The 71,073-nt window shown below is 38.5% G+C and overlaps 5 protein-coding genes across 11 annotated transcripts in view; 2 read left to right on the top strand and 3 right to left on the bottom strand.

Annotated features, from left to right (window-relative positions):
- Positions 1–8,148, top strand: part of hsf1 (heat shock transcription factor 1) — a 15,745-nt gene extending 7,597 nt beyond the window's left edge. Inside the window, exons 5-14 of one of the 4 annotated variants that reach the window (XM_027028030.2) lie at positions 497–572; positions 912–973; positions 1,335–1,422; positions 2,020–2,153; positions 2,675–2,908; positions 4,001–4,081; positions 4,926–5,031; positions 5,576–5,626; positions 6,496–6,562; positions 6,945–8,148. In XM_027028030.2, coding sequence (XP_026883831.1) covers positions 497–572; positions 912–973; positions 1,335–1,422; positions 2,020–2,153; positions 2,675–2,908; positions 4,001–4,081; positions 4,926–5,031; positions 5,576–5,626; positions 6,496–6,562; positions 6,945–7,144 — 1,099 coding nt within the window. In that variant the 3' untranslated portion in view covers positions 7,145–8,148. Of the gene's footprint in view, positions 1–496; positions 573–911; positions 974–1,334; positions 1,423–2,019; positions 2,154–2,674; positions 2,909–4,000; positions 4,082–4,925; positions 5,038–5,575; positions 5,627–6,495; positions 6,563–6,944 lie in introns of all 4 variants that reach the window. The other 3 variants (XM_027028029.2, XM_027028032.2, XM_027028031.2) reach the window with 3 other exon arrangements.
- A 3,673-nt stretch (positions 8,149–11,821) lies between these two features.
- On the bottom strand, positions 11,822–13,386 carry si:ch211-80h18.1 (uncharacterized protein LOC555593 homolog). Its single transcript, XM_035529176.1, has 7 exons — positions 13,220–13,386; positions 12,605–12,649; positions 12,481–12,513; positions 12,285–12,329; positions 12,124–12,168; positions 12,003–12,038; positions 11,822–11,877 (listed from the first exon to the last, which is right to left on the bottom strand). The coding sequence occupies exons 1-7, from the start codon at positions 13,260–13,262 to the stop codon at positions 11,822–11,824; spliced, it is 303 nt and encodes a 100-aa protein (XP_035385069.1). The 5' UTR covers positions 13,263–13,386.
- A 13,108-nt stretch (positions 13,387–26,494) lies between these two features.
- On the bottom strand, positions 26,495–36,093 carry stm (starmaker). Of its 3 annotated transcripts, none has more exons than XM_027028036.2 (22): positions 36,003–36,093; positions 35,108–35,169; positions 34,755–34,772; positions 34,470–34,502; positions 33,873–33,911; positions 33,493–33,531; positions 32,835–32,861; positions 32,687–32,731; positions 32,436–32,471; positions 32,309–32,344; positions 32,171–32,209; positions 31,960–32,010; positions 31,825–31,869; positions 29,246–30,076; positions 29,101–29,130; positions 28,980–29,021; positions 28,840–28,890; positions 28,705–28,743; positions 28,391–28,444; positions 27,975–28,028; positions 27,507–27,579; positions 26,495–27,301 (listed from the first exon to the last, which is right to left on the bottom strand). In XM_027028036.2, exons 1-21 carry the CDS (start codon positions 36,011–36,013, stop codon positions 27,542–27,544), a joined length of 1,620 nt encoding a protein of 539 aa, XP_026883837.2. In that variant the 5' UTR covers positions 36,014–36,093; the 3' UTR covers positions 26,495–27,301; positions 27,507–27,541. The 3 variants fall into 3 exon arrangements, with proteins under 3 accessions (XP_026883837.2, XP_026883838.2, XP_026883839.2); XM_027028037.2 differs by having other exon boundaries at positions 31,960–32,001; XM_027028038.2 differs by lacking the exon at positions 32,835–32,861.
- A 7,239-nt stretch (positions 36,094–43,332) lies between these two features.
- si:ch211-133n4.6 (uncharacterized protein LOC797776 homolog) lies at positions 43,333–47,960 on the bottom strand. Of its 2 annotated transcripts, none has more exons than XM_035529403.1 (9): positions 47,889–47,960; positions 47,034–47,092; positions 46,620–46,649; positions 46,433–46,465; positions 46,295–46,357; positions 45,101–45,139; positions 44,937–44,966; positions 44,476–44,508; positions 43,333–44,255 (listed from the first exon to the last, which is right to left on the bottom strand). In XM_035529403.1, the coding sequence occupies exons 1-9, from the start codon at positions 47,897–47,899 to the stop codon at positions 44,116–44,118; spliced, it is 438 nt and encodes a 145-aa protein (XP_035385296.1). In that variant the 5' UTR covers positions 47,900–47,960; the 3' UTR covers positions 43,333–44,115. The 2 variants fall into 2 exon arrangements, with proteins under 2 accessions (XP_035385296.1, XP_035385297.1); XM_035529404.1 differs by having other exon boundaries at positions 46,295–46,330.
- A 5,064-nt stretch (positions 47,961–53,024) lies between these two features.
- On the top strand, positions 53,025–67,016 carry zgc:86598 (STKc_CK2_alpha domain-containing protein). The gene is made up of 13 exons (XM_027028033.2): positions 53,025–53,123; positions 57,912–58,039; positions 58,323–58,434; positions 59,350–59,451; positions 59,704–59,754; positions 59,858–59,917; positions 62,016–62,099; positions 62,711–62,821; positions 63,727–63,828; positions 64,563–64,663; positions 65,155–65,303; positions 65,972–66,061; positions 66,550–67,016. The coding sequence occupies exons 2-13, from the start codon at positions 57,939–57,941 to the stop codon at positions 66,669–66,671; spliced, it is 1,185 nt and encodes a 394-aa protein (XP_026883834.2). The 5' UTR covers positions 53,025–53,123; positions 57,912–57,938; the 3' UTR covers positions 66,672–67,016.
- The last annotated feature ends 4,057 nt before the right edge of the window (positions 67,017–71,073 follow it).

The following is a 71,073-nucleotide window of genomic DNA, read 5'->3' as shown; positions in this document are numbered from 1 at the left end:
AAAACACTAGAAGTAAGTTTCTTTAGTTACTTCTACCAAACCATGTTCAGGCATGTGCAGGTTCTAAAACCACTGCTGGTTGCTTGTGATAACTACTTACCAGATTGGCTTTTACATTTAATTTAGATGCTTGTGATCTATATTGTACCTAATGTACACAAATTGTAGAGCTTGGTCTTCTTTTTTTATTTCACTGTTAAGAGTTTGTTTATTTTTATCCATTTTAAATATTAATACCTTCAAAAAAAAAAACAAAAAAAAAAATTGGGTTGTTTATGGACTACTTTCCCCAGTCTGTCTCACTGGTTACTGGGGCCCTGCCTCTCTGCTCTGCTGTAAGGTCTAAATGCAATGCCTGCAGCTCTCCTCTTCTAGCAATTGTGGCTTTGATGGCTAATACCCTCTCCTTTTTTTTTCTCTCTCTCTCTCTCTCTCTCTCTCTCTCTCCAATCCTATCTCTCTCACTCTTTGTATCTCTCTCGCTCTGTTTTTTCAGTGAGAATGAAGCTCTATGGAGAGAGGTTGCAAGCCTGCGACAGAAACATGTCCAGCAGCAGAAAGTTGTCAATAAGGTGACCCCTCTGTCTCTCCTGGCAGCACACAGCAGCGTTTCAGTCCTCCCCTTTGTCTAGCAGCACACAACAGCACACAGTGTCCTCTGGCCCTGACCGATGAATCGGGAAACACAGCCTGACTTCTGGAAGTTGCTCCCCTTAGAACCAAAAATTTGTTCAGCCAGATTTCTTCCTATATACCTGGGTTTCAGGAGTAGTCTTTAGTCTTTACTGGCTTTGAAAGTCAGAGAGCATTGAAATGTGGATTTGATTATAAAATAATAGTTGTATGGGGATACTGTTGTGTCATGAAAAGTGCTCTACTGATGATTGTTTTTCTTTTTTTTTCCTCTATAGCTCATCCAGTTCCTAATCACACTGGCACGGTCTAACAGAGTTCTTGGAGTGAAAAGAAAGATGCAAGTGATTCGGACTCCTTACACACACGCTGTCCACATTTCTTTTTTATGATTTTAAAAGAAACAAGCAGATTTTTTTTTTGTTAGTTTTATTTATATAGTGCCTTTCTTACACTCAAGGTCACTTTATATAATGCATACATACAACCACACAGCATGGGACAGTCAGTAAATCTAAATCAGTACAGGACCAAACAAACTTAAATCCTGTTTTCTCAGTGATTTTCTCTTTCCCTATATTTAAATTAGGATTTCTTTTAAATATGTTTTTTTTTATATTTGAGTCATGTTTTTGAGAGACTGTTGTCCTGGTTTCTATGCCTTTTCATTTCTGATTGTCATTATGGATGTTTTTGTTCAGGCCCCTGATGCTCAATGACAGCAGCTCAGCACACTCTATGCCCAAGTACAGCAGGCAATACTCCCTGGAGCCTTCTCCCACACTGTCCGTAAGTACAACACATGGCAAAAGGTCCTGGGCTGATACATGACCCCCATAATCAATGAATGTATAAATAACTACCATTAATGTTCTATTGATCTGTCTGTCTGTCATTTTATTAATTGTTATTTATGTTTATTAATTTTTTATTTAGTATTATTTTTTACTACAGAAACTTATTGCTTATTGAGAATGCCTTACATCTCCCCAATTGGGCATTAATCTCTTTAATCTCATTAATCACTCAGTCCCTGGTGAAGCCATAGCTGTCTGTAGTCTAGGAAACCCCCCTCTGTCCCAATCCCTCAACATGGTGCCAACCAATATGGTCATCTCCTTGCCAGAATAGACAGAGCTGATGGTTGGCACTCTCCTCCAAGTGTGTTGAGCCATCCAGAGACATTGTGCTGGTGGTAGTTTGAAAAAAAGATGTGGTGGCCGGCTAAATGTGTCGGAAGAAGCATGTGTCCGCCTTCACCCTCCTAGCTTGTTGGCATTAAGGTTGGGTGAGACTTGGTTAGCTAGTGCATTAAACTGAAGACCGCAAACACTGGGATATTTAACACTGAAGCTGTTGCTTTTTCTCGCCCTTCTCTCCTGCCAGACCTCGGGCATGACTTACAGTGGAGCAGGACTCTTCTCCTCCAGCTCGCCCGTCAACACTGGCCCCATCATCTCCGACATCACCGATCTGTCCCAGTCCAGCCCCATCTGCACGGAAGAGTGGGTGGAAGACAGGCAAGTCATACTCCTTCACGTACAAAGTCATTCATCAAAGAAAGAGACCAGTAAAATGCCTAACAGTTAGTACAGTCACCAACAGTAGCCTGACCACGGCTTTGTGCCACCATTTACTGCCTGCCTAATGTGATTTGTGTCAAGATCTGAATAGGAAAGTATCTGTTTGCACCATTTACACCTTGTATTTGTGTGTTGGATCGTGTCATTTCTTGCACATTGAGGTCCAGGATCTCTGCCAGCTGTCCACTACTAAATAAAACTAAAGAACTGCTTGGCTGTAAAAGTGTACACTTCAGCACTGGTTAAAATATATATGTCTTTGTTCAAGACAATGTCAGAGAAAATTTTAATATGTTGACATGCCCAGTATATGGGTGGTTCTGACTTAGTGTTAATCTTTAAAAACTAAGGTTGTTATAGCGATGTGGCTTGGGTCTCATAGATGACATAGGATTTAGCATGAAGTGTTCTTTAGGTACCCTTGCTGTTCTGTCTAAATACCCTCCTACTTTTAACAGAACAAGCCCATTGGTACACATTAAGGAAGAGCCGTCAAGTCCCGCCCACTGCCCTGAAGTAGAAGAAGTGTGTCCTGTGGATGTGGAGGTTGCGGCTGGGTCCAGTCTGCCTGCAGACACGCCTCTCTCCCCGACCACCTTCATCAACTCCATCCTCCAAGAGACTGACCCGCCATCTGCCCCCAGCCCAACCCCCACGAAGCAGAAGTGTCTGAGCGTGGTGTGTTTGGACAAGTGAGTAACACCTTCCTGCCCACAGGCTGCAGTGTGAACCCATTTCTCCCATGCTTCTTCTTCACAGCAGAGCCCTGGGCCTGTTAGACATCTCTCTCGATGCCCTTAACTGCTGCGACTGGTTCGGCTGCGTTCTGTGCAGTTGCTGCATTTTATCGTCTGAATCGTGTGCTCCAGACGGCAATCCTCCACCTGGAGATGATTCTCTTGCCATTTATTCGTTTTGCATATGCAGCTCTGGCTTACATCCTTGTAAAGCCCTAACAGAGAGCAGATTGGGTTTACTGTGTGATCCTGTTGGTTTGTGAGCTTGCACCCATCAGTGGCATTTTGCCCCCCCTCCCCTGCCAGTTTGTGAGCTTGTACCCATCAGTGGCATTTTGCGCGCCCCCCCCCCCCCCCCCCACAACCCCAGTGACACAGTACTTACTTTGCCTTACTTACGCCACTCCCACTAACACAGACATAGCCTAGTTCCAGCTGAATGCTTTACCTCCATTTATCTGGACTAGGCTGAGTGCCACTATTGTGTGGTGATTGTGCTTATTCATTTTTGAAGCTTTTAAACAGGAATTCTAAGGTTGCTAATAATGAAAGCAGTGGAGCAGTTAGCATCATCTAGCATCACAGTGCTGTCTGTACTCTACAGGCCTGCGCTTATTATAAGTAGTCTTAGCTGTTTTGCATGACCTATTGCTTTCAAAGGACTTCTGACACGCAGTATATAAGTGAACTTGGTTGGCCCTCAGCAAAAGCACAACACACCGTGCCATCCTGTGTTAGGGAATCAGCTCTCTATCTGTAGTAAAGCAGCTATTTTAACATCACATCACATGCAGATACATTTTTGCTTAAAGGTAACACTACATATGATGCTCATTTGTTCCTGTCCTTCATAATGGATTAGGATTTTTTAGGCCCTGTTGGATCCGTATGAGATGGAGCTTTCTAGTACTGTCTAGATTTTCACACCCAGATGATATCCGTGCATTTGCACTGAGGTCTTCACTCCAGCTACAGGTCTTTTCCCTGTTACAGAGTGACGCAGCCCTTCCCTGTGTCCAGTGCCATGTTGTGCTTCTGTCTTTTCAGTTCCCCCCAGACGACTGAGGTCTCCCGTCTTTTTCCCAGCCTCTCCTCCTCTGCGTCTCCGCACGTCAGACCACTTCCAGGGTTAGCATTTCAGTTGGCCGTGCCGTCCCCGCACCACGCAGTGCCATGCCTGATAAGCTACCGAGGTTCAATAGCACTAACCACACGCTGCAGCCGCTCGGGGGAACTTGGTCACTCAGACGTGCACCGTGTTCACATGGGTTCACTTTGCACCGGCGCAGTGCTGAACTGCTGGTCTCCCAAGTCACGTGGGCAGGAAGTGCAGGCCGGTTGACTGTGCATACAGCCCGAATGCATTTTGTGTATTGGTGCCAGGTACACCACGATCATCGATTCAGCACATCACCAACTTTACACCTGTGTGAACACTGAAGTCATTTCAGTTATGGTGCTGCTGAGAGAACTAGGCCGAATGATCTTGCTGATGGGCTAGTTTAGGCACGCTGTTGTGAATCTCAAAGGTGTCTGAAGTTTCCCCAACTCTGACACTGCATCCCTTCCATGTGAGGTGATCCTTTCTGATGACACGATTCTCCAGTCAGATCTCTAGTTTATGTGTATTTCCATTCGGTCCTATTGGTGTGTCATATAGATTATGATGTAGGAAGTATGCAGTTCCAAATGACTCTTCTGAGTAGACTTTAAAAAATTGTCCCAGTTTTGGTCTTTCAGGAGACTGGCCATGTTTCCCACATTCACCAGCGTGTGGCACCGCTCTGTAGCTTTATGGTAATCACTGATGATAAAAACACTTAAGGTTTGCTTTTGTCTTCACTGCGGCCATTTCTTTCCTAAACTTAAGTTTGAGATTTTAAAAAAGCAATCAATCAAAAAAGTGATCAGGTGAAAATTTGGTGTGTCAGCGTTGAACAGCAACTGAATGAGAATGTTTTGTGTGTCCCAGGTCTGAGCTCAGCGACCACCTGGAGAGTATCGACAGCAGTCTGGAGAATCTTCAGTCCATCTTTAACACACAGACCATCAACTTCGACTCCTCCCCCCTCTATGACGCAAGTGTCAGTTAGCTCTCATGTCTTGAGCAATGTAACCCTTCCTCTCCCAATTTAACAGTACAACAGACATGTTTCATTGCATAAGACACCTGATACTTAATGACTCATATATGACGTGACTGTATAAAAACTGTCACCAATATTGAAGTGGTTTCTAAATAGCTAAAGCATTCTGAGGATTGTTCACATTTCTCAAAATTGTTAAACTCATAAATAGTACCTCAAAATATCTTAAATACATAAATATAAAGCAAGCCCCTTGTTTTAAAAAAAATAACAACAAAAGTTCCACTTAAGATTAAAACATGACAGATGAAACAGCTACTGGTATAATGAGATATGTGGCTTCCATATGTGCATGTTTTGGTCAAACAAGGCCCCGTATTTACGGAATGGGTTATTGCCGCCCCTTAGTGTAAAGGGTGAAACTGAGATTAACCTGTACTTAAACAAATATTCTGTTTGCCATCTATTCCAAGTCTAAGAGACAGGTCTTCAGTTCTAATGTACAGCTGCTAATATGCATGATGTTTTGTTACAGATCTTCAGTTCAAGCACTGGCTCGGAGTTTGACCTGGACTGTTTGACAAGTGTAAGTCTGCCTTTGTTTACTTCTTAGCTTACCTGGTACACAGCCTTTGAAGGTGTTGTTCTTGGCTTGACATAATTAGACTGCATGTGGGCAGCAGGCTATAATGCTCAGATCACAGTCACCAGTTTCCTCAACCAGCAAGGATAAATGAGCATTTTGATTGAGGTGACAGTAACAACTTCTTGAATCATCGTAGAAGCATTTTGTATATGAACCTATACCTATTCCATGGAAAAGTAAGCAAGCAAGTGAGCAAGCCTCATTTAACCCCAACCACCCTCCTCCGCACAGTGCTTTTCATGCAAGTGTCCACAGTACGACATCGGCGATCCTTGGAAGCCTCCAAAGGGGGACTTTGATTGGTTTTCCATGTCTTACTGCTGAAAAAAACATACTACAGTTTATAAAAGCAAGATCTTTCTATTCAGCAAGCTGTTCTGAGTTGAGTGCAGAAATATTGTCCCACTTTGTGCTTGTAACTATTAGTTACATCTGACAAAAAATGGTAAACAGGATGTCCCTTGATTCTCATTTATTTGGAATCTAACTTTGGAGATATGATGTATAAAAATATATATATATATATATATATAATCATACTTAAGAAAATGCACTTAAATGATGGATAAATTATGAAAAACACATGAGTAAACAAGTGAGCTGTAAATCACCCCCACCCAGAACCACTTTTTAAACAAAATAATTTTATAAGGTATTAGAAAAATGTAAGGTTTAGAGTAGTGACATCGTCTTTGTTCTCTACTTAAAAAGCAGAATACCTTATGAAGAAATTGTTTTTGCTTATACAAAATATTTCTATATTTTCCTAAAAGCTAATAGTTTTCTAAGTAAAATTGGTGTGTTTACAGATTCAGGAGTTGCTTTCGACAGAGCCCACACGGGAGATGGAGTCTAGTGCCAACTCCACTCAGTCAGGTATTTTCCATTTGAGTCTCAGTCAAGTTTCCCAGCCTTTTTTATGCATGTATTTGAGCATTTTGTGTGTTGACATTGGCATTGTTGATAACCTCAATCTCCAGTTTTAATTGTATAAAAACTGTTCAGAACTTCATAAATGCTAATTCTTAGTTGTGAACTGTAATCATGATCTGAGTATCACTAGGTACAGTTGTATTTCAAGTTCCAGATGTATTTCAGGACTGTGTATTGCAATATCACCATGGTTGTAGTATGTTTTTCAGGACTACCACACTATCACTTTGGTTTTAGATGTGTTTCGTGTCTGTCGATCATATCATTGTGGTTCTGAATGTATTTCAGCACCGAATATCTGAATATCACTGATGTTCTCTTTCAGGAAAGCAGTTAGTTCAATACACAGCTCAACCAGTGGTTGTTCCTGACCCAGTTACCACAGAGACCACAGGGGAGGACCTGCCCATTCTTCTTGAGTTGGAAGGGGACTCTTATTTTGGTCAGGACCCCACAGAGGACCCTACCATCTCACTCTTGACCACCAACTACCAAACTACAACATCTGAAGACCCCAAGCTATAATAGACAAAAGCAGCGTATACAAAAGGATTCATATGTGTGGTTGGGGTTTTTTTTCTTTTGTTTTTTTTTTTTCCTTTGTTAAATCTAGCCATGTTATCACCCTTTGATTTCACTCCCCTGCTTGTTCGCTTAAATCATAACCCCACAATCTTGAGAACTATAGGAAAATATTTTTCACCATTGTTTCCATTGTGCAGTTGGAATTTGCTTGTTTAATTTCTCACGTCTGTTACTATGGGTTAAAATCCTAATCAGGAATGGCCAAAACAGCTTCATGGTCACAAATAAGCAGAGCTTGTTTACAGAATATTTCACACATGCCCTACTGAAAAATTTGAATGAATACCAGTAATGTATTCATAATACATAGACCTATGTTCTAATACTTTGCTTTCTGTTAGGTTATCATGTGGCTGTGTGTGTGGCTGTGTGTGTGGCTGTAGAAGACAAACTTGTTGCTATTGGCCCAGATCCCTGAATGGAGTTTTAGCTCCAATAACAGTACATACATGCATGGGATGTATTAATCATAGATCAAGTGATCTGGCCTGATTGGGCTCCCACTGTGGGGGTTTTAAGAGAACTGTAGGCAAACTGTGCAAAAAGAGAATTTTTTTTTTTAGCACCAGAGCCTTTTATGATGCTTTTCTCCAATTCATGCGGGTTTTAGTATAAAGTTAAAGTGAGCTGCTTGTAATTCCAATGCAGGAGATTAGCCAACTAAACACAGCTTTTCACACATATTCATTTCACAGAGAACCTTTTTAGTCTGTTTTTGTTGTGGATCTGATTGTATACCCATCATCTCTATCTTCTGACTTCCAAAATGTATTTTACTAGCATTTAAAACCTTTGAAGCTTGGAGTTGACTGTGGTTCTCTGTCTAAGCACATGTTATTTTTTTAATTACCAAGAGGTTTACATTTACATTATCTGTTGTATGAAATACTTTTGCTGTTGCATCACCTCATGGATATTATGAATGTTAAAGTTTTAAAACAATATAATGTATATGAACATGTTGATTATGCACTAACATACCACCCCTCAAGTAACGTCTGTGCTGTGGGTTCAAGCTCCTGCTAACACTCTTGGCTGGACAGACATGCACACGGTGCTAGGTCTGTGTTGGGTGCAAGACTAGACAGCGTTTCATCTAGGGATATGGTCTCAGTCTGTGTGCGAACATGGTGGGTAATATTCAGTCACAGAAGCAGAGTGTTTTGTACAGAACAGCTTTGATATGCACCACAGTGATGGCATTGATCACAATGTTCTAACCCTGTGTATGAATGCTTTGTGTCTGCAGTCCTAGATCAATACTCTGCAGATTCTTTGTCGTAGTCTTCAAAATCACATTTATTTTTGCTCTGACAAAGTTCGATGGCCATGCATTTTTATAAAGATATATCAAGTAAGTAGGAGGCTATATGAGGAAGGTGTAAATGGGCAGTGTTTAAGCAGTTAATAGCTACATAAAAAGAGCTTTGCCTTCCACACTGGAGGAGATGCTTCTATGTAGATGGCCAAAAAAGACTGATAAAGAGGGATTGTTTCAAGCCAAACAGGTCTTTGGTGAGCAGGCTCATTCAGATGTGGCCTGTCTCAACATTAGACCTCTCCCTGGACTAGTTATGAACTGCTCTAATATCAGCTGCTGTGGCTTGAGTTCAGTATAAACGGAAGGGATGTGATCCCTCACAAGCTGTAATGAATCATTGTATATGAAAACCATAGCCAGATTTTATAGTTCAGAATTTGTCTTGATGGTTAAATTTCAAAATGATGTCAGGCAAGCACCAGTACAACTTTTGAGAACTTATGAAGTGGTTCAGGAAAGCAATTGCTAGAAGAGCACAGAAATGTGGGTTGTTTTTTTTTTTTTTTTTTTTAATAATGAGCTGTTATTTTTGACTTATTTATGCAGCATAGGACATCCCTGGTGATCTCACTTCAGACAGGTTGCAGGCTAGGTGCTAGAACCAAATAATTCATTTTTAATGCATTCTTCATTGATGATTGGGTAGCAAGTGTTATGAATAATCAAGAAATCATGTGATATGTTTTTTTTTTTTCTTTCCCCACAACATAAATTATTTTAATAGCACTGCATGGCCTTTTGGTTTAAGAAAATGAGAGTGCAAATTCGATGTGAAAAGAAGTCCTATGTAAGATCAAAGTGAGTCACGGACATTTTTGTTCTATCAAACGTTGCCCCCTGGTGGATCCAAGTTGTAAAGTTGTCTATTTTTAAGCAGGGAAAGTAAGATGTAAACAGCAGGAATATTTTATATATATATATATATATATATATATATAGATATAGATATATATATATATATAGATATATATCTACATATATATATATATAGATATATATAGATATATATCTATATATATATAGATATATAGATCTATATATATATATATATATATAGATATATATATATATATATATAGATATAGAGAGATATAGATATTTTTGGGAATTTCTAATATTACAAATGTCAGTCTCAATTTAGTCATTAGATATCTAATAGAGACACAGCTAAATTATTTTGTTACGCATGTGAACAACACTTTATGTACTGGTATGTTTAAAATAAAATATGTTTTTAAAAGTAGCCTAGCTGGAAATTGACCTATAGACCACCTAAATTGCATAGGTCCAACTCTCTTCTATGTTAAACATGATTTATTTTTAAATGTAAGAGCATCCCCCCCCCCCCCACCTCTTCACAAGCAGAGGGTGCTAAATACACCAAGGTAGTCTATTGAAAAATAAAGCACAATCAAAGAACTGCATCCTGCTGTGCAGTCATAAAAAATGTTTGAGTTTGATGTTCAAAATAGATGTTAAATTTAATGTGGAGATTATTTTGAAATACATTTAGCAATGTACAATTTGTGACACTTGTAAAGAATATTGCTCATCAAACTAGGCATTGAAATACAGCACACAAAAAAATGGGGGGAAAAAAAAGTTTGCACTGTTTTGTGCTTTTAAACATTTGTTTGAATTTGAAGGGAAATTGGTTGTTCCCCCAGCCCCATTACTGCTAAATACATGTCATTGTGGTTCCCACCTCATCCCCCCACCCCTGGTAGAAAAAGTTACCTTTTTACCTTACAGTGTCCTCTTAATGTTTAAATAGTTAAACAAAAATAAGACTGGCAGACATAAACAAAGTCTAAGGCTACTGGGTGGCTTGGGTGTCCTTCCACCAAGTAGACTGGTCCGTACACTGAAATCTGTAGCGCAGAAACTTCACACGTGGCTTCATGTGAAAATCAGCAGGTATCTTCCAGTTCCACATTTTCTGCACCTAGCAGAAGTGTGGAATTCAGTTATTTCATGCAGGTTTTCTGCTAAGCTTTTGGAACACACCCTTTCCCCATTTTTTAAAAAATGTTTATTTTGTCTATTTATTTATTTATGCGCTCAGGGATAGTGACCACAAGGATGCAGATGTTTTACATTTTCCAGAAAGACATTTGTATTGTAACTTCATCCTCTAAATCTTACCTCTCTCAAGACTACAAGAGCAGTGTCCATGGAGTTTACTGTGTGTTTCAGTGACCAAATCATGAGCACAATCCATCTTTAAACAGTTATTAAACTAATTTAACAGTTGTTTGTACATTTTACAGTTCACATCCTACACACAGTATATTGTACCCAATCACCATTGGTTGGAAATAGACTTGTTTCAGTAGAAATAACAGTGTTGTGTCATGAAAGGAGGCTTGGTGACCTACCTTCAGGACCCTGACCAGATGTGTGGTACTGTTCACCTGCTGAGACTGGACAGAGCAAGCAAAATTGACAAAAGGAAAGAGCTATGGAGCATCTGTTTATAGACAAGATTGTAGAATTCATTATATCACATTATCTAAACCCCATGTTGTTAAAACAAATTATTTATTTATTTAGTTACTAAAACATTTTGCCATTTTTTCATGTTGGAAGCCAAAGCAATGGTGATGGCGTTAATATAAACCAAATTCAAACTTCTTAAATGAGACATGCATGAAGAGCCTTATGGATGTAATCAATAGTCTGTGCATAGTCTCTGATTCTAAGATTGCCTGTGAGTGGTGCTGTTTATAGCAGTTGCCCAATTACTATATACAAAATGTAGTATAGAGATTATTAACCCAGTTTATCCCCAGTTTAGTTTGAGTTGCAATTCAGGTGTTCTCTAATGTAGTGAAAAAGGTAAACTCAGATTCATTTAAACCACATGCTTAACCGACTGACTAAAGACCTAAGCCTTACAGTGGATACCTGTAGGATAAAATCACCCTCTTGTCTTAACTGCAATGTCAGGATTTGTGCTATGTTAAGTGAACAGTTTCCTATCTCAGATTCCCAAATTCCTCCCATGTACATGAAGGCTTTCCCAAAGGACACCTTTAACATACTCAATTGTTCAGGTCAGTCTTTCCAAAAGAGGTGAGCATACCACAGATGCCTCTTGAGTGGCATCGCAGGTGGTTGCACTACGGCTATCACTAGCTTGTAACAATACATTCACTCAAAAAGCAATGTGGAACATGATTGTTTTTAGTTTATTCACTGTAATTAGACTGTTTGGCCAGTGACAAGCCTTATACCTGTTCCCAGGTAAAATGCAAGCAATATAATTTAAGTTAGAAGTTGTTACTGTTCAGAAGTTAACTACCATTAAGCTTACCAGCTGGTTGTGTCTGTTCTGTAGCACCAAGTTGAACTGTTGTGGAGAGTATAAGTAATCCCACAGTTAATAAAAGAAGCACTTAATAAGTTCAGGTAAACAGATGTTCTTTGACACATTGCATCTGTTTGGATTTCTGAAATATACAATATTAAACTTACTTGGAGCCCCGAGTGCCCTCTGAGGTACAGCTGTGGCTGAAAATATAAATCATGAGTTAATAAAGTTTAACATCAAACTTTACATGTACATTCAAACTCGATCAGTAGGATCCACCAGTACCCATGGCATCAGTGTATGAGGAAGCTGCAACAGGATTCTCTGTAACTGAAGAGTGCGAGAAATAAAAAATAAGCAGAAAGGCATTTTTTCTAATGCACGAAGAAGGATGGGCTATTGAGTTGGTTGGCACTGACTGGGAGTTGCATTTAAACTTTCCATACCTGGGAGGTGTGTCTGAACCATGCTATTATGTGTCTGTGTGAGGTCTAAAATGGGAAAAGTGGTTTTGAAAAGACTTTTTAAATTGTACAAGGATTCCTGCACAGACTTATCATAATTACTTGTTTGTCTGAAATCCATTTAAAACTATTGATCAGGTAGAAGTAATATTGTTTAGTATGTTTAATAGTTACTTACCTGTATGTCCAAGCCCAGCCTCAAACGTAGAGCCTGTAGTTGAGAAGGACAAACTAAATATAAAATAATTACATGAGCAAGTGGGTGGATCCATCACTGAACATGCTGAAAGGACTACACTTACCTGTATGATTTGAGATTCCTTCAGTTACACCTATGCCTCCATTCCCTATGTGAGATCAATATTTGTTTTATTGGAAATATTTATGACAATCATGCAATGTGATAGTAAAAGTGTAAGTTCTATTTCAGCATTGTGAGTTATTGTGTACCCAAAGACAAATTCTTTTTATGTGCAACGTTACTACATCAGTAAAGTCTGATTCTAATTCTGATTCTGTTAAGGAATTGCTAAAACATTGTTACAGTTACCCCAGATTACTGGATGATTACTGGCAGCATTTTAGGTGGTAACTCTGGGCATCATGGGTTTAAGGGGTTTTATATGTGCTGATATAATGAATGAATCAACAATTTTGGAGGCCTTAACTTCCTACATGTCTTACATATGGTCTAGGTAAACAAATAAGCAGTAGCTATCTGATCTACGTGAGAGACTACTCTTCTGATTGATCTCATTATGCTTACCAACTGCACGTGTCAGCTCTGTAGCCCCGGGTTGACCGGGTTGACCATAAGGTTAATAGATCACAGTTGACTAAGGAACAATGTCAAAAAAATTTTTTTTCCACTTCGGTTACCTGTTAACTACTTCATTTGGTCATGCTTTAACACAAACCTAATGGATCCAGAGGGCTGGAACTGGAGACAGCGTCCCTCATGGCTGGAATTTGACAACACACAGTTTTGTTACAGTTCACATCATATGAAATGTGTAATGTTATGTTTAAATTATATGTATGGCATATAAACTTTACACTAATCACAGTGTTTATTTACCTGTAATGCCTGTATGGGTGTGTCCATTGTTTAATGGTTCAGTGGCTAAACCTGCTCATAGCAATACAGCAATCATTCCAATCATATGGATCCACCCATCCTTTTCTTATACCATTTAAAAATGCAATTAGTGTTTCATAAATAAAAAAATCATCAAAGATATTACCTGCCATATTTGTCCATGTTTCTATACCTGTGACTGAGCCACCCACTTTGAAAAGCAAGAGAGAAAAAGAACGGAGGTTGTATTTTGAACTGGATTACATTTTGATAAGACACTGTAGAAGGTCAAACTGTGTCACCTCTGTGACTTCAGTCTACTTACTGGTCAATTTAGTGTAGGGGCTTAGAGTGGGGTCCTTAAGGTCAAATCTTCCCACTGAAAGAGAAAAATGCAAAGTTTTTACTTGATCTTTTTCTTTCTTTCTTTGGCTATTACTCATGTTTTCAGTAGCTATTTAATGCTCATCTGAGACTTTTTGAACTTTGAATGGTGAAATAGGTATAAATTTATTCTGGCATTTCATACTGCAAAGCTACTGTGATAGCACTATGGAGAAAAGGCGGTCAACAGCTCTGTGGATTTGTCTGTGTCATCTGAACACACCTGCATCTGTATGTGTGGCAGGGCCTTGATCGATACCTGCACAGAGGAGAAACCAATCAAAAGAAGGTTATACAAACCTATTTTTTTTACATGTCATGTAATCTGCAGTTGAAATTTCTTAGAGTTATGGAGTAGCTTCATTTGTTTCTTTATCTGGAACAAAAAAGAGGGACAGAAAAATTTCCAATGATGATCTGTTTTCCACATTGAAAACAGCTGCTTGGTGGAAGGACCCAGCATTCCATGGGCTGATTGGCTGAAAGAAAGCCCATAAACGTTGAATTATGGCTAACAAATCAACAGATGGGTCTATGATGTCATGATCCATAGGGGTGAACAATTAACAGCTGTGTGTTTGTCTTTGTGAAAACAATCTGATGATTTTCTTGGACTGATTAGAAAAGTTCCCTTGACTAGGCTACATAAAAATGGCCTCAGGAAAAACTGGACTAAATTCATGTCTGTGCATGTTCTTATGATACTGATGGCTATTTGATTCAAGTGACATACCAATATGGTTGCCAATCCCAAAAGTGTCTCCTGTAAAACAGCATACACACAGAAGATTGACTTCCTTGCTTCGTTTGTTGCATCTGGATTTGCTTCTATTGTGTTATGTTCATACCTCCGTGTATGTCTGCCACTGGCCTGTGACGTCCATTGCCTGTAAGGCAGGGAAGAATGATGTGACAATTTGCAGAAGAAATGCTTGGCTATAACATACTAGGTTCAGATAATAACTTACCGAATGTATCAGGGGAATCAGCGCCATTGTTATCAGCACCCTCTGAGGGGCGGTGAAATTAGTTAGACCAGTCTAATGGGATTTTGGCTTACTTCAGTGTCACGTCAACTGTATTAAGAATGCGTTTACCTGTCATATCTCCAACTGAGACATACTGAACACCTTTGTCATAGGACCCTGGAAACATAAATAACAACAGTGTCCCATACTAAAAAAATAAATACACTGTACATGGTGCAGAGATGCAGTCCTGGACTGTGTGTTGCATGTCTGTTCTTCGATTCCATTTTTGTGTCAGTGCAGATTGGAGTTATGTGTTTACCATTTGCCTGGACAGAAGCACCTGGGCCAGTCCCTGCAGAGAAGTGACCAGGACCTGAATGGACTGAATGTATTATCAGACATATTAGAGAAGTGCTTAAGATACAATATTACAATTAATAAATTTTATGAACATTAAGAGGACTACACAAGCAAACTGACCTCACAGGAAGAAGGATGAAATGTAAGATAACTGAAACACTTTGTGCAGTCCTCTTATACACACCAACTCCTCAATATCTCATGTTTGACATTTTGAGTATCGAGCAACACTGTGACAAGCCTGACGGAGCATATCCAAGGTATGATGAGGTAAAAGAGGTTGATACTTTTATGCCACCTGCCAGGGGAAGCAGAGGTGCTCGCTAGTATCTGCTGGGGAATCTGGAACCGGAACACCACTAGCTGGCTCTCCTGGATCCAGCCCAGCTGCTGAAAGAGATCTGCCTGTGATGCAGTCTGTCCCTGATTTACACCACCTTTCTATTTCCCAACTCACCTGGGCAACAGCATCTGGCTGCATTTTTATCACCAGCATGCCTCCAAAATTAGTACAACATGACAGGAACCAAACTCTGGGGGTCTGTGATCTGCAGAGCTCTGATGAGTTGTTACACTCAATGTCACACTTACAAATAAACCTCCATGTAAACTGTTAATGTCGGACGTCCTTGTTTTCACAAGCCAAATGAGAGTGAGAAGTCATTTGATTTGGTGTTCCAGAGATCATAAACATCAGTCAATATTGGCTTAGTTTAAATGGGTAATGAAAGCTCAGAATGGGACACTAACCTGTAGATTCTACTTGTAATGCGAGTCCCATATGATCTGCCGAGACAGCATCAGTGATCAGACATGTAGGCGTCATGGCTGAGGGTGCATCGGTGAGGTCTGCAGGCATACCTATAGAATCAGTGTAGGGATGTGATGATGCAAAGCTGTCACCCAAGCCACCTGCACAGAGATAAAGCCAGTTTGAGGAAGCAGAGACCCAGACGTCACTCTGTACAGCCTCCCATGGAGAACAGGGATGCTCACCCATTACGCCAATGAGGAAGTTTTGGTTCGACTGGTCTAGTACACCTATGACATATTAGTGGAGACAGAAAAGCAAATGCTTAGAAGCGCTTCATCGGTCAAAATAGTCACGCTGTTCTGCAATGAAAAGCACAAGGGTCTTAAGCGTTAGTGATAAAAATCAGGTCACAGAATGTCTTCGGTTAGAATGTACTGTTTCCAGCAAAGGCTTAGTTTTGTTGCATTTCATTTTGCAACAGACCCTCACTAGGTAATCAACATTCTGCAGTTCTGTGTTTGTCTAAGAAGCTGGAATGGTTCAAATGTGCTGTGGACTGATTGTGGATTGATTCAGGACCTAATGGCTTATATTACCAGGTTAAATACAGTATTGCTAAAACATTAAGCCTTTTTACCTGTAATTTCCATATGAGAACTTGTGTCAATAGGATCAAAAATACCTGTGAAATACATGAAACGTTATATGTAATTATGATTTGCTATTGGAAATGAATGTGAACTTGGGTAAAATATAATAGATAAAGGTATATAACTGGTGGATTTAATTTACTGACTGAAACCAAGATTTTGAATTGTTCCTGCATACCTGTTGGTTCTGTTTGAACTGTTCCTTCCATGAAGTGATTCAAGTCTGTCAGTAGCAGGAAGTGAGGAAGACACTCAGTGCACATGATTTAACTGTATTCTGGATTATTAAATCAATAGTGAGAGAGCTGTGCTGAAAATCATGCTTAGTTTAGCATTATACATTTGCATTTGGAAAACCTAATTCAAAACTAGAGGCCAATTTTCTAGAAATATTAGGATTCAGTAAAATATAATCCACAAGAGAGTAAAATGAAGCATTAAGTCTAAATCGCTAAACTGTTGTAGAACTTTCAAGGTTCCCCACCTGTGTGCCCTGGGTCTATTCCATTAGTCAGTTGCTTCTGTCCATTGCCTGTGGGAGTGCCAGATAAACCCTGAATGCTCTTCATGTGTGTGATCTATCACTGCCTGTTTAAACAGCATTATTTTACATAACAGTGGAGTTTGTGATCATTACCAGGTTTATGAATTTACTCACCATTGTTCTCAGTCTCTGGCATCTCCCCTATTGACTCAGACCCTTGATTTAAATAGAAAAAAAGAATTACATATACATATATATGATGGGAATTTGTCTTGTTTTTAATTAAAAACCTTTTGTTGAATTGGTGAATTATTTTGCATTGTCCCCATTGTGTCATCGTACCAGCGGCCTCAATCTGGGATCCGACATGATCTGTCTGGCTTTCACCTACAATGAAAGGGCTCTTTAGGAGAGTAGTGTGTACTGTAAGCTCTAACACTGTGATGTTAGAACAGCTAATGGAAATAACTAATTCAGCAGTGTGCTATACAGTGAAAAAACATTTTAGCATACCATTGTCATACTTAGATGCTTCTCGATGTGGAGATACTGCCTCAGACTCTACACATACACACAAACACACACACACATGCACACCCAGAAAAGAAAAGAATCAAACAATATTCAGAAACCAAATCTTAATCTCATAAGATGTCATTCCACTACAGGGGGAGATGAGAATGTTTTTAGAAGAAAACCACTGTTATAATGAATGACTGATGCCAGTCTTGAGTGATAACACCTGAAGGTTGTGCCTGGACATCGGCAGAAAGGACAACCAATTCACTTGTATGCTCTGGAGCCACCTGAACAGACACATGGCCTGATGGCACATGGCTTGCTGAAGCTTGGCTTTGGGAGCCTAATGGAAAACAGATGGGTCAATGCATTATTCAAAAATGCACAAAATACCAAACTGATCGATCATACATTCGTGACCACAGATATATCGTGTAAAATGACACAAACGTGCATGTCATAACACATGATTAGACAAAGAGTTACTGTGGGAATTAGTGTCTGAATGAGCAGTTCCAGCTGTACCTGTAATAAATAAAACTGAGTAGGGTCTAGGGAGCATGAAGACTTAATAGTAGTTCTAGTATATTTCAGGAATAATTCTTAAAAGAATTGGCCCTTACCAGGGACCTTTGACCCTGAGCTCCTGTCACCAACTGCACTTATGACTCCACCAAAAATAATTGTCTTATTCAGTTTGACATTACAAAACATCTGAGTTTATTTTCACTTCACCAGAAATAGGTATTTAGAACTTGAACAACATTTTCGAAATATTCAGTTATTCATTTGTAACATTATATATCTTCAAGAAATGTTATTATGGAGCTCACAAAAAACACAGTAAGAGCTCTATATATATCTCCACAATTGTATGAATCTGGGTAGTTGCCAAAATATATTCATTAAGATAAGAAAAGCAACTGTAATGCTTCATACCACACACAAACTGGAAATTCCACCAGCACCAAGTAGAAAAAGAGGGTTTTGTTTCTAAATTATTGAATATCCTTTTAAATAACTCCATCATATGCAGTTATTTTACCTGCTCTTGGTTTCATTAAATCAAATGTAGTCATAAATTATCCTAAGAGCTAGATCTACTGATCTCACTGATAGAGCTATTGATCTCACTGATAGTTCTGCTAATAGATCTGCTGATCTCAGTGTCTCAGTTTTTTTTTTTACTTCTAAGCCGTTGTGTAAGGTACTTCCTTCAGTGACTGCTTCTGATGTGAACCCACCTTGTCCAAACAGACTGGAGCCTAAAAACAGAAAAAGAAGGAGGTGAGATTGGGGCAAAACTGGTGGTCAACAGGCCTAACAGTTCAATATCTCACTGCATTACCCTGAGAGCTGGAGCCAGGGCGGAATGACTGAGGGCCTCTCTCACTACTTCCTGCAAGCGAACCACAGTCAGACAGCAAGTGCTGTAGGTATTATCCTGTAACAGTGGAAGGTTAAATTAAGCAGACTAAACTAGAGGATGAGAGCAGTTTTCATTACCGTTAGAACCATCCACTATTCCCGAGGAGCTGGATGATGCTGTAATACAACATAACACAACAAAATTACTGCATAATTAGAGTGTGTAGCGTCCAGTCCTGTTATATAAGCAATATCTTACATGACTAATGCTTCAGCCAATACTTCAAACTGAATGCTCCACTACATGTGCCTGAAAGTTAATTATGGTCAAACAGTATCACCAGTATATCTGTAATTTACCTACAAACAGTTTAAAACCCATATTTGTTACTTCCTGTAATGCTCAAATATAGTTCTGTATAAACTATTGTCAGGTAAACAGGTCAGTGTTAGGGATTGCTTCAAACAGAGCTGATTCTGAAACCGCCACTGTCTTTTGTGCTGAAGCACCTAGCTCTGTTTGTGATAGATTGGAAGGAGGCTTACAGCCAATGCCTGTTAGTGCAGCACTGCCTCCGTTCAATTTCTGACCTGGGCAACAACAAGACATGGTTTGTTAGGATCAATTTTCTAAAAAGCTAAGAGCACATTTAAGAAGCCATGGATAGGGGTCACCGAGTTTCTAACAAACTCACTCAGCGTCGTTTTGTCACTGAACACATGGGAAAATTGGGCTAATGGACTTGTTTCCCGGGGTTAACGAATAGAGTTTCCTCTCCTTACCATTTGGAGGTTCGCCCACCAGATCAGTGCCAGGTGGAGCAGTTGCACCTTGGAGAGAACAAGCCCTTCAGTGCAGGTGAGGTTATGGCCCTCTAAAATACCTCTCAGCACACGTTTAACGATATGCAACTTGAAGCTTCATTTAAGACAACTACGTAAATCTCACCAGACCAGTTCCAGTTTCCTGTATCTATAACTGCATCAGGTAACATGCAGAGGCTATCGATCCCTTTTGCCATGGCTACGCACATACCCAGGATCTGATCAGATTAAAGAGTGACTGACTTTACCCGCTTGGCATTAAACAAGCTTAAGGAGCAACTGGGCAGCTGCTTTCTGCAGCTGAGGACTTCAGTGTTCTCCCAGAGAAAGCTCTGTCTCCAAAGCTGAAAAGAGGATTAGCTTCATCTTACCCGACCCTTTGGACACCACCGTAGCCTGCTGGGCTCCTGCTCCTGCTGAGAACACCCCCCCCCCAGAGAAACAAGAAACATATTATGGAAGTTTTGTGAGATCAAATCTCGTTTAAGCAGTTGGTTGGTTCTGGTTAGGTGCCCCACAAGCAGTGAACAATAGCGCTCTGTCAGACACATCTATTACTTATGGGACCTTCTGCATCCTGTGTGTTGAAAAACTGAACACCTGCAATTACGCCCTTTTATTATGAGAGTTTATAGGGTTCTTATAAATTATTTTAAGACTGATTATTTCCATTATAGCCAAATGTTTCTTTTTTGCCACACAGAAAATTTATGTTTTTAAATATGTTTATGTATGAAATGCCAATGCCTGCTTTTCATTCCTAGCATGTAATCATTCTAAGATCAGTAGTTTTGGGAAAGTGAATGCCAACATATATGTTTTGATAAGCCTAACCATCATTATTAGAGGATTGCATGATGAAATAGTACACTAATTATACACACCATGGTGTAAAGTTGTCTTATTAAACCATAAGATTATTTATTTTCCTTACATTGGTGGTACAGTAGCTCTAATTTGTACTCTAACTTGTAGAACTCTAAGTACTCTAAATACTCTAACTTGTCACCCACCCTTTATATGTTGACCTTTGGAGTCATCATCGTCTGAAAAGAAAGAGGAGATGGATACAGTTTATAAAAACTGATCACAAGTACGTCTTCCACTTTCAGATCTGTCCTTCTTTAGTCTGACTTGCTGAACATGTCTGACAAACAGACAAACAGAGCCCTCCAAAGTACGTTTGTCTCTCTCTCATGCCATTAAAAGCGATAACAACTCACAGATACTGGATTGTAGTCACATTTTTTTGTGAATGGTAATAATGTGAGTTTGTTTCATCAAAAGAAATTTAGCACATTTTAAAACTTTTATTTTTGTTTAATTGGGTTAAGTTCAGCTAATCAGGTTATAAGTGAATTGGTATCATTGGTTTGTGATTGAAAGACAACCGTGTAAGTATATCTGTGATATAAACTAAGGTTATTGCTGGTTTTATCTGTATATCTATAAATGCAATAACAATTTTTTTTTGCTTTTCACTGACTGATGCACAATTCTAAGAGGATTGTTTGTGAGTTTACATCTATTCAGAATAAGCCATTTCCCAAACTTTTTGTTTGCTGCACTTAGAATAGTGGGTGCTAATCCATAGATGTAAACAGTGACTGAAAGTAGACCTTCAACTCCTACCCTCTTCTTCCTCTGAGAGCTCTTCCTCGCCCTCCTCTACCTCAAAATCATTCTCCTCAGGTTCTTTATCTGCAAAGGAAGATTTGCTTTTATCCACAGTGGATGCTCTGATCACAAATACAATTCTGTGATGACAGCATATATGTTTTAACACTGTTCTAACACAATCTAAAGATGGACATTGGATAAGAAACAGAAACAAGAACAGTTGTAAAAATATTTGAAAGAGCATGGTACCTTCCACTGGAGCAGTTGAAACTGTTGTTGCCAGAAAGGCAATGGTTAATGAAGCAATTAATAGATTTCTGGAAAAAAAAATCTTCTGGTAATTACTGATGTGCAAGCAAGCAGCACCTGTCCCAGAAGTGAGCATGTTCCCAGAGAACCCATCTTACAACTCTGGTTCTTTGGTACTCTAGAGGCAGGGCATGTAAGGTACATTTCTAATGATGAAGCATGTCTGTAGAGTCCAGTGTAAAGATCATTTGAATACATCAGATTTGCTTCTTTTTGTCATGCACATTTAACAGTTACATTATCTTAGCATAAGTGCTATTTGAATATGCAAAATAAGTATGTAAAATAAATGTGTGATATCTGGATAAAAAGAGTCCACACCCAATCAAGAGACCACACCCTCAAATCTTAATTACACGTGTGATCAGATCAAACTTTAATCAAAACCACATTATTTTTTAAATAACTAACTAGTTTGTTAATATGCAACAATCATCAAAACCATCAACCACATCAATACCAGATTTCACATTTCATCAGAGCTGCATCAGAGTACCTTATACACTGTTTCATTTAAAATATGCTGTTTTTATCTTAATGTTTAAATTAACAAAAGCTTATATTACCACATCTAAACACCTTTACTTGTTCCATAGCATCCCCTTACTGAGCTCCACAGCACGTTCACAGTCTTTCACATGCTCTATTATATCTATTATAATATCTATTAGCACTTGCTCACCTATGATTTCTTGGTATGATGCTAGCATCAAGAGCAATAGAGATATATTTATTATTGACTTACCTTGACAACATCTTTGAACAGGTCTAAGTGGGAAACTCAAGAACAGACATAGAGCAGGGTTTTGACTTGCCTGTGCTTCAGTGGGCACACATATTTGTTTTATACCCTCCCAGCCCCCATTTTGGGAAGAGGCAGGACTTTCATTCCAAGTCCAGCCCTTATCAGCCAGGCTGCTCCCAATATTTGCACACAACACTGGAAAAATTGTGCAGTGTTTTTTATTTTTTACACACAGTGAATGTTTGATGTCTTGGACTTTTGGGGGGAGGGAAAAACATGATAAATATGTGGATTTCTAAAAAATAAATAAATAAGCAGAAAGTTGAAATCTACTGACATCCGTTACTCATGACAGACTTGATCAGTTGAGGAGTTCTTCTTGTCAAGGGCACAGCCCTCTTCAAATAAAGTATAACTCATTCTTCCTTTCCTGCTCTCTCTCTTTCTATCATTCTCTCTCTCTCTTACGTTCTCTCAGATCATACCAAAGAACTGTAAATGAGTGGTTGGGCTAGACAGAAATTTCACAGAGCTATAGGGTAGACTGGAGATAGTGTCTGTCCTACCTGAGAGACCTTATTCTGGATGAGCCCTTATAGCTGACTGAGCTTGGCCTTTTCCTCACCAATGCCCCCCTTTTCCTTTGAAACTTGTATTGGGTTGGCTGAGGATTTGTATAGAAAAAAACCTTCTAAAAATATATATTCCATACTCCAGTCAGTCTGGAATAAGGTATGGGCCTCAAAGGTGGTTTCATGCACAGGACCTGAACTGTGTATGTATAAGAATCTTTAATTGAGTGTCTCTTTACTGTAACTGAATATCTAGTCTTTGCAGAAAGATTGCGCATTCATTATGCCAGTTCACATCAGTAATAGACAAGTCTAATGCTTTAGAGTGTAACTAATAAGAGTAGACCGTGAGATTGATTACTTTAATAAATCCCCCTTGATAAGCTGCAGTAGATGTCTCTTATAACTAATGTAATTACCACCAGCATTAAACAAGCCCCCATTGAAACAAGACAGGTGACTTTTTAATTTGCTGTGACACAGGAGTACAATAATATGCTGAAACTACTGAATACTGAATACATATAGTGTTTGATCTTCAGCAGTGTTGGAATGATGTTTATTAACAAAGAGTAATTAGTACCTCTGAGAGGGTTTAAGTCCATACAATTGTTCAGAACCTTCAAGCAAGGGCTTAGTTTGGAAAAATGATCCCTTTGGAAATGAGAACTTCCACCTACTACAGAAGATCAGATGACAAGGGCTGGAGTTAGGGATGTATAGAAAGGCTACATTATTACTCCCAAACAAGGCCTGCCGGTCATCTTGCCAAGATGTGTCTTAGCCTGATTCATGTCCTATGCCTCCCCTGCTGTCTGCAGGCCTGCCTGAGCAGGGACAAAAGGCCTCTGTAGTGTGGTGAAACCATAGCGGCCTTGGAGCCGATCTTGGGTGATGAGATTAGATGGCCTGGTGCTGTATCCGTCCAGCTTGGCTGCAGGATCAATCAGTGAATCTGCATCTCATCGCCCTGCAGGGACTTCGGTGTACCATATGGGCAGAGGCTGGGAGATGAGAGATTTTTCACTGGGAAATCAGGTAGGTTGGTGTACAGGTAGGTTGGTGTTACGCTGGCAAAGTGTCACTTACAGCAAGATTCACAGACTCTTTGCTATTTCAGTCTGCAGGGAATCGGAGATGGTGGTCAAACACATATCCAGACCACAGATGTTCTTGTTGTTTGTTTGTTTGTTTGTTTGTTTGTTGTTTCCTATACAGACTCTTACCTCTGTTCTCAGGTTTCAACATCTCAAGCTTTCTAGCTTTGTAGCTTCCCCCCTCTTTTTTAAAAATGAATCCCTCTGAAACTACAGGACAACTGAATCTTGATTACCTGACCACTCTGTAATGAATCACTCAGGGAGGATTCCAGTCTGCTATATTGCTGGACAGTGGGAAGTTAAGAGACTTAAGGTGGACTTTAAATGAATCAGTGCATCAGATCACGTTCCCATTCCTGCCTCCTGTGAACTCTCACTGGCTATATGAAACTGAACAAATTCATCTTACAACTAATCTATCAGTAAGAAAAAAATTCCCAATAAAATTGATTTACTGATGCTCATGACATTAATCATGAATAGAGGCTCACTAAATCAGCTCATGTTCCAGCCAATTCCTCCAATGATAAAACTGTAGGCAATACCAGAAATAAACTTGCATTTGATCATTATAAATAAGTTTAAATGAACAAACATACAAATGAGTTTATAATGTTTAAACTTCTAGTTTAAACACAAAACATCTAATAAAATTACATACTTAATATGTAACTCTAGTTGTTTAGAGCATAATCCTTGTCTTAGAATCAGCGTCGTTCCACAATTATTTTTGGCTTCTGTCATTTTTCAATTAAATGTATAATCTGCTATCATCATATGAAAGTATTAACAACACACTTATCTCAATCAGTCCCATAAGGTTTGGATATTACAGAAATGTTGAGGGGCTAAACTTACACACAAACAAAACAAATCAAAAATGTTACCTGAACAATTCACCTGCCAGAGGAACCTGTTTTTAAGTTAAAGGTACTTCTTTTCTCACAGATATCACAGATATCAGTTGGGAGACTACAGCAGTCACTAAGAACCTCTTATGCCTTAAATTAAAGTCTAATATTTCTGTGAGCTTCTGGTGCCCTTCCGCCCTTCTGCTGTGGAGAGTAGGCCAGGTCAGGCTGGGCTGAGTCACAAAGTGCAGCAGTGGGGTCAGGCTTCACTGGCCACGTCTGTTTGGAAATTCACACTGGCTGTTCCGTGGCCTTCTCAACAGGTCAGGCCAAGGTGAGGTGGCTGGTCACTCACAGGTGCTGGGAAAAGCCTTGCGCCTGGACTGGGGAGCAGAGGCTCTTTGTCTTGGAGCTGTTTGGTGACTTTTGTCTGAGGTACACCTCCCTCTTCCTCCTCCTGTTCCTCTGGCCTCACCTGAGAGCCAGGCTTGGACCACCAAGCTAAGTTGAGATGTAACGTGAGTCTGAGCTGTCACCCCCATCGTAAGGGCCATTTGGAGACACACGTGGAAACTTAGCTCTCTTTTTGTAAGGGGGGGTCAAATGATCTAGTCTGCTGCATGACTCCAAAATAAAAAATGACCAAGAGAGGGGGAGAGAGCCATTCTAACATAATGCTCTACTCAGATATGTTGAAACTTGAGCCACCTTTAAGGTTATTCATATGGTCTGATAACAGTTACCTTCAAAGGCAGAGAGGCGAACTCCACTTCAGAAAGCATTTATCATGTGCACTCACAGTGAGCCCCAGTTCATGAAAAAAGCTTTGACTGCAGAGATATTTGTAAACATATTATGCATATTTTTATATCACACACAACTCACATATCATGAAAAGTAATCCAGGCACCAGGTGGAACATGATGGTTTGAATGGTCAGTGTTCCACAATTTAAATTGTAAATGCAGTTACCTTTTTGCCTTATGTATATATTCATTATGTACATATTCTTTTACAATGTCACTTGTAGCCTTTATTTTTGTTTGAGTAAGGGAACATATATCAGCATAAAAGTAGGCATAAAGAGAGTAATGTAACATAAGAAGCGCTAATAGTTGGCTGCAACATATAGAACATGGAAACTGCAGATGCAAAGCTTGGATTTAACAAGGCATCTCAAAGCTTAGATTTACAATGTATTTCGAAGCTTGAGTTTAGTGAGGTATCTCAAAGCTTGGACTTAGTGAAGCTGTCTCAGTATTGCAGGGTTATTGCTGATTTCTGAGCTCATTTAATGTAGACAACAAATTAGCATGACTGTTTTTGTAGTCTTTCCCACCTTATTCATATGTAAAGTTTTCCCCTACTTTCTAAATCAGAGATATTCCAATCTACATCTCGAATCCATATCCAGTCATGGATCTAGGGATGTTCCCAGGCCTGAAAACTATATTGCTCTATATGGAATTATTATCAATTTTAAACAAGTGTAACTATCTGAATATGAATATCAAGGCATGTGTATGTATTTGTGTGTGTATGTGCTTGTGTATGTTTTTGTTGGGTGAGGGTTATGTGGCTTTGAGACAATAAACGGTGTACTTTTTTTGTCTGACAGTCTTTATTAGAATTGCTCCCTGTGTACATATTTAAGTGGTATTAATTTTATACATCTGTTATTTCAGTAATTATTTAAAAACAATCGGTGGCATAACATCACTATAATATTAGTTAATATATCTTCAGAGACAGGAACTTAAAAGATGTTTCGTAAACTGTCTGTACATGTTTATTTTATCGTAGAAAACATCTATAGTATGTCAATAGCATTTGAGATTTGGAATAACAGACATTTAGTTGAGAGTCAGAAAAATATTGTCAGCGAAGAAGCTGCAGTAGTTGAATAGACAAAATATGTCTCATCACAAGGACCATTACTCTGGCAAAGCAAATGATAGCAGAGAAGACCCCATATGGTGCATCAGCATCATTCTCTCATCACTGACCTTGACCTTTAGGACCCCCAAAAGAAACATTTTAATAGTTACCACTTAATGGGTTTCAAAATTGGAACAAAGAGAAATACATTTCACCTCTGGAACTTTAGCAACTATTTTCACCACAAATGAAAACAAATAGGAATTAGCATACCAAATACAGGAAAACATGAATTTGTTGAGCTGTAGAATGAAGGCAGTTATAAAAATAGAATGTACACCAAACAGCTGAATAATTTAATTTGCATCCCAGAACCCTCAAGATAGGACCCTTCACCATTTGGGGGAGAGATAGAAAGGTCTGAAAAATGTCACATGTTAATGAGAATCAAAAGGTGGCTTGTTATTGTGACCACTTCAGTGGTCACTTCCTTTCATATCTTCTTTTCTTCTGTCACTCATTTTGATGACCCTGTAGATGAGACATCAAGAACAGAATTGACAAGCGAACCCATACACCCAACCAAAAAAACAAATCACTGACATCATCACAGAAGATACCAATCCTGTCGCCAACACACACACACACACACACACACACACACACACACACACACACACACACACACACACACACACACACACACACAAATAAACAAACAAGCAAACGTAATTACCTGTTAAACTGTTTTCTTAAGGAGCATCCTGGATGCTAGGAACTTAGGGGTGGATTGCTTCCTACAACAGACCCTACAGAATAGAATAGAATAGAATGATGTAGTCCACATCCTAGCATGTATATATTTAGAAAGTGTATAATTAAGTTAACACACTGGCTGTGATTTCAAATCTTTTAAAAGTTTTCTATTCTTAAAAGTATATTCAGAGTACATGTTTTTGTATTTATTTAAGGAGTTTGTATGCATTGAATTCAGGTGTGCGTTCTGAAAATGCCCTTTGGATTTCGTTTAGCCAATGGCCTTTCTATACATAATAGATGCAGGGGGGAGAGACTAGGCTAACAAAATAAACTCCAAAGCTTGCATCTGTTCTCTGATTCTTTTGATTTCTCTTATTCCATTGATTTCTCGAATTTCTTTATTGGTTATTTTGTAAGAACACCACCAGAAGAGTGCAACAGGTACCTTGTGTTGTGTCATCTAAACGATCGGGCTGGTCAGGTGAATTATCGGGAACAGCTGTCAACATGCAGGACAGAATTATACTGTGCATGTCCTGTACATGTGCTATATAAGGTATTCAGTGCTATATATTGTACTTTACATATACTTATCCTTACATACATACATACATATATATATATATATATATATATATATATATATATATATATATATATATATATATATATATATATATATATATAATATCTAAAGAAGAGTCCAGTTTCCTAGAAATTCAGAAGTATTTTTCTTGCACAGCTGATGAAGGGCCTCAGTCTGTAATGTCCTGTTGCAGACTAAGGTTCTACATGAGCACTGTCCTGTCGCTCCCGTTTATTTACTATGTGAATAATGATGCAAGTGGTGTGGTATCTTACTTTCAGGAACTTTCTTCATGGTGTCATCTTCATCTACATCTGTGTCATCTTCATCTATTGAAGCACACATGAAACAGTAGGCTGCAAAACTGCAACATTGCACAAAGCATTTGTTTTTCTCTTTCCCAGACTTTCAATTATACACTCTCTGTGTCATTACACTCATTATGCCTCGCTCACTGCAAGCACCAAAATTACATTTTTACTTTCAAGTTCTAAATCCCACTGGTACTTTGAGACGCGTATGTCTGCTATTAGGCATTGCTGGAAACTGTTGCCTGTTTTGTCGGAACCTCCATGACTGCGCTACATACCAGTAGTGTCTACGTCTGTGTCTTCCTCAGTGTGCTCTTCTATAATGGTGAACAAAGATGGTGTTAGCTGCTACACCGTGCTTATCTAAGCAGGTAGAGAGATTGTTGCAAGCCTAAATGATTACCCATAATTACCAGGTGATGTTGCCTCTGTTGCCTCCATTGAGTCATCATGGTCAATGTCAACTAGGAGAGTGGGAAAAAAGATTATTTTCAAATGGTGTGGAAAATTACATGGAATAAGAGGTACTGTTCAGGTAACATGTGCTTCTCACCCCTGGAATCACTCTCAGTGACTTCAACTGTTTCCAGAGGCTCTGTTAGCATAGAATACAACGTATTACCCACTGAATTAGAAATAACATTAGTAACTGTAAGTATGAATGTTCTACTTACCAAGACACTCTGGACTTTTGTAATCTGAGACTGTCAAGAGAAAACAAATTACTGCCAAAATCTAATAGTATTCATTTATCTCACAATAACATGGATTCTGAGCTTTACTATCTACACATATTATAAATGAGAACCTAAAATGTACCTCCTCCCTCTGTCTCGGAGCTGTCCCAATACCCTTGATCGGCACTGTCTGACCCATTTTTATCTTGAGACTCAATGCTGCTCTCTTTGTCTTCTTTGCTTGAAGAGCTTGAAGAGTCCAACTTGACAGAGCCTGTCTGAGATTTCTGGATGTCCTGGCAGCCTCTGGAAGCTGTATTCCCATCGGTCTTTTCTGATTTACTTGTCTTCTCCTGTTCAGTGTCCTTGTCCTCCTCTCCAGGTGCGATTCCCTGTGCCTTTCCCATATTGCTGTCATTGCTGTTGTCATCTCTGACATCATCGGTGGCATCCTTGTCTCTGTCTGCAGCATCTTCTTCATTCTTTGACTCCATGCTGTCAGAATCATCATCTCTTTCACGATTAATGTTGTCTTTATCTCTGTCTCCATCAGTACCTTTGTCGCTATCTCCATCACTGTCTTTGTCGCTATCTCCATCACTATCTTTGTCACTGTCCGTGGTGGTATCTTTATCACTCACCTTGTCTGGGTTTTCTGTGCTGTCTTTGGTCACAGTCACATCTGTGGAGTCTGCCATGTCTCTGTCACTATCTTTCTCTGATACTTCTTTGTCATGTTCACTGGCCTCAGCCTGTTTTTCCAATGAGCTATCAATATCTTTCTCTTCTGTGTTTGGCGTCTCTGGCTTGTCAGTGTCTCCCTTGTCTGTAGTCTCTTTGCTGTCTCCATCTGTGTCCTGCCCAGGTTTGCCCACTGCATCTTTGTCTTCAGGCTCAGATTTTTTGTCCAGGTCTTGCTCTTTGCTGTTCTCATTTGTGTTAGAGCTAGTATCAGTGTTGTCCTTGGTAGATTCTGAAAATATATGATACAGGTAATAACATGAAGTGAGATCTGGTTTATTATATTATAGTTTACATGACATTTGAAATAGCACAAATACACTTTTTTTTTTTCAAATGTAAAACACTCTTTTACATTTTTTAAAGATACAAACAAACACAAAATCATTCAAATCAGATCTGAGCCACTTTCATATTTGGTCCTAGATGAGAAACAGCTATGTGACTGTAATGAGAACTCATAACACTAAAACAATGGAATTCATGTTTTTTAATATTATGCTTCACTGCACATGTGCGTATCACTATAGTATTCTCTCGCTCACTTACATGTTATGTCACATTAGTGCCAGTAAAAGCTACATAACCTGCAAAAGCTATATATGTGGTCTTTTTGAAGTCATATTCTGCTACCATCTTTATGCTATTGCAATTCAAAATCATGACAGACTTGTAAATGCAGACATGTATATTACTGACTTCAAAAAATTGCACATGCATATCATTCAGGGTAGAGGTCTGTTTGTTGTAATTTATTTCACTTACAAACACAAATGTGAATCATCAAGTCTGAAAGACAGGATCTCAAATTGAGAAATAAAAGAAGGCTGAGAAATAAAACTTGAATTGTTGAGAAAGCTTGTGCATCTTTTAAAGAAAACTGGAAGAAAACTCAAATCAGATTCAACTTTTTATATGTCTAATCGTCTGAATCTATGGTTTCTGTGTCTGCAGAGTCAGCCGCAACCACACCAAGCATGAAAGTTAAATAATCCATTCTCTAACAGCTTTGCAGTAGTTTTCTTAGTGGAAGTTCAAGATAAAAAAAGCTTGGAAATATCAGAAAAAAATAAGATTTTGTCATTTCACTAAATCCATAAAAGGACTTACTGAGCAGTATAATTTTACTGAGGTATTTTAGATAACACATGAAAGGCCTTGTGAGGAATTACTGCACTTGGCATTTTTTGGGCACTACAACAGAAGCCTTTGAATAATAACACCATGCCCTGTTGAATGATACAATACTATATGTATCTTGGTCATGTAGGTAAGTAAAGTCAGAGCTGGTTGTGCATATACTGCAGCAGTGTTTTGGCCATTCCTAACTGAGACTTTAATAACGCATCCAGTAACACAATGAGATGATCCTCTATCCCCACACATTTTTGCTGTTTAAATATATGAATCTATGAGCTTTTGGCATTTAAAACAAAATTTGGAATTTAGGTTTTTCAAAGTCACTTAAAAAAGAGAAAATACAGATCTTGTGATTCTAATCAGTTATTAGAAATTATTTTTGAATTTGGAACATGACCAGTATTTCACGACGATCAACTGACAAGTATTCTAGTAGCTCAGAATGACTGCATCCCTTACACATCAGTCTCTGATGTTTGCATTGAGGAATAAACATAAAGCACAGATTATCAACTGAAAATTCTAGAGATATTACATTAACTCACATTACAGTACAACATTACAGTAATTCCTCTTCATTAATGTTATATCGATGCTGAAAGAACTGGATTGAGATGAATGCACGTTATTTAACACTTCCTGAAAATTACTTTGATATGATATTCTTTTCAGGCTTTTCTGTAAAATTCCCAACAATGTACTTCTATTCTCCAAGGTTACAGGTGAAAACTCATTAGTGAATCATGCATAAATAAGGACATCAGTAGACATTGGTGAATGAAAGCAAATATTTCAGCAAGGAGCAGGATGTGTAACAGCACAGCTGTAATGGTGACTTACCTGGGGAATCCATTTCATGTGAAGCTTTAAATGCTGTGTCAGTATCTGAAATGGCATTTGGAAAAATATACAGTGGTTTACATTGATGACTGAATCTTTTTAATGTTTAATTTGAATAGTTATTGGTGGCCTTACCAGCAGAATCATTGTCTGTGTCTGATTCTTCCTTTTTGTCATCTGTGGAAACTATAAATTAATGATTGAATAAATTAATTGGATTATTGTGTGTGATTTTGGTTTGCTGAATTTTTATTTCTCTCTCTCTCTCTCTCTCTCTCTCTCTCTCTCTCTCTCTCTCTGTACAAGCATGTAGGCCAGCACAATTATTCTGAACTGTGGACTCTACCTTGTGGAGCTTCAGCTGATAATTGTTCATCAGTGCCATCTGTCGTTGAGGGAAAGGACTTCATTAGGTCACTGTTTCTCTTTTTTCTTTCGAGAAAGCCGTTCCATGTGGAATACAATATCATAGACTTTCACTAACCTGAGCGATCTTTCATATCCACTTCAGGTGTGTTGGCTAAATGAAACAAATGTACAGGGTGTGAATTACAGTTTAGCAACATCTAGAGTCAGTAACAACTAATTTCCAAAGATATCTGTGGACTCACCAGAATCCTTCTTTTCTGTAGCCCCTTCAGCAGAATCTGAAGGAAAACAATTTTTTAATTTTAATTTTTTTTTTTTTTTAATCACAGTGATAGACATCCACAGTTTCATTGTTAATGGGTCTTTTGTTTAGAAATTTTTGTTTAAGTCGTCCATTCTAAAATATATTTTTTGTTTTTTGCATTATGCCTTACAACATTGTAAACTACAAAATTGTGTTTTTGCAATTGCTGACATTCTTTTCCACTCATACCTATGGAATCTGGAGCACTGGTAGTTTCATCTTTGCTTGCATCAGCTGAAAATGAACCCCAACAGTAAGTGACAACCTTGCCACTGAAATATATCTTGCAATGAACAATTTCAAAGCTGAAGACTGTGAAATAGTAGTGTTTACTTACTGTTAGTATCTGATGACATGTCAGTATCTGACGACACAATATGAAAGATTAGTGAACAAGCTGAATATTATATCAAATGTGCTCTACTAATTCTGTCATAGCATTAGTTTGTTATGTCTTAGTAACTCATTGCTCAAGGTTCAGTGTTGTACTGTCACTATTCCCATAAGAAAGGGGATCTTTTCATGAGTATAAGAGCAAATATGGGCTAGGTTGTTAACATTTCACCATAATCAAACTGGCTTGAAAGAACTGAATATTGCAACCTGTTTTTCCTATAGCTTCTTGATGTCCTTCAGTCCACTCACCCCACCCCAACACACACACCTTCAATTAAATGCATTTCCTATTTAAGTTTCGGTAATGCTCTACACACTTAGTTGACAAAAGCCAATTCTTTCAGCTTCCTAGAAAGAGTGGTGTGGTTACTGACATGGAGCTGAGCATTAGTTACCATTTGACCACTGTGTACTCTGGTAGGGCATATTTCATGCCCTGTTCAATTGTACTGCTTTGAATTCTTAAAGAGCACATTATGCAAGTGTTTATATGTTGAGCGAGCATCTCTTTCTTTCTTTTTTTCTTGTTTCCTTTAACACGTTTTAAATTTGGTTTTAGATATAACTTGAACATTTTTTCTTTGTTTCTGAGATCTTACCTGGCTTTTCTGTAGTATCAGCTGATGAGTCACTTGTACCTGAAATTAGAGTCAGGGATATACAACATAGTATACAACATACAGTCACACAGCCATATTGTACAACATACAGTCACACAGCCATAGTGTACAACATACAGTGACACAGCTGTGATACAACACATGGTCACACAATCATAGTATAAAACATACAGTTACACAACCACAGTGTACAACATATGGTCTGGTCCAGCAGCTACAGGGCATTCATTTTCTTCCCTATGTTACTTTCTCTTTGACATTTTTCTCTTATTAATTAATATTAATGTTATAGGGTTTTTACCCAGAAGGTGGACCCATGAGGAGAAAGGATTAGCCACAGTATCTGTGATCTGACATACCTTCTGTTTTCTCTGAGGAATCTTTTCCATCTGTAGTTCCTGGTAAAAGTATATTTTCAGAATCACCACGGTTGTTATATTTCTTATATCTAGTATTATGTTTCATTCATTTGATTTGCTGTATATAGCATTAATTTGCTATATATATAGTATTAATTATTTATTTGAATGCAATCCTAGAAACTCACAGGCCTCTGATAAGGTCTGAGTTTCAGGAGGTGGGGATATATATATATATATATATATATATATATATATATATATATATATATATATATATATATATATATATATATAGATAGATAGATAGATAGATAGATAGATAGATAGATAGATAGATAGATAGATAGATAGATAGATAGATTCTATAGTACAGGGCTACGGGTTGGTGGAGCTGAATTGTTGGCACCTAAAAAGGGAGCTTGTAAGCCACTTGGACTGATTTGCATAGCATGTGTTGAACACATTTTTGAGCAAACTCTTGCTCTAAATTCCAGCAGACTGTGATTTTATGGTAATTTTTGCATTATGGATTGATTCACAAATATTTCTTGATAATCTTTCATTTGAAAGCTTTTAATGAAATTGATCACCTACCATTCATTAATGTTATCAAGACCTGGGCATTCTCTAAGACAAGCAAAATAAAATTAATTAAATAATAACAATTATTATAACAATAAGAATTATGAATTGGAATTATTATCTGAATCATTATTTTCTGTGTTGGATTAGCTTTACTGGCCTCATCCTAAATACCATAACATGTAAAAATATTTATGCAATTAGCTATGCTTTTCAAAAAACACACTTAATAATGAATAGAGCACAGATGTTACCATGGAAATGTGTATGAAAATGGGCATTAAGTTACATTCTTACCATCAATGTCTGTCCCATCTAAGGTGGGGGTGGGGAAACCATGAAAAAGAAAGACACATCTCAGCTTCATTAGCTATAAGAAACAGACTTCTACAGAGGCCCTAGTCGATTCAACAGGTGAACAGAACGTCTTTGTGTGGATCCGGAAGGGTCTGGGCTCTGGTTACATTCTTTTTTGGGGGGAAGCACCATGTTCCCCTTGAGAAGACATTTTGAAATGTTACAGTGCTGTAATGCTAGGTGCTTTATGGAAATGATACATATATAATATATCATTAATGGAAAATGCACCGTTATTATTGATCCAAACACAATGTGGTTCAATAGGATTCAGAAATTGGGTATTTCCTTACCACTTAGCGGTGCAGAAAGGACGACACCCACTAAAGCAAAGATCAGGGGAACAACTACTGTCCTACGTATATGAAGAAAAATGCAAAAATAATGAATTCAACAATAAATCATATCATTATTAATTAGTGGTTGTTACAGGTGTTATAGTGATTACTATTCAGTAGGTGTTATGTTTCCAAAATGATAAATGTAAAATACAGTACCTAGAATTTAGTCTTTTAATTTTAATGTAATATATTTTAAATTAATGTCTAAATGAAATAGACAGTATGCTGAAAGTATAAATCTCTGTAGAATCCGGGTCCTATAATTACTCTCCAATGATCGTAGTGCTATCTTTCCCATGATCTGTCTCTTCCATCTGTTCAAATCAGACCCCTATTTCACTTTATCTAATTCAGGTTCAATACTTCAAAACCAACAGATAGAAGAAAATATATAACATGCATTTCCAGCGTCTAACCACTATCTCTGAAAGATAAGATGTATAAAGACGTATAAAATATATAAGGTTTCCAAATAGATTTTAATTGAAATTTATTCTAATGTATGTTAAAGTGCTCTCATCCCTTATTTTCGCTGCTCACAACATGAAATACTCTCTATTTAGAGAAACCTCACTTCTCATATCATCAATAGCAAATGACAATCAGTGCCCAAGAACATAATCAGAATTGCCAGCATTCACTTCGCAAAGTCGCCTGCTTACTGATTTGCAATGTCATTCTCCTGGACGCTGGCCAACCAAGAAACCTTTAATAATTTGCAAAAATGTTACATTGTCCTAGTTTCAGCCTCAGGGTGAGTATTTGAAGAAGCCTTAACCCAGAGGGCAGTTGTGACCCTCGCTGAAGCTGTTATACAGCTGGAAAGCCATGTGCTTTGCTTACTCACCGTGACAGCATCGTGCTCAGATGGTGGAGCTGAGTTGAATGGAGCGTGAGGCAGGCTCAAGCGTCTCCGTGCTCTTCCGCAGGTCTGGAGCCTGGCTGGAGCATACCCTGGGGCTTTTATATGACCCGCCCCATTCCTCTTCACCCCCACCCCCCAGCCTGCTGAAGGAGGCAGTGCCCAGCAGGCAGAGGCGTCGCACGGGAACGGCTTGGATTGCATTCATTAAAACAGGGTTAAGAGCAATTGCTGTATGGCCATTGTTTATGTTTCCAAACAGGTCTTGTACAAGGGCTAGGCTACTGTATGTTCTGTGACAAACCCCCATCCCAACCTTCCAGATTCAGTCTAACACTCCAGCAGTCAGTCCAGTTCTCAAGGCCACCTTGAGATACACAAACACACACACACACACACACACACACACACACACACACACACACACACACACACACACACACACACACACACACACACACACACACACACAGCCTTCATGGTTCTGATGACATCATGTGTGCTGTTTTCTTCTTTTTTTTCAGTTCTTGGTGCATATATTTTGATGTGGACCTGAGATCTAAAGTGTTCTTTTGAGAAAACTGCACAAGGGGCCGTGAGCAGGAAATGTTCAGAGATTACGTGCTTGGCTCTCCGGCACAGTTCCAGGTTACTGAGCTGGGCTGCTGTGCATGAAACTTTGACGAACAGAATAACTAATCTGTTTGTAAGAGCAAAAAGACTCCTAATTTTCCTTTATGAAAACAGGTCTCATGTCTGACAGTTTATGTACAAATGAACCGATTCAGTTAAATAAGGTATCACTTCACATTACAATCCATTTGACCCAGTAGGAGAGAGCTGGCAGGGTTTATGTGAAGCGTGTGTGTCCTCTTTATCATTTGTCTTTTCTGGAAGTCAGAACAGGATGCCTGTGCAGTTGTCTGCTCAACCAGGCCGTACAGATTACTACAGCCGGAGGGAAACTAACTGTGTAAAAGCAGTTTCTGGAGTAATAGAGTTGTAATTTGTTCTCTTCATTTAGACATTGTAACACACTCTACTATTGTCGTTGTTATATTAAAATGTCAGTGAAAATAGAGAAAGAGTATTTGATGTCATAGTAGATTAATATTAAATCTAATGTAAACTATGCTTGTAATAATTCTATTAGTGCACGACCACAGGGTGCAACAAGAGTAATGTCCACATCCACAGTTTTGTGCCTGTGTTTACATTTACATTTACAGCTTGTGTCAGACACTTTTATCTAGCGACTTACAGTTACCAGTAAACATTATGCACTTCAACTGAACTTGATTATAAAACTCCAAGTAGGTAAGAATGACAAGCTTTCAACTCCCTTCCCCCAGATGTTATAGAGATTCCCATTTGATTACAGGTTAGATATATTTGTTGAGGGAGGTTTTGAAGATGACATGTACACTAAAGGTTTTTGCTGTCCTATGTGTCCCTTTTCTTGAGATCCTATTCTAGCAGCTTTGATAACTAGATAGTTGATGTAATTTTCTTTGTTCTACAAACAAATCACTTTTGTTTTTCAACCAAGAAGTAAAGAACAAGCAAATGATAAAAAGGTAGGAACATAGTGAGAAAACATGAGAAAGGCAGCTGCCTTAAAGTTTGGTGGCTCCAGAACTTAATCCTGTTAACTGTTTGAGTGCTTTTCCAGGGAAAAATTTTTCTCCCGGTTTGTTAGTATTCCAGGCTAGTCTTTTAATGCAAAACACAGTACATCTTGTGCAAAGCTATACCCATCTACATATATTTACAATTCGCATTCATTACAATTGATAAAGTTCTCTATGCCAAAGAAACTAGGAAAGCCTATGGGGATGTTTTATATGCAAAGCACTGGGAAGACGTGTAGTTTCATATGCTAATGTGAATGGTAAATGAGGTCTTGGGGGTAAATGAATGTGTTTTGTAATGGTAAAAGGGGAATAGGAAGGTGGGACAAAAGTGTCTGGTAAGCTGCTGACTCACTGAAAGATAATGCAACCATTCCAAGGCTGAAAGTTGGGGAGCACCTCATTGCCATTTCACAGTTAAGCTTCTTGCACACTTTGAGCAAAGGAAAAACTGGAACATTTTTTCAGTCTGTGAACAAGTCGTAGCCATATGTACATATGCGCAGCACTTCATGTAATGCAACCCCGAACTGTTGCCAGTTAAATGTTACTGAGCAATAAGCACAAAATAAAGAAATAAACAATAAATAAACCCAAAATGGGTTTTAGTAACACCAAATAAGTTCTTCCATGTGGTCAATGTATTACCAATAAACATCCACTTTCTTGGATAGTCAGTCAATCTCTCTCATTTCTCCTCTCATCTCCCACTTCATTACCTGCCCACACACACACTAGTGGAAACCAAGTGAGATGTCTTACTCCATTTACTATGTTAGAAACTTAGTGCTGAGGGGATTACCAGCCTACGTCAGTGCACATTGCTACTAATGGTCCAAATACATGTCCAAACTGACTGTAATTTAACACTATTGCAGTTGATTCCAGGGAGCTCTAATACCTAAATGCCATGGTGATAAAGCCATTCACTTTTAGGAGTAGCACTTAGGAATACAGGTTTAATGTTTTAAATATCAGGCAAAAAAGACTCACTAACTCTCCAACTCACTAAAACCTCATGACCAGTGATCCAAGACGAACTCGGGATCAGTGCGCCTGCACAAATCGCCCTGTGACTGTTTCAACATGCTCTCAGGCTCTAAGAACATTTAATGGGATTCCACAGAATAAAGTGACCTCATTGTAAACATCGCAGTATGTGCTGGAGGGGTCATCACTAATTTCTAGGGTTTTAACTGTAATCACAACAACCATAAGCATAGACCAGGATCTATATAACTATATCTATATAATTATATCTATATAACACTAATTTCAGATTACCAGTTTGTATTCAAGATGGGTATTATTGTAATACATTTAGACAGAATTTTCTAATGACCAGTAGAACTGGTCAATATTGTATTCCATTTCCTCTCACTGAAGTAGACTAGAATAGAGATTAGGGCTAGAGGTTAAAGGTTAGAGGACAGAGATTAGAGATTATAGGATAGAGGTTAGAATAAATATCTGTACTGGATTAAAAGCCTTTGTTCTGCAGTACTCAGTACTCTCCAGTGCTCTACTTCTCTTATTGTGCATTTTCTTTTGCATAAGTCATTCTGGACTTGCTTAAAAAGCCACAATCAGAAATTAGTAGAGCTGTTTTGAAGTACATTGAATCTAGAAAAACGATTCCTCTAGATGATCCCTTTTCCAACAACTCTGGAGGAGTGGATTTAATTAAACCAGTCATTAACCATTAATCTTTGTTTTTTGTTGTTCAATTAAGGGGTGGGGGGTAGGGGGGTGGGGGTGGATGACCTGGGAGGTTGCAACCAAATTGTGCTGCTGCTTTCTGGATAAATTTCAGGGATATGGTGGCACTTACGTGTGCCAGTCCATGGTACCTAGTGTCTTCATCTCCAGGAGGCCAGAATCAAATTGAACAATGTTTTTGGCAGTTAAAACACTGTTTAACCAGCACAATTGTTTTTTGGTAAAATAAGTAAAGGTCAAGTTATAGGAAGGTTACAGGTAGTGAGATTATGGAAACACTTCCCATTCTAACCCTAGCCTGAAACATTACAACACCTCTCATTAAATTCCCTAGTGACAAAATATCAAGACCAAGAAAATATCAAGACTCAAAAGAACTCCCAACAACAATCACAATTTTTCAGTTATTCACCCTCTGCTACAAAAGTACTGGGCTTTTTGGTGATATGACAACAGTTGTTTGAGTACTGGTCTCTGGCCTAAGTGATATCACTTTGCTGCAAAACACAGAGTCAAAACATCAAAACAACCAACCGAGACATGGTAGAGGGTAAAATAAGGTTGTTTAAGGAACCAAGAGTTAAAGCAAGTAGTTCTGTTTCATTGTGCAAGCTGTAAATTTACTTGACATCTCAGTAGAAGATGGGGCCGGCTTGCATTGAAAGTCTGGGCTTGTAAGCCAAAATCTAGTCCCTGACTTTTAAAAGGCTTTGTTTTCCCCTTTCGTAACACGAGCACAGAACCTCCTAGAAGGGATAAATATGTTTAGACCTCCCTTAGACATTGAGAAAAGATGTTAAGACATTTAAAATCTTCAGGCAGCTTCCTTGAACTGATCATTCTATGGTTGTATTCTTGGCTACTGGGGTTGCTTCATATTGAAGTGTCTTTATATTAGTCTACATTTATCCAGTAAGTTACATGCAAAAGTTGTTTGTTTAGCTTAGTCAGAGATGGCGTATTACCCTAAATTACTCATCTTTCATCTACCTTCGAAAAATATAGTGTTAAAAAAGTGTAAAATCAAACAAAAGGGTTAGACTGAGTGTGTTACACAAGTTTTAAATTCAGGACCTCAGATGCTGTCACTTATGTTGTCAGTCAGCTCCTCCCGTGCTAACCACCCTTTTATAAGACAGAGTCAATGGCAACCATGTTTGAAATGTAAGAATGTGCCTTGGCTCAGATGAGAAAAAGGCTGTTTGTGTTGAGCTATTGGACAAATCCATCTCTGTACAATGTCTATTCAGCCCATAGCCATATCTCTGTCCAGTGAAATCAGACACACGGTGGAAAACAGGTTTCCTCACAAGAGCAGTACCTGAATATGACCGTTATTTCACACGAGGGGACAAAAATGTGATCTGAAAATATGTTAGGCACTGTGTTATGGCACGTCAGAGTTAATTATAGCTGTAGTACCACTCATCACCAGTAGGTGACAGTAGTGATAATATGTGATAAGTGCATACAGAAGGCTTCTAGAACAATGATAGCAAATGAAATATGTTCACGTCTGAAAAAGATTTAATACATTTGTAAACAACATTGGAATCTTCAGCTCGTTTGATATCATGTGGGTGCATAAGTCAGCACATGCAAAGAAATATGCAGCACATGCAAAGAGTAAGTGACAGCATGTAGTATTCACACTTTCAGCATCTCAGATGCTGGCACAGCAAGTGGTGAAGCTGACACTAAAAGAGACCGGCAGTCACTGTAAGACAGAGAGACTTTGTTAGCTGATGCCGTTTACCTCGATGTGAAAGTCCTGTGCCAGATCACACACCTCTGAGATAACAGTGCTACTTTGCAAACATTTTGGTAAATCCAGTCATTCTGTTAACTCATTATTAACCTCTGAAAAGAAGTTTTTTTTTTGTTTGTTTGTTTTTTGGAAAAGAGTCAAAAATGAGAATTAATCCCAAAGATTAAGATTTTAGAAAAGGAATGAAATGAGATTTCACTATATGTGCTAGTGTGGGTGCAGCAAGTGCTTGGGTGACTTTAAGACGGCTTATGGGACAGCTTACCCCATTCACAAACACACTGCTGGGTTTGTGTTCAGGCCAAGCCGCATTCACGTTTTGAATATGTCAGTGATCAGCATAACCTCATCTACATGGAAGTCACCATACCTCACTGTTTTAGACAGCTGTATATAAATAAGTTTAAATAGGTCTGCTTTACATGCTGTTATACATTGCACTCCAAATGTAACACAGTGAAATTTGGACACTCTGCACTCATGTTACATTTGAAATAAAATGACTATGAGGTTAAAGTGCAGATGTTTAAAAGCGTACTGGGTGAAGTCCTTGCTTTTTTAAATTTTAGTTCACACATTTCAGAGCACCATAGTTACAAGAACAAGTAAACACCAGCTTCAACAAAACTCTCACATCCAGAACATGGTCACAAATCCTGTGCTGTTGATGTCTGCCTGAATCAGGCACCCATACGCCTTAGCAGATGCTGTCTCCGCCTCCGCTGGTTCTCGACACTTCCCCAGATGCTGGTTCCGCCCCTGCTGGTGCTTCATGAGTACTGTAATGCGGCCACTTTCAGTTGGTTCATTTGGTTCCTATTGTTTTCAAGTGGAATTTATGCTCTGTGGGTTTCAAGGCAGCTGAGTGACTTTGATTTGCTAATCAGAACAGTCTGATATTTGGGCTTGAAAACTTCATACTTGATTTATTTGCATGTCTCAGGTCATTGTCCTGCTCCAAGGTGATATAGAAACACACCTAGTGTTGGTTTGTGAGATAAAGATTAGTCCTAAACCGAGGCTAAAAAGTCCAAGTAGTGTTGCATCTTTGGAAGTTCAACAGTTTGAGAATGGTGCTCATAACACCACAATCATGGGTTTGATTCCCAGGGAGCATACATACTCTCATAGTGATAAAAACATGTGTGTTACTCTGGAAAATAACAGCTGTCAAATTGTGTAAACATGACTCACCATTAGTATTAAAGTTTATACCAAGGCAATGATTAATCCATGTGCAGAAAACTGACCCCTAAAGTTTTTAATTGATTTACCCCAGTTGTTCAGCCTTGTGATATCCTGCTATAATGGACTGCTAAGAGACAGTATGTTTCAAGACTGATCAGACCTCAGAAAGATTAATGGTAGTGTTTCTTACACCTGGCCATTGGAGTGTCACACAAGAAACAGGTCTCCATGGAAAGCAGCAATTATAAAAAGACTCCATAAACCAAGAAGATTTAGCTTGTTAGCCTTCTAATGACAAAATGCTGAGTGTAACATGGTCAGCATGTTTGAGCTAGAAACGTACTTACCACACGAAGTGCAATGTGAGCGAAGGAGCACATCACTGGGGAGGGGAAGGAGAAGCCTGGGACGCCAAACAGGTATCCGCTTCAACATGAGAGAAAGGACTGACCTTTCTCAGTCGCTAATTGTAAAGGCGGGAAGACTATACTGTGTGTGTGAGAGAGTGGTGCAGAGTGTGTTCATTGTCTGAAACAACACTATACACCCATTGCCTTCTTTCTATATTCCACTTGGGCAGTGATGTGAGACAAAAGCACTGTAACATTAGGTTATACAGTGTAAAAAGTTATATTATAATGGATTAAAGAGGGGTCATGGAAGTGAGGATTCAAAAGTAAACACTGGTGTTGTTTTTAAGGTAACAAAACGATATATACCTTTGCAATTTTTGTTTTCATTACTTTACTAAATAGAAAATCTAATTAATATTATTGTCATTATTATTACTATTATGTTGCTGTTTTTATGAAAACACTTTCATAGAGTATAATTTAGTGCAGATGGGCACGCACACACACACACACACACACACACACACACACACACACACACACACACACACACACACACACAGGTAGCAGGTAAAGAATCAGCAGAATGAAGGGACACAGTGCCTTTGCTTGAAGTTTATTTTTGACATACGATATAAAGAAATAAATGTTTAAGAATAACACCTTTTGATTTCGATATTTGAAAATGATATTCAATAACGTTAAATACTGTGTGTATAAAAAGTGATCACTGACAAAAATAGTAGAAACACTTTTGATTTAAACACTGACTGTGTTGAGAGCAAAGCTTTAGCAGGGCTTTAGCTTTTTTATTTTAAATTCTTTTCATTCTAATCTAAAAGCTATGGCTAATCTGAATACACTGTGTTCAGGTAGCCAGCACCAGTGAAGAGTATTGTCAAGTCTGAGATTCAGATAAATACCTACCATGAAAATATGAAATATTGCCTACTGTAACTGTTGTGTCACAATTTGGTTTCCTGTCAGGAAGAAGTCACATCACTCAAAGAATTGGAGCCAGGTAACTGTGACCCTGGAAAGCCTCTGGATGGTCCCAAGAACTGTGACTTTAGGATGACTTTGGTCATGCCAAATAGACTCTTTGATGATTTCGACTGACTTCATTATGAGGCCTGACTGAAAGGTTTACTCCCTTGTGTTAAACATGCTCTGTGACGATACAGAGAATTGTCCTTGAGACTGCAGTAACTGTGCTGAACAACATTTCCACAGCGAACAAATAACCACAAAATCAAAAACAGTTGGGTAAGTACAGTACATGACAAAAGAACCAGATCTAATTTGTGGTTATTGAATTAAAACAAAACAAAACAAAAAGATGCCACTGAATACAGCATTATTTCTTTTCCTCATATTTCACTGCATTGGCATTAGTATTTAACTCCTGGCTCCTCCCTGTGTCTACCTCGTGGGTTATTTTATGGGCGAAGGGGTCTCGTTCTCTTTTTGGAGGTGCCGACGGGCTTGCTGCGTTTGCGGGAGCTGGCAATGCGTGTCTTTGTTGCGCGCTGCACCGGAGCCGCTTTCACAACCTCCTTGGACTCCAAACTCTCATTCTCTGAGAAGGAAAGGTTCACCAGTCACAGCAGCAATTTTGTTTATTCGCATACATTTCTAAACAAAGGTATTAAAGGAATAAGCTCTATGCAGTTAAACAATTTATTCATGAAATTTGATCCTATGTTGTATTTGAGCATTTTAGCTTTGGAGAATTAATTTAATCACTTCTCATCTGAACCAATAAGAGTTTGTGTTTCAATCTGAAAGAGGTAATTTACCATCTTGCTCTTCAGTGCTGGATTTAGTGCCATCTACAAAATAACAACAACAACAACAATAATAAGTTTAATTTATATAGTGCCTTTCTAATGGTCATTTTACAACAGCAATACAGGAGAGATTTTTTATCCTTCAATAGAGACTTCAAAAAAGCTTGACATTTGGATGTAATAAAAAGAAACTCGATGTAATAAAAAGAAAAAAGCTAGTGCTATGTTAATAACAGAGATCTGAGTACAGACCCATAGAATAGACTTTCTCTGCTTCCTTTCATTTCAAGATGGATTGTATATACTGCATGAGTGAAATCTTAATTTTTCTGACTTGGACTCATTTGTCCCTCACTGTCCTCCTGTCCTCCTTTCATGTTGTGTGGAAAATATATTTCATAACTTCTACAGTGTTTTAAGCACTGAGACTTCTCCTAGTTCAAGTAATTGTGTGAAGAGTGATGTCTCACCAGCAGTTGTCACATCATTGACCTGAGGACCTTAGAAGAAACAGTGAAGAGGAATGTTAGACAGAAAGATGTTAGATGGGGGATGTTGGACAGGGAGATGTTGGATCTCTATTTAGAACATGTTTATTTGTTCACTCACCATATAATGTCAAGCTATAACTTACCATTAGCCTGGGCTGCTTCTACACTTGTGCTGCCTGCATCTTTATTCCACGAAACACAAGATATGACGTTATTATTAAATTAGACAATTCCTGAATGTATTTAATATTAATTTGCCAAATTACATTTGAATACCGAATTCTGTATCTAGTTTTGCTAGTTTCATAGTATCTGCTTAAACAGTGCATGTCTGAACCCCCTCATCCTCACCTACACTGGTTCTATCCTGATACTGTGCTTCTGTCAAAGCAAATGTTAAACTGATGATATTTTGTGGTCTCGAAATCCAATCTTATAAGGCATAATAACTTCAACAACTATCAGGATTAATTTTTTATTCTAAAATAACTAAGCAAAGATTTGCCATCTCTTAGGGATCTTTCATGCTGTGCGAGCTGCAGGAAAACCAATACACCAGTGATGCTGTAACTATAAACATAATAGCAAGATGTCTCAAGAAAACAGAAGAATGATAAAATCAGTTAGGGGAAACTTTAAAAATGCCCTGCCACACATTGGCAACTGTTTCACAGATATTGCATTTCTGTTAGCTTGAGCCATTGTCAGCGAGCACAGAGAGTATGTAGAGTCTATTACTCCCACTTGATGGAGCCTTGCTACTGGACTATTTCAGGAACTGACCACAGTATATAAGACACACACACACAGGAATGAGAATACCTGTATCTATCAAATGTTTATATCTCAAATTATGTCTAGAGCTTAAAGAATTCATCAGGTGTATTTAATTTGTGTCAATTAACAGCTTGATACCATCTAACTATATTGTTGTAAGTTTATTGAAGTTGCTGTGTGTTGCAACAACTATATGAAGTTTTAGACTTTTTCCTTTCTGGAATGATCTTTCAAAAACATCTCATCTTTACCTATCCTGAAGCAATCCATGCTATCTCATCTTTACCTATCACAAAGCAAGCAATGCTCCCTTCAGTCAGTGCTTGTACACATCATACACAGTCTTGCAGAGAAGCCACCATGCTGAAAAACCTCAGCACCTTGAGAAGCATCAGATCAACCTGTGCAGGACTGAGATCAGACAACTACACAGAGTGATCCGCCGAACTCACTGTTGGGCCAGTGAGGCAAGACACATACAAACACACAAACACACACACACACACACACACAACCACCACCACTATCACAACCACTACAGAGTGATCCGACAAACTCACCGTTGGGCTGATGAGGCGAGACAGAGTTCATGCTCTCTGTGAAGATAATCATAAAGGACATAACTGAGATTCAACCACATAAACTCCCTGTAGATCAAGAGATGATTTGACATGCTCACGGTGGGGTTGTATACTCACCTGTAGGAGCCTCATCAGAGATGGAGTCCTGATCTGAGGGAACATGAGAACTCAGAAGACTACTCTCATTTGCAGCATTGAAAATATATTGTAAATATGTACATTTTTACATTTCTGTTGAGCACCTGTCATTTCTAATATGAAACTGAAGATGATGTGAAATATTTTGGTAAATTATTAAACATACCTGTGGACATGGCTTGGGGGCCTACATTAACTAGCAAGAAAAAAACATCAATTACATCAATGAACTAACCCACCCAGTTAAGACCTTTCTATTCTGATTTTAAAATGTAGATAAATACTAAAACAATACTTATATATTATATTAATAAAACTGGAATTAAAACCAACCATTTAATCATTAAAATTTCTCATTAGGCCTTAAAAATGTCAGGACAGATTATGTTGTTTGAAACCATTTTCGATCATTTACTAATATTTCATTTCTAACTTGGTACAACACCACTGGCAGCTGCAGAAACTAACAGTCTAACAGGTTTTGAAGTTAAACTAGTTGGTTACACCATGTTAACCTTATTCGATAATCTGTGGCAACCACAACCTATGTTAAAGTGTTTTTATTGAGAAACTTGTCTACCTGCATCACGGTCTGCTTCCACAAACAGCACTGCCAATGTGCAGAAGATCAGGATATTCCTGGAGTATTGAAATGGAATGCAGTTATGATTTGGAGATTATAAATTAGAACCATTATATAGCCATAACCATTATAGAATTAGGAGGGTATATGTCTCATAAAATATAAGACTGAAACTGTCTTGTGATGTATTTTGTAAAGCTCCCCAGGCTGTGATCCCTAGAAGTGTAGCTGCGTTGAGAATGCAAGCCCCCAATGCAGGACATGAACATGACACACTACTCTTCTGGCATGAGAGAAAATTTCCATTAGTCTGAAATTCTCAGACCTGATTTTTCCAGCCTCCTATGGAGTTAATTGGTGTGTTAAATAATATTATAGTAATTCTTATTAAAATCAAAATAAATATCAGCTTTATCATAGGGCATTTAGTTGGTGAGCTGAAAGAGTCATTAGAACTGACCAAGCAACACTATTTTCATTTTTACAACTTCCACTGAAGATTCATCAGTATGTTTTGTCAAACTTTTTGTAATGAAGACATAATTAATTTATTTAATCAAATCACTCCATGAATTATTTATATTGTATTATTAGGTCTGAGACCTATATGAGACCTAATACAATTATGTAGTTGTATGACTAAGGTAATGTGTCCTAACTTAAACCGGACACAGAATTCTAAGTGTCAAAAAGTAAACCAGTCAAAAATCAAACCACATGTTGACCTCATGAAGTGAAAATCACCCAGAAACATAAACCTCTCATCATATGTGCACATTGCTGACTGTTTATTCTACATAATATGACAGGAGAAATAAGAACATGTAAAGATAATATAGGGATGTTTCTTACCTGGTCAGCATGTCTGGAGGTCAGTGTCTGGATCCTGCTGTACACTGTACAAGACTTAATATTGCACATTCACTACTACTGAAGATTCATAAGTTGTCTGGGCTTTTATACGCACAACCCATGGGGAAGATGGGAGGGGTTGAGCCCTTATTTTGATGGGAGGGGGCAGCTTCATCTTGGATTACATTAATTGCGTGGGTTAATGTAAGGATTCCCTTTCCTTCTTACATTCTCCTTAAAAGATTCTCTATTACCCCTCCCTCAAAGGAAAATCTTTACCTCACAGTAACATTTTTGTTACCTGTCCCTTATTTAATATTAAACCACTATTCCTCTTCACAAAATCCTCCCCCCATCCAAACCCCCCTGTGTAAGGGGGTTTCAGCTGTGGAAAATCCAGCCTCTACGCTATGCTAACCAAGGTAATGTTTAGTGATGGTGCCAAGGACCAAGGTCATGGCAGCCTGTTCTGAACTGATTGCTGAAGTTAATGACGACAAGCTTTGAACAGTCGACTGACCCTCCTGGTCCACTGTGAATGCTCCCAGTCTCCCATGAGGCCCAGGTAGTTTCCTCTGCTTCATGCCTGAGTTAAAACACACTTAACGGGGGGATTCCCCAGGCCACAGAGGGCAGGTGTTTTTGGAGAGAAAGACTAACCTAATTAGTCTGTCAAGCAAGAGCAAATTGGCACTGGATAAGTAGAAGTTTTACTCTTTAAGAAGGTTGGTGTTGGGGAAATGGCACTTGTTTTTGCCTCTTGTTGACCAATTGCCAAAGATAAGGTTCCAAGTCACCAATGGAGGCATTAGGAAAAAGTAGAGCATTTATGATAAGTGCTACCTATCTTTAAGATTTATTTATATGAGAGACACTGACCTTTGGTCAGGTTAAAGGAGCATTCCTTAAAAAAATTCATAATGTGATGTGAATACGGTAACAGGAATGTTTGCCATGCATTTTCTAGCATGACAACACTAGCTAGCAGTAAATTATATAATCAGGTTTGGTAACTTAAGGATGGAGAATTATTTTACTTCTTCATGAAAACACATACTGTGTTATGGATTCTGTGAGGAATGATTTGTAAGTAAATTTTCATATAAATGGCAGATTGTATTTGTTCATTAGGAGTAAATTTAGGGTTCTGAAGTATGATTATTTGCACTTGAACCAGACAACAACTACAATACCTAATGACAAACCACTGTTTTGTTTTGTTTTTTCATATGAAACGTGCTCTTTATTTGCTTCAGAAATAAGCAACCAATAAGAAGGAGCCATCACACTGAGGCTAAAAGGTCAAGAAAGGTCAACAAATAGTCCTCAGTTCAAGCAGGATTGGCAAGCATGATCTTTTTGGGAAAACTATGGAAATTCCATACATGCAGAATAGATGTGGCTCTTTCCATGGACTCATGCATCTAAGACTAATACCCTTTTACGTCTCTGCCGGGATCTCATCCATCCTGGTCATTCGATCTGTATGTTTTTTGTTTTTTTTTGCCTTTTATCAGACCGAATGAATGCCAGTGTAAGTGAATGGGCCGTTTCCAGACAAGACAGGAAGTCGACCCATCTGGGTTTTACGTTTCCTGGATTTGTATGGGTGCCTGTAGCAAAATGGAACAGGCCCCTCTCGAGCAGAACAGAGGTTAGAGTGGTGATAATGGGAGAAAGTGGTCCTCTGTATTAAAGTTACACCTCACACGTCCTGCGCTCTGGTATTTAGGACTGGCCTGGTCCTCTCTCAAAGGAGCTCTCTGTCTGCACACTAAAAGGATTTCTCTCTTTAACTGTAGAAGGATAATTAACCTCACTAGCTCACATCATGACCACTTAGCTGTCTTTTAATGGTGCACATTGGTGAGGGAAGTCTTTGAAAATTGGTAAGGTCATATTTACATGTGTATGTGAGGGAGCCCTGGAGCACTTGGAACCCCCAAATTTCAATATAGAACATGTTTCATGAATGTCAATCTGTATCATGAGTCACGAATTTCAATCTAGTGCATGTTTCACGAATTTCATGCTAGAGAACATTTCATGAATGCCAATCTAGTGTTTAATGAATTTCAAGCTAAAGAATATCTCATAAACTTCAATTTAGAGCATGTGTCATGCATTTCAATTTAGAGTATGTTTCATGAATGGGGCATGCTTCACAAATTACAATCTAGAGTATATTTCACAAATTTCAGTCTACAACATACTTCAAGAATGACAATCTATTGTATGTTTCATGGATCAGAATAATAGGATATCGGAATTATATCAAACATGATTGTATTATAATGAATAATCTAAAGTACTAGGCATTAGGGACTCACCCTATATTAGACTCAGTCCACCCCCATCCCCCCTTGATTCTGGTCATAGTTGTATTGCAATTGTAATTGTATTGTAATTTGTGCTTAACATAAATATTGAGATTCAGAGGAATGGCCTTAAAGTCCGCCTACTTCAGTCTACATTATATGTGACTACCATTTTCAGTTATGTGGAATCTTTTGTCTTCTCTGAATCACCATTGGATCATATAGGAGCCAACTTAATAAATGAAGTATCATAATTTAGAGCCAATCTCCACTGCCTTCCATCATCATGAAAAATTACACTCTATTGACCAACACATACCAGACAGGATTTATTAAAAAGCTGATAATGCTGGATGGCTTTTTTAATATAGATAAAGTGTCACATGAGGAGTATCTGTTGCTTGCACTCTGAGAAAAATAATCTGTAGGCAATTACTCTACACTCTACATCCTACTAAGTTATTTAGTGGTGGGCTTACTTAGCATCAATAAAAGAGAATGATCAGAGAAATATTAAAAACTAAAACAAATAAACATTTCATGAATATTAGAGAGAACTCTGAATTTTGGTAAACTTAGACTGATGTAAAACTATTACTTTTTTATAACATTTTTCAACTGAAGTCTGTGGTTGACCAGATATCAGACCAACAGCACAGTAGACACTGTGTTACACCAGTAGCAGCGTGTATCTAATATATTTTACAAGCTGGTTTTCTGGAACAAAGATGATGCTATCGTTCATTTATGGATCTAATATGTTCAATATGTGTACTGATTTTGACAAATGTCAGTTGAATAACAATCTACCAAATCTGTTTTAAGCTATAGAATGTGGCATTATTTTAAAATTATTAAATAATACTAGATTAATTAATTAAATAATACTTAAATACTTGAACTTAAAGAAAATTACATTTTAAACTGCGTCAGTCTAGGACTGTGGAAATAGTCTACATTTTATGAATTGCTATTTATTAAAAAATTGAAATAACATAACTGCATCTTTATGGTCCTTCAGAGGAACCTTTGAAGAACCTTCGGAGGAATCTTCAGAGGAATCATCATGAGGTGAGCCATTACCTATAACACATGGCTTGCAAAGACTTCCACTCAAATCACTCAATATCTGTACATGTAATGTCATTTCTAATGTTTTATCAATAGCATAACTCATTTTGCACCAAGAATGCAGTGAAAATATTGGACCTATTCTATTATTTCTTTCTCCCTGGGCTCTAAAGCACCACCAAGAGGACAGTAACAACACTCATTAAAAAGAAAGTGGTTGGGGTCATAGGCATAATTTATGATAGGAACATGTCCACACCACTGTATGAAATGGAAGATTCTGTTCCACCCACCTTTTGTATAGCATATAACAATCCAAACAATCTGTGAATATGTATTATGTTAATGGAATAAGTAGAAAACATTCATATTTTTTCACACAATGCTGGGATAATAAATGATGCACCACTGACATTTTGTGCAATGAAACAAAATATTTTTAAAATAAAAATAAATAGAAACTTTCTGATACTTCTTATTTTTCCTCATTGGCTCTTGACAAATGCAACCATAAAACCTATCGTGAACATCTTTCTTTCAGTCCCAGTTCTGATTTCTTTTCAGTAAACATGTGTAATAAAGCACTTGCTTTATTAAAGGGAACTACAATTTGAGGGACACTACATTTAGTACAACACCCCATTCTTGTCCCCAGCACTTATTAAAACAACATTACATCCATAATTGGGCTTCCAAACAACCTTGAGGTATTTTGACACCATCCGACATCGATCTCAAGGTTTCTGTCTTAGGTGACAGGTTACTTGTCTGCCACTGTGAAAACAACATGCTGAGTAGCTTATTCTTTGAAATACATAAGTTCTGCCAAAAGATTAGAGAAATGCAGTCTCAATACAAACGAAGTCTCACTAAGAACTTGATTAAAGAAGGCCAAGATGGCACACACACACACACACACACACAAACAAATCTTAGAAGGTTCAGGTGCATATTGCAGCCTTTTGTGGTACTAGCCATGCAGATGCAAATCTTGTGATAATGATTAACAAATAAAATCCAAAATACAGGCATATTAATATAAACGTTAAACATTGGTTTCTATGTTGATTTCCATACCAATTCACTCCTTTATAAAACTTTGCTTTGAAATGTGTTGGTGACAAAAATGTGGACCAGGTGTTATTATTTTCTAGTTATTTTGACTCAAAAATAATTTTTGTTGCATGAAATGACAGCGGTGTCGCCTTTACATTGGTATCATGTGACATCATATTGTTTACTTTCCAAAGAAACGGTTTATTAGTGCACGTAGACTAAATTAATAGACATATTGTGTCTATATATATATGTGTCTATATATGTATGTGTCTATATATATGTGTCTTTATATATGTGTCTATATATGTATGTGTCTATATATATATGTGTCTATATCTATCTATCTATCTATCTATCTATCTATCTATCTATCTATCTATCTATCTATCTATCTATATCTATATCTATATCTATATATATCTATATATATATATCTATATATATATATCTATATCTCTCTCTCTCTCTCTCTCTCTCTCTCTCTCTATATATATATATATATATATATATATATATATATATATATATATATATATATATATATATATATATATATATATATATATATATATATATATATATATATGGCCACACACACACCCACACCGCAGGTGCAGTTTATGATCCAAATAGGGTATTTTATTTTTGAAACCCCACCCATTTTTCCAGACGCCGGATTTGTGTTAGCGCCCCCATATGTAGGACGACTTCTATTCTCTGGATTAACTTGTTTGCTAGAGCCCACTATCTGCAAGAGGCGCCATATTGTCACCCCTGAAGAGCCAAGGTAATAATGCTAACCCCGTTTGAAAAGTGTGTGTGTGTGTGTCTATATATATATATATATATATATATATATATATATATATATATATATATATATGAGAGAGAGAGACACACACACACAATTTATACTTTACGCCTTCCTTACGGAATTGGCACAGATTAAACTTTGAATTTAGCCACATTTTCGGCACATTTTCCATTAGAACACATTATGATGTAGCTGGCTAGGCTAAGGTAAAAAACTAACAACCACGAAAGCTGTGCATTGAATCTTTTTCCTCAAACCGGGGGTTAGCAAGCAGTTATTCGTAGATAACTAGCTAGCATTCAAGCTAGTAGCTATAGCAACATGCACACCAGTAGCTGGATAAAGTATTCTAGCTTGGTTAACGCTGATTCTTTGTTCATATCCTACGAACTCAGTAATGTAGCAAATTGTGTACAGAGCTAAGTATAATCATGTATATTAATGGGAAATTTAAGTCTTTTAAGACTACTTGTTTGCTCAAAGCAGAGTTGTACTCTCGTCACTTGTTGGCACTCTTAACTAGCGGTTAGTTAACTAAGCTAGCTAAGCTAATGTTGGCAAGCCAGCCACCCAGGTATATAAACACGACATATAACTGAATGTCCTAATTCTTTTTGACTACACACTTTGAATTTCTGTTTTAAAAACAAATATTCCGATGAATATTTTTTTCCATCTGTGGTTCTAGCTAGCTAGTTACCTATGTAGGGTTACCATTTCCCCCGTTAGCTAGCATAGTGAATAAGCAGCTAGCTAGTAATGCTCATTTAATACTGCTGGCTAACTATCCAACCTAGATGCCAAGTTCTACTCTCCAATCGATATTACCGTGAGAAACATGGTACCTACATTGGAAAATTGTTTTCACTAAAGCACAATTAAGAAACAAGCTAGCTTCATGTGCTTTCTATTTAATTTCCGTAGCTACCAGTTGTATTTTCTACAAGATATTTAAAACTCAAGTCTTTAACAGATAGTCATTGGTCAAATAATAAGTAGGTTATCTGACTTGTGTATCACTAACAGAACAGTGTGAAACAGTACTGTTTGTGACTAACTAGAATGCAGATGTGCTAAACCTGCAATTTAAAAGCCAGTCTAACCCTTACAGTGAAGGAGGAAAGTGTCTAATACATAGATGAGTAGTATGTAATGGGACATCTGAGTTTTATGCTTTCAGAAGGCAAAAGAAAGCCCTAGCTCAGTGAAAGGCCCTCTGGTGAGTGTCTGTGCAAGAACCGGCTCAGCTGCCTCTTAGTCATGTAATATTTCCATGTTTTTTTGATCCATTCATTGAGGAATAAAATCCGGATAGCTTTGACAATAACTAAACTATTTTCACTTTGCTTCTGGTCAGAATGACAGTCATTAATGGAGTATGCTTACTGGCCATAGTTAGCTAACCAGTCAAATTGTAGATCTTTCCTGCATAAAAGCTTTTTAGGTTTCAGTTGTCTTAGCAGACATGCTGCTGGTTGTCAACATCTTGGCTGACTGGCAGTGTGATGTTCACCAGTGCTCCGACTAATAGCATTGTAACAATATGAATCATAGTTCTTACTGGTTCCAGTGATGAGTAAGCTAAACCAGTAAGCTAAACTCTTAAGTGTTTAACTACAGGAGAAGGGATGGAATTTAGCTAGCGGTTTACAAAGGTTTTCAGCACACAAATAAATTACGCAGGCTCTAATTATATCTACTCTTATCCCCAATAGTAGTGCATAGTTATAACATGTTTTAGTACATAACATTCACCAGGTCCCAAATGGTTAGCACCATTTCTTCCTGAACCAACTATTACAATTTTGCATAAAATTATGAATTTATTATTGCATTATCATTCTGCAGCCAAGTTAAACAAACGTGATTTGTTACTAGGCTACAGAAACCTGGTGGTTGATTTTAGGCACTGCTTTTGTGAAGGGCCAAATAGACTTGTGTGTGATCTTGACAAATTCAAGCAAGCCAGGTGGGCACTGTTCTTACTTGTAAATCGTTTTCCATAGCTGTACTTAATGCCATTTCTCATTCAGTTTTAATTAACTCTAAACCGTTGTTGGGCAAAATGATACTGTCTGCACAGTTACTAAAGTGACATCTGGGATGTGCCGAAAGCTATTATGAAGTGGAAATGGCGAAGCTGCTTATCTTCTGGATCGCATCTCCAGTAATATTAACAATAGTAGCCTAATATGAAGAATTAAGAAATATCCTACTGAAAGGGTTGTAGGCATTAGGCAGCCTTCACAGTTTTGTCCACACAGGCATGAATGCAGTCTTCCATACGTCTCAAATGGGAGTTATTCATAATAACAAAAGGTATTTTCCTTCGGCTTATGTAGAACCAGATTCTGTTGACAAGATTCTGTCTAGTGTCCCCTCAGGATTTTGGATAAATTGATGGGTTTGAATGGCACTTTTCATACACAGTGACAATTCAGAGTGCTTCATAGAAGAATAATAAAGCTTATTATATCCTGATATCTATCACCTTTGGAAGGTTTTTGCCAAAAAGAAAATGTTACAAAAATAATTTATTATAATTAGGATAAATATAGTTGATTTAAATAGGAAACTAAAGTTAAAGAAATAAAATGAAAAATTAGACATTTTTAATTTAAAAAATGATTAATAACAGATATATATAAAATCAAATTGGAGCATTCAGAAAAAAAATAGAATAAAGATGGAATAAACTAAGAATTAAAATAAATAATAGTGCACTGTAGTACTTAAAAGCTGGAAATGAAGTCTTAACCTTAAAGTTTCATTGTCATTCCTCTAAATATGTAGTATACACTAGTGGTGAAATACAGCAGTACATCAGCACAGTGTACAGGGATTTATAAGTACAGTTGGACCAACACAACAGTGGATACAAAATACATAAAATAAACAGGACAGGGCCACACAAGTCAAAACAACATATGTACATTCTGCTGGCTCTGTTGTGTCTCCTTTGAGCTAAATTGAACACAGATGCCCTGCTGTTCTTTTATTATGTAGATGACTAAAGTTTAGCTACATCTTATTTGGTGGAACTGGAAGTATTGTGGCTGTATAAGGGGTGTGTGGTCTTCATTATTGTAGTGGCTATATTGAGATTATCTTATTACCTATTGTCTTATTACTAATTTTCTTGTTTGCTTTCAACACATGGATGCCACCACAATTAAAAGTGATCTTTTACATTTTAAACACTTCTGTTTTATGTACAACTTGCATTTGCGCTCTGTCATCTCACCTGTAACGTTATGTGTTCCCTGTAAATAATTCTGAAAGACCTTTCAGAACTGGGTATCTACCCCACCAGCTGCCACTGCTCTCATGTCATCCACTTCATTATTTTTTTGATGTCCACATAGCATGTGATCTTGGGTTCAGTTGTACTACTGCACTACTACTGTTCAGCCTCCAAGACTGTTGGAAGTGGAGACCCAAGAATGCCTGGAATGACTCATCTGACCCGTATTTGTAGCGAACCACAAGTGTCTATTGTTTCTGGAATTGCACTCTTGAGGACGTTAGCATTACTGTTTTCCTATTTTTGATGGTTTGGTTGACATCCTCTTTGTCGGTAACAGTTATTTTTGTGTTCATGTTCACTGCTGTATTGTATTGTTCTATTTTATTGTTACTTTAAATCAAATAGAACCATTTTGAGCAGAAGGCAGACACAAATATTGCTTAGACCAGTAAATTATATAATTTCCAATTACTTGCAATCTCAGAAAAAAATCTGTAAATCTCAGTGTCATCTGTCCCAGATCTTGGTATCATTGTGATAGAAGGTGCAAAATGATATCAATGGTTTGGGTATGTTTTCCCCCCCTTAAAATGTTCTTTATTTGCTAAGAGAAATGTTCATTTTAAATGCTTAGAGAAAGTCTTGAGTCGCTAATGTTACCTTTAGTTTATTCTAAAAGAATCTCATCTTGTCAGCTATCAACAAGGTCAACTGAATTGATCAATTTTTCATCATCTTGGGCCTGAATTGCCCCATTGCTTGGGCTAGGCACACTGTTGCCGTTACTGGAACTCTGTGTTTTCAAACAAACATTCTAATGCAGTTAAGTATCAGAAGAAATGGCACCGCACCAGTGTTCTGATTTTGCGGATCATCTTTGCCTGAATTTCAAGGAGCTCCACTAAAGATACTGGGGCCAGTATGGTCCTCTGTGTGCTAGAAGGGGCCCGACAAAGTCTTCAAACCTGGTAACCCGAGAGGAGCGGGAACTCCATATTCAGGCTGGTGTGAATGTGGTGTGGAGTGTATATTGTGCCACACCCTACTTATTATACTACTGTAAATATGTCAAATATTGATCATTTTAGTTTTTATCAACTAAAAGTCATAAAGTTTTATAAAGACGCTTGTAGCAAGTATTTGTGATTGAGGCTTAAACAAAGGTAAGATGAATGGGTCTGGTTCTGAGAACCAATGGAGTGTGTTTGGGCTCGTTTGGGTAGGTCTGCCAGCAGTAGATAAGTGGAACTTCACCTCTGTGGACTAGTCTGCTTCGCTCTGCTTGCACTTAAATTAAAACTTTACCCCATCTGGGCTGAGTTTCAGTGCCTTGGTCCAATTAAGTAATGAAGAGGCTGTGAGATGGTCTTGGACCTTTAAAGACACACACACACACACACACACACACCCCCGTGTCCTCTCAGCATAACACAATGCATCGTGCCTGACTCGATTCAGCATGGGGTGGTTCTTTTTTGTTCTTAACTTTGGTCCCCCTCTTCTCTTTCTCACAGGCCTGAAATTAACCACACACCCCAGTCATGTCCGGCCCAGTCACCTGCCGGTCCCGGGTTTACCCAGATGTCAACACACAGAGACCTCGGGAGTATTGGGACTATGAGTCTCATGTTGTGGAGTGGGGGTGAGCATTGGGGGCTCATTTTGTGGTGACATGGGTGCAGTACAGTAGGGTCGAAAGAGTTGCTCAAGACTTGCTCCATCATTCATTCCAGTAACTATTGTTATGGATACATTCATTTGTGTTCCATTTAAGAAGGCACAGAGACAGTGGTCACTATGGTGATTTTAAATTGGACCCTCTGCTTATTGGCTGTTTTTAGAATGACATGTAGTTTATAAGTCATTCATTGCTGTCTTTTTTGAAAGTATGGCTTTGAATAACAGCATGTTCATCTTTTTTTTAGGAATCAGGATGACTACCAGCTTGTGCGAAAATTAGGTCGTGGCAAATACAGTGAAGTGTTTGAAGCCATCAACATTACAAACAATGAGAAAGTAGTTGTCAAAATACTTAAGGTGAGAATATTAGACTGCCTGGCTATCCATATGTTTACTTGTGAGTGACAAATTTAGTTTTTTGTCAGATTGTCAAATTTGTGAAATGGATGGAGGGATTGTGAGATGTTGGTAGGATGAATGTTTGTATGGATGGAGGGATTAGTGAGACATCCTGGTAGGATGGATGTTTGTGAATGGATGGAGGTATTAGTGTGATATTTCTGTTTTTAGCATGGATGTTTGCATGGATGAATGCATGTAGTGATTAGTGAGCCATCTATTGGTAGTATGGATGTTTGTGTGGATGGATGGATTCGTGAGATGTATGTTGGTAGGATGGATGTTTGCGTGAATGAATGGAGGGATTTTTTTGAGAGCTCCAATACAGGGTGTTGCCATAGGAAGTCTTGAAGTAAAACTGGTATTTAATTTCTGTTTATTGGAACACAACCTTTCTGAATAAAAGACTAGACCTCCCGCTTTACCTGCCTTCCAAACTCTCATTTTCTGAGTCACCAGTGAGCACCTTTGCCAGATAAGCTTGTTTGTATTATGGACTGTAACATTAAAAAAATTGTAACTGAATCCCTTTGGCTGGATTCCAAATGAACAGGGGCGACTAATGAATTCCTCTTTCTCCACTCAGCTTAACATGGCTCCAGATTGATTCGATAACATTCTGTGAGCTGAGGGGTTTCTTTCATGCTATGTGATAAATGCTTCTGAAGATTAGCCGTATGCTGTCTTAATGTGGCCAGGATTTTATATTGAGCTTCCCCTTACTGGAGACAGGATGGGCGACAGCAACATGCACACACACTGCAGGAGCGATCAGATAACACTGCTAATGTCACTTTGGGTGGCTTTGTTTCCGAATTCGCTGGAATTGGAAATATTTTTAAACTTGGTGTCTGCGTCTTTTTCTGTCCACAGCCAGTAAAGAAGAAGAAAATCAAACGAGAAATAAAAATCTTAGAGAACCTGAGAGGCGGTCCAAACATCATCACACTTCTAGACATCGTTAAGGATCCAGTGGTCAGTAGTGGAGTTTTCCGTTAACTAACAAACACAATTTTGTTTTGTGTCTAGAAACTACATAGCTATTCAGGATTTAGTAATACAAAAAAGGTTAGATGACCTAGTCTTTCAGATATTTTACCAACTTTTGTTAGTGTTCCTGAAAACCATGGCACGTCTTATATATGGATGTAAAGTGAGTCTTTGTGGATTATATATGGATTGCTGTTTTACTGAGAATATCTGACCAGTTTCTCTCTTTCCACTCAGTCTCGAACACCTGCACTGGTTTTTGAACATGTTAATAACACAGACTTCAAGGTGAAATTCATTGTCCTGCTCCCTCATGTAAAACATAAAGCCATGACTACATTGCGCATCTGCTATGTTATGAGAAATTAGCTTTCCATTTATTTTATTACAGCAATTGTATCAAACACTATCAGATTACGACATCCGATTCTACATGTATGAGATCTTAAAGGTAAGTTCTTGGTAGTAATTATACATTAACATGAACATTAGACAACAAATATCTGATTGGTGATACTGTACGGACTTCAGCACCCTATTGATTTCCAATTATTCTAAAATGCTGCAATACTAAAAAAAAAAACAGTTAATGTGGGTTTATAGCTCTAACAAGCTAACAAGATTGCTTTCCAAAAAAAAGGTGAATATGTTGTAAAGGTCTTAGCCTAAGGTTAGTGTAATTTAACCAGGGGATTAATGACTGCAGTGGCACTGGGAAGCCCCTTCTTGCCATTTAGGGAGGTGACCTGTGCTTTGCAGGTTTGACTTCTTTTCCAGACTGACAGAACCGCAGCCTAAGTGGCAGTCTTAAACCCAGTGCAGCATTCCAAATGCTTTCTGTGTTTAAAATTGCACCCCAAAGTGATATGAAGATTGAGTAAAATGTCTCACGGTCAGCTTCCACAAATCCAACATTTGGAATTGTTGCTTCAGGTCATATTGGTAATTGTATTTAGATATTTACCTTGACAGTCACTCTGAAATAAGTTAAATATGACTGGATTATGAGTCTGGTGGTGAACACTTCCACAGCCAATATTCCCCTAGTGTAGCAGAAGCTGTTTATACTTTGACTGGTGTCCTTCAGACTACCATCTGCATGGCAGTAGTATCAGTGTCTACATGCAGTGTTTACATGTCATTGTTAAATAGCAGGGAATGAGGTTACGGTGCTGCTATCTTACAAGGTGTGCTGCTGCATTTTTGGGTAACCAGGCCCAGCTTTTTTAAAAAAGAACTAAGAGCGAACAAGGTGGGGAGTGGGGCCTCTAGTAAATCAGAATGATCTTTGACTGTGCTTTGTGCACTGTGACCAATCAAAGGCATTCCAAACAAATGTTTTGTGTTGATTTTGGTGAATCATGGCATTCATATGATCCAACAAATCATAATTTAATCATTTGAGTCAGTCTAATGTGGGTCAAGAAAGTCATAAATGTGTTAAATATTTGGCAAGGCATATCCAAATGTCATAATCCCATAACAATATAAAATGTTTTCCAAATCACGTAGCTTTACTTTACACAGGTCCATACCCAGTTCTGTTGTTTCATTGAGAATTTAGGCTTGTTAAGCAGATGGAACTGGGCAAGGTTTTCCTAAACCCAGAGCTGGCAAGGCCATAGTGCTGCTCTATAATCATCCATGTGTTTTTTAATATACTGGGGTCGGAAGGTCAAAAACAACCCTCCATTGCCTCTGAATTACCAGCTCATGCAGGACTAGCAGCGAAGCAGGGTTTAACAGGGCTCAGGCCCGTGTCCTGTACTGAGGCGATGTGTTTACACATTTCTGAGCGTGTGCAGAGCAGAGGTCATTTGCTCCCTCCTTCTCCCTGACTCACCTGACTACAGATGCTGAAACCAACCCAGCCATCCCATATCATTTACTCTGGACACAGCCTCACACACACAAAGGAATGGCTTGTTGGGGGTGGCACAGACTACTAAACAGAGAAGCATGCCAGACAGAAACTCTGCGTACTTACATTTTTTTGCCCTAATTTCATGTGGATTAGTAAATTACTGATATTTGGTGCCTTCATGAGAATTTGTTCATGGATTAGTGGGATTATAATTTACAGTCATAATTAAAATGGTATGACTGTCCTGTGTGGAACTTTTATGAACGGTTTTATTAGTGTGTTTCCTTGTTACTGGGGAGATTTCCTTGTTATGGATGAGGTTGCCTTGTTACGAGTGAGGTTTGTACACCAGGTCTTGGTGCAGTGCAGGTGTGGTAGGACGTGTCAATAAATCGCACTCATGTAGTGGGCCATGGCACCCCTGCTTTTCTTTTTCTATCTTTCCTTCTTTCCATCTTTCTCTTATTTTCTTTAGTCCTTTCCTTGTGTCTACCCCCCCCCCCCATCTTTCTCTCCCTGTTTTTAAAATTTATTTTTTCACTTTCTGAATTCTCCAGAGAAGGTCATTTTAGTGACGGGTAGTTTAGTGTGTTCTTTCTTTGATGATCAAAATTGTTTACCCTTAGTCATGTTTGTCTTAAACAAATTCCCAAGTAATTGATCCAACTGATGCTTCTTTCCTTAGGCCTTGGACTATTGCCACAGTATGGGAATTATGCACAGAGACGTCAAACCACACAACGTCATGATCGACCACGAGCACAGAAAGGTTCTCCCCTCACTGGTTACGGAACTGAGTCACATCATACACTGAGCTCCTCCATTCTAACCAGAACCAGGCGCTCTTGTTTCTCAGCCTTCCCTCACTGCATGCAGTAAATATGCCTGCCAGCTCAACGATGGCCAACATAGACTAGCAGGAGTCAAGTGCAGAAGGCAGAAGGCCCTGTACGTTACGTCTACCAGATGCACTAAATAGTTGTACCCTCCACTGTTTAGGGTTTGGGGGTTAATGCTTGTGACTGCTGTTGTGCCCTTGTGCTTGGCATGAGTGCTCAGGCTGAGGTATGAGAGCTCCTCCCACCCTCCCTCCTTCACACTGATTGTACTCTGATGAAGTAGTCAGTTATTAATGTATCCTTCTATCCTTCAATCATGTAGGAAATACTTTGAATACGAAGAAAAATCATCATTATTGAAGTTACCCCGATTCAATTTAGAGTTGCTGTTGGCTCTTGTTGTATTTGATTGCCCAGCCCTGGTCCCCTCCATACACAACAGCTGAACTGAACACTGCTCTAGTCTCACAGATGTTGGCGGTTGTTTTGTAATGTTCAGTATTTCTTGATGGCTTCACCTGACTGAGTCTTCATTTCTCAGCTTCGTCTGATAGACTGGGGCTTGGCTGAGTTCTACCACCCAAGTCAGGAGTACAACGTAAGGGTGGCATCACGCTACTTCAAAGGTCCCGAGCTACTGGTGGACTACCAGGTTAGTGAGCATGTGTTCGCAGGGAGTTGGTTTATGGACAATTAAAATGCGTGTGTATAGAGTGTGGTCTTCTCTTCTGCATGTGCAGAAGTTTGAATTTGCTGTGTGGGACAGTATGGAGGTAAAGTTACTTCATAAAAGAGGGTGGGGTTGATGTGAAATGTCACAGCTGCAGTGTATGTCCAAGGGCTATCAATAGCAGAGCATGTGTAAAAGTTGTACCTACTGTTTTGCTGTTGTAGAAGGTGCATCTACAGCCAGTAGGTCTTGTAGGTATATTAGTGGCCTTGGTTGGTGGCCCATAAGTGTGACCTGAAGAAGTATATAAGCACTGTGGGACAGGGGAGGGTGGTGCCATGCAGGCATTGCAGAGCTGTGTCTCTCCCCCCATGAGCAGACTCCTAAGATGTATGGAACACCAAATGATACCATGATACCAAACCTCTTACCAAACCTCTACTAAACTTTGTCTAAGAGAGTATATGGGTGGATATGCTACTGTAATTTTAAAATGGCTTGACCACTGAACCATGTCATCCAGGCAGATGTGGAGAAGTGTGTTCCTAGTGATTTGGAGTCACCAGAACATTTTGCCATGTTTTAGTATAGATAGTAGCATGTTGTAGTTGCATTAAATAAACTCCAAGATTAGAATGGAAACAGGAACTGTGTTTACACATTTACAGTATATTTATCAGGGTCATTTATCAGGGGTCTTTTGGGGGAAAAACATGTCTCAACTTAGCTACCATGATAATAAAACTGACTGTGTGCCAAACCTGTATGTAACTTTATGTAACTTTATATGTAAAAATTATATATGTAATTATAATAATGTTGTTGTTGTTATTATTATTATTATTATTATTATTATGATTATTATTCTCTTTTGTTGTGTCTTACAGATGTATGACTACAGTTTAGACATGTGGAGTTTAGGCTGCATGCTGGCCAGTATGCTCTTTAGAAAAGAGCCCTTCTTCCACGGACATGACAACTATGATCAGGTGAGTGGCCCACTAGAAATTAACATCAAATCTATTGCACATTTATTGTTTTTGGGGATTAGCTATAGAGTTGCAGGAAATTGTTTATTTTAATAGTTGATTACTCTGAGTATGTTGTCATGTGACTGGTAAGTCAGTTTATCATTAGCTTTTTCACTAGCAGTTCAGATACACAGTGCTGTAATTGGGCTGTTTTCTGATAGTTTTCTTCTTAACATCAGCAGTATTATGTTTCCTGGCTGAACTGAGTTATGCAGAGCTCATAAGAATTTACGTCTGCTGCAAGAGTAGCCTTAGTACAATGAGTCAAAACCATGCTGGTCTGCTACTTTGTATGTGAACCTAAATGAATGATCATGAACTCTCATGGTTTTGGGGAAAAAACAAGTTTATATTTGTATTGTATTGGTTTAAGAGTATTGGTATTAATTTCAAAATTTACATTAATGTTAAAATTGTTTGAAATGACTATTGCTTTCCATGGTGGACATGCAATTTGTAGGTTATTATTTGACACATTACCTATAAAATTATTTTTCCAGGGCAAATTGTTTTGAATTTGAAATTGGCTGAAGTTATCTAAAAATTGCTATTATATAGTAATGGAATTTGAAAGTAAATTATTTGAAAAAGATTGATTCTTCCATGCATCAAGCATAATTTCAAATCCAGCTGGCTTGTGCTGCTTACAAAATGTCAGGGGTTCCTGGTTCAGATGAGTACTGTCATTACAGCTTGTCCGGATCGCCAAAGTGCTGGGCACGGAAGACTTGTATGACTACATCGACAAGTACAACATGGAGCTTGATCCACGGTTCAATGACATTTTGGGCAGGTATGTACAACCTAAACACTGGGAGTCTTGTTTAAGATGATTTTGATCTCCTAACCAATATCTTGTATATCCTTGATTTTGGTGTGTGTGTGATATTTTGTGTGTGCTACATTTATCTTAAACACATAAAAAGACCTTAAATAGCTGAATAAATCCAAGTTACAGTTCACATAAACACACCACGGATAACTGATTTTAGAGTTCGAACCATTTTTTAAAATCCATGTATAATGCAGCAAATGCTGCACAGGGTTCTTGTGTGAACATGTTTAACACTATTCCATGTTGTGCTGTTAGCAGCTCAATGGCCATCTCTGAAATGGGCACAGTTTCCCACTGCTGTGTGCACTGTGACAGTTTATTCTGTTTTTGTTGATGTTTAGCTCATATTTTATGTTTCAGCTCTTCAGATTTCCTTTTGAATATGACTGGGGTTAAAAGTTCAGGAGATTTTTCCTTGTCTCTTTCCTTTGCACTGCCTTGCTCTGCAGGCATTCCCGGAAGAGGTGGGAGAGGTTTGTGCACAGTGAGAACCAGCACCTAGTCAGTACTGAAGCCCTGGACTTCCTGGACAAACTCCTGCGCTATGACCACCAAGCCCGACTCACAGCCCGAGAGGCAATGGAGCACCCATACTTCTGTAAGCTCACTCTTGCTGCTTGTTCTAGGATGTGCCAGTGTAGACATATGTGTGAGCATGCACGTGTAGGCATTGGTGCTGATGCATGCATGTCAGAGCACATGTGTCTGTTTTTGCAGTGCATGCAGGCATTTGCTAAATATGTCTCTTTATAAATTGACAATACGCAAGTTGGTTTAACCACATCTGTTTAACATAGCAAACAAATGTTCAAACAAACACATTTTTATCAGTCTCATTTAAGTAAACTGCAGTCTAGAATGTTTCTAATAAACTAATAATAATACTTAACAGTAGATATTTTACTGGTAAACTAGATTGTTACTAAATACAGTAAAGTTAGTTTGCCTCATTCTGCATCCAGTTGTTCTAAACCCATTTGGTTAGTGCCCAATTATGTAGATATGACCAGATTGGAAAAAATGCTAATAATAGCTACTGTTGTGCTATGGATCTTCCAGGAGCTTAAGAAATGTAGTAGTATAACTAACTCTGTGCTGTGATGTCTGAATATGGCTGAATTGTTTTGTTTGTGCACATTCATCATATTCATGGTCAAATTAACAGAAGGCTTAAGACTGTTCTTAAAACAGCGTTGTGCATCAGCTTTTGTTTTGAGAGCTTCAGAGGCAGTAAAAGCAACACTGACTCTGCTTTTCCTTCTTCAGATCCCATAGTAAAAGATCAGGCCAGGGTGGGCCCTGCATCAGGGCTGTGTACCGGCCCCTCTCCTGTCAGCACATCCAGCATGATGACAGGTAGAATCCGCACTTGCCCATATGAACCTGTACCCACACAAGCCCATTCAAATCTGCACACACCCATATGCACCCCTACTTTCCTGCACACGTCCTTACCAACCCACACATGCGCATGAACATGCACGCACCCACACATGCACATACGAACCCGCATGCAAAAACCCACACACATGAACATGAACACACCCACACATGCACATATGAACATGCCCGTATATGAACCTGCATGCACCCACACACATCCCTGTACGAACCTGCACAATTCCAGACACCTGTACAAACCTGTACGAACCCATACATATTGATTCATCTTGTATATTTTTATTGAACCAATTATCATGAACCACATTATTTAAAGAACCTGATGTCACTGGCCATTTTATAGTGTACACCTACCTTAATGGTACATTTTATGAATGTACAAGCACAGAGTGTAACTCAAATCTGATGGAATGCTAAATCTGCTCGTGTCCGTTCTCTTCCAGGAACTATCACATCCATGCAGCTGCCGCAGACCCTGACCAGCATGGCTGGCTCTCCCGTCATCTCGTCTCCCGGGGCGCTGGTGGCGCAGGTTCCCGCGGCGACGGCCCGTGTGCAGCCCTGACTGCAGCTCTCCTGCCACACTCCTCTGCTGGCCTCATTTTTTACAATGCGCATCATGAACTGAAGAGAGACTAAGTTAGGTTCCTTCCCCCCGACCCCATTTTTCTGTTTTGTTTTGGGGTTTTTATTTTTTGTTGGTTTTGATTTGTTTTTTTTGTCCCCCCTCCCCCCCCCCTTCAGTAATTATATACTGAGTTTTGGGCACTCTTCAGATAACGGTAAACGTGGTCTCTGTGTCTGGCTAAAAATGTAGCCACATCCTTTTTTGATGGTGTCTAGAGAAGCAACTACACTGTAGAAATTAAGGGAAACAAAGGATAATAAAATGTATTTTATATGTCCCTAATATTGCTTTTATTCCTTGATGTTGATATGATTTGCTTTGCTCCATCTTCAGTAACCAGTTTGAAAGTTTTTTCTTTCTTATGAAATTCAGATTCAGTTTAATAAACATAAAATGTTACCAAACAAAACTGTATTCTTAAACAAAATAGAACCGTCAGAACATTTGTCACTGTAGAGTCTGGGTATAGTTAGCCAGAGAACACACATTTAAAAAGTGACACTGACGAGGAGGAAAATAACTGCTTGCTTTTACTCTATATCTCCACTAGATGGCATCCAGTGTCAGCTCTGCATCTTCACATCCTGTTCCCTACATTGATGTGGATACACTAGTAAACCCCTGCCAAAATGATTAGACTTGCTTATTAGACTTGCTCATTGGGGTAGAATCAAGCTCAGAATCGGTGTCTTGTGGAAGAGGTAAAACCCTGGGTAATGGCTTTTTTTTTTATTGCAAGATCCACTTCAATCCAGTGAGCTGGACCATAGTTTGTCAAGCCTTGTATCTTGCCTGGTGAAAATGCGTGCTGAGTGTTAAGGTGGCGGTGGGAGCTCAGTGGTTAATGTGAGCCACTAGTGATTTTAGAAGGTTTATGGTTCAAGCCCCACCACTGCCAAGATGCTGCTGCAGAGCAAGGCCCTTAACCCTCATTTCTGAGTTGTATTCAGTCATAATTGTAAGTTGCTTTGGATAAAAGTGTCAGCTTGTTCCAAGGTTAGGATGTAAGGTTAAGGTCCATTATTAAGACCTCAGATCTGGGACTTGTCCCTCTAGACTAAGAGGAGGCACTAAAATGAGTGCCATCTGTACACAGAGGACAAAACATATAGGCAGAATGCATTTTTGATTTGCTTAGCTTGTAAATAACAGAAATTGCCTGTTATTTTATAAATATTAATTAATTTGGCGTATTATTAAAACCCCCACAAATTCTTGGTGTCACAATCCTGTTGAAACAGAATCACTAAAGTTATTCTCATTACAAGTACTGGTCACTTCTAATGGGTATCTATTGCAAAATTGCATTGGTGTACTCATAGCTCTGTTAATTCCACGATTGTGCTTATGTCCAGTATTAATATATAGGCTATGACTTTATATATATATAAAAAAAAAGGAACTCTTGTAATTCTGCTACCATCTAGTGGTGACTGCTAAAAATTGGAAAAGCTTGAAAAACATGTGGCATGCCCAATTTTCTAGAGGTCCTAGTCTTGTCCCAATGGTGTGCATGTGCCCGAAACCCATCGCACAAGCGAATGTCCATTAAGGGCAACAGAGAAGTAATTGGCTGGGGTAGAGGTGTGGCGGGCTACAGCATGGGACATCAGGGGGTGGTGGGATTAGCCATGGCAGCTGAGATGGGTTGAGGCTCAGTAACATGACATGAGGGTAGGTGTACCTCGGCAGAAAGAGAATATATTGTTAGGCATGTCCAGGTACGAGGGTGTGCAAATTTAAGGAACTATCATGTGCAATGATGGACTCTAGCAGATCTAGCTATGGCAGCATAGCTAAAAGGATAGAACCAGAAGAAAACACAAGCATGAGGGCACCCTGGAACATTAGCACTCAACAAACTTGAATGACATAAAAGAGGTGAAGTGACGATCATAACATCCCAGTTTACTATAATTCTCAATGCCCATGGACCCCGAGATCTACACCTTTACCCAAGATGGGAAGTACTTAATAAAAATGCCTGACTGTACAGATACATTTTCAGCCTAGCCTTAAATATTAAGACTGTGTCTGAGTCTCAATCATTTACAAGAAGGTTATTCCATAGTGTGGGAGCTTTATAGGAAAAAGCTCTGCCCCCTGCAGTAGATTTTCCTATTACTGGTATTAATAAAGAGCTTTCACCTTTTGATCTAAGCAGACGTGGCAGATCATAATGCAATAAGAGTTCTCTAAGTTACTGTGGAGCAAGACCATTCAATGGTTTGTAGGTCATTAGAATTACTTTATAATCAATATGAAATTTTACTGGGAGCCAACAACTTCAGCTCTGTTCAGCACAGTTCAGTGCAAACCATAATTTACATCTATGGCATTTAGCAGACACTCTTATCTAGAACAACTTTGTTTTTTGCTCATAAAAGTAACTTTGCTAATACAAATAGACTAGGTGTAACGCGTTTCGGCCCGAGTGCCGTAGGGCGAGGGGCAGGACGCACATTTATTACATAAATGACAGCGCACTCACACGTATTACAAACGATAAACATGAAACGATTGACGTTAAACAAACTCGATATACAAGGATACATCTAACAAACACGTTACATTCAGACATTACATCTACAATGACCAACCACGCCGCACACCCTGACGTGAGTTTAAATACACAGAGAAAATGAGGTGCAGGTGTGTGCAGGCGTGGTTACAAACGAATGTCCTCCTACTGCACGTGGCTATCCGAACCACGTGACTCGCGGGAGGCGAGCGTTCCGTGACACTAGGATCCAAAAATACTCTTAAACCCAGATACTGCCAGAACCAACAGTCAGTGCTCAAACACAGACTGAGAGACACAATACAATTCAATAAAATACAAGACAATTTGAAACAACTGAAACAATTTGAAACAATTAGTTTCCTAAATTCATTTCTCCCATAGCAACAATTGGCAATGCAAACAGTCATTAATGGAATGCATATTAGTATTTAAATACCTTGCCACTGGAAACAACAAATCCTTAATTCTCATGGTCCAAAAGGTGGTCAACAAACCAATAAGCAAGTTTCCAAAGTTTTTTTTTTTTTTTTTTTTTGGCATATCAGGTATAATCGCATCTCACATCAAACGCAATTTCTCTGTTTAAAAAGTTATATCAGATATGTTGATGAATTACCATTGCGTAAATATGTGACTGGATTAGCAGAAGTGTAGCTGTGGGCTACTAGATTAAACAATTTTCTTGGTTGTGGGTTAAACTGAGACAGCCTTGGGGGCAAGTTGAATTGGTGCTCCATCTGACCCCCTCAGGTTTACATTAAATTAAGTTAGATATTTTGTGTTTAAATTGGGATTGCATCCTAACAATTAATAACTGATATATTTATATTTTAGGTGTTGCATCTGAACAGCTGACATGCTCTGTAGCTAATTACAGGAGAAAAACAGATGGGGCTCCACATCCCTGGGGAGCAACACTTCATATTTCCTTGCAACCTACACACATGGAATGTTGAATGATTTCAAGAATTGTCTATGATTGCTGTCATAACCAAATAGGTCTAATCTGTGAAAATTCCTCAAAAAATAAATTTCATAAAACTTTCAAACCATTATCAATTTTCAGAACTGTAGACAAATTAGTAATTTATATTTATTTCATGAATACCACTACTAACTGTATAATTGAGGATTCAATTATTAATAAAAACATTTGGAATTATACTTTAAAATCTGGTTAACACAATAGTAAATGTTTTCTTTGATGGCTCAATTTCCCCTATCAGCTGGATCATGTACCCCTAAGAGAGGACAAGTTAGAGGGCACCAGAACACTTTTTTTAGGGACCCCATATTTTATCTATTTGAGCTAGGTACACTGCTAAGGTTTCAATTGATGGCACACACCCTGAACTTGTGTTAGGTTTATTCCTGTCTCATATTCCCTTGGCTATCAGTTGACTTAATTTAAAAAATGCATATCTTATCCCACTCTCCCCTATGCTGTGAATTGCTTTGCCTCCTCTTTAGGAGATGGTCCTGGCACTTTATTGAAATTCTTGGGTGCCCCGAAGCCTTGTTCACTGCAATTGAACCTCTCTCCTTGAAGTTCTTGATGAGTCGATAAATGGTTGATTTAGGTGCTATCTTACAAGCAGCAATCCTCTTGCCTGTGAAGCCCTTCTGATGCAATGCAATGATGACTGCACATATTTCCTTGGAGGTAACCATGGTTAACAGAGGAAAACTTCAAGCTCCATCACCCTTTTAAAGCAATCAATCTGCTCTTCTATTCAGCATGACAGCGTGATATTAGCTGCCTTGTCCTTGTTAACATTTTCTCCTGAGCTGAAATTGCCACCATAAAAACTGAAG

Source organism: Electrophorus electricus, chromosome 8, assembly GCF_013358815.1.
Source record: "Electrophorus electricus isolate fEleEle1 chromosome 8, fEleEle1.pri, whole genome shotgun sequence".
Lineage (NCBI taxonomy): Eukaryota > Metazoa > Chordata > Actinopteri > Gymnotiformes > Gymnotidae > Electrophorus > Electrophorus electricus.
Note: the sequence above shows the minus strand (reverse complement) of the source record. Positions and strands in the feature narration are given on the sequence as shown.

Excerpts from the sequence above, each read along its gene's own strand:
- si:ch211-80h18.1 (XM_035529176.1), bottom strand. The coding sequence starts at position 13,262 with ATGAGGGACGCTGTCTCCAGTTCCAGCCCTCTGGATCCATTAG. Across the intron at positions 12,650-13,219 it reads CAGCCCTCTGGATCCATTAG|GGAATGGAGGCATAGGTGTA; the intron begins GTTTGTGTTAAA and ends GATCTCACATAG. Across the intron at positions 11,878-12,002 it reads GAGGGCACTCGGGGCTCCAA|TTCAACTTGGTGCTACAGAA; the intron begins GTAAGTTTAATA and ends TCTCCACAACAG.
- stm (XM_027028036.2), bottom strand. Across the intron at positions 33,912-34,469 it reads CTTGATAACATTAATGAATG|GAACTACAGATGGAAAAGAT; the intron begins GTAGGTGATCAA and ends TACTTTTACCAG. Across the intron at positions 27,580-27,974 it reads TTTAGATGACACAACACAAG|GGTCTGTTGTAGGAAGCAAT; the intron begins GTACCTGTTGCA and ends TCTATTCTGTAG.
- si:ch211-133n4.6 (XM_035529403.1), bottom strand. Across the intron at positions 45,140-46,294 it reads CTCGCCTCATCAGCCCAACG|ATGCAGGCAGCACAAGTGTA; the intron begins GTGAGTTTGTCG and ends CGTGGAATAAAG. Across the intron at positions 44,256-44,475 it reads CAGCACTGAAGAGCAAGATG|AGAATGAGAGTTTGGAGTCC; the intron begins GTAAATTACCTC and ends TTTCCTTCTCAG.
- zgc:86598 (XM_027028033.2), top strand. The coding sequence starts at position 57,939 with ATGTCCGGCCCAGTCACCTGCCGGTCCCGGGTTTACCCAGATGTCAAC. Across the intron at positions 62,100-62,710 it reads TCGACCACGAGCACAGAAAG|CTTCGTCTGATAGACTGGGG; the intron begins GTTCTCCCCTCA and ends TTCATTTCTCAG. Across the intron at positions 66,062-66,549 it reads CACATCCAGCATGATGACAG|GAACTATCACATCCATGCAG; the intron begins GTAGAATCCGCA and ends GTTCTCTTCCAG.